The sequence below is a fragment of the Schistocerca piceifrons genome, unplaced genomic scaffold (assembly GCF_021461385.2).
Source record: "Schistocerca piceifrons isolate TAMUIC-IGC-003096 unplaced genomic scaffold, iqSchPice1.1 HiC_scaffold_1872, whole genome shotgun sequence".
NCBI classification, from domain to species: Eukaryota; Metazoa; Arthropoda; class Insecta; order Orthoptera; family Acrididae; genus Schistocerca; species Schistocerca piceifrons.
This window is the reverse complement of record NW_025727759.1, coordinates 885586-957674: the sequence shown is the minus strand read 5'-3', so window position 1 is coordinate 957674 and position 72089 is coordinate 885586.

The window sequence follows — 72089 nt, the reverse complement described above, 5'->3', positions numbered from 1 at the left end:
AAGAAAAGATGGAATGTACTAGGAGGGTGCACGTCAGAGACACTAGGTAAGGTGCTCTTCCCCAAATGGCTCACACTACGGAGAAGAAATTTTGTAATGGAGGTCAAACCCCAGAGGGGGGCCAAGGAATGCCAAAAGGAGGAGATGATTATACAACAAAGCCAAATTAGAAAACCAACAGAACCAGGAGGATAGCGGGGCCAACATAAGCAAGGACACCAAGAGAGGGAGAGGAGAGGGCGAGGGGAAAGGAGCAAGGAGGGGAAAGGAGGGGAGGGGAAAGGAGGGGAAGGGAAAGGAAATGCAGCCCTGGAGAGAAAGAAGGCTGCAATGGCTCAGGGCCCCGTGCTCGCCACGCACGTATCCACAAAAGAGTTGTGGACCCCCTGGGGGGGCATTGCCTCGTCCCTTAGTTTAGCATCTGAGCTCAGTAGATTTAAGTTAGCTTAAGAGGGGGTAGCCTATAAGAGAATGAGTTGCGATGAATTTGAAGAAATCCACTGAGAGGTTATACGAGAAAAATACAGAAAGCATGCTTGGATAGGTTTTTTTTGGCTGGAGCAAATATCGAAATAAGACGAAAGATCTATGGAATGAAGTTTTGGGTTGGACTGCAGTACCAAATGTTACACTGAAAACGAACCCTGTCCTTTCCTTTTGTGTTTCCCACTATGTGTTTGTGTACCCTTGTGTATTTGTTTTCTTCCTGTCTCTGTGTAGTTTCATAGAATTTTTTCTTCTTCTAATACTAAGCTACATTCACTATGATGAGGAATACTGTTATCCTCAAATATAATTGGCATTAATAATATGTTATTTACCTTGTAAATATGCTTAGACATTATTTATTCTGTTTTGTTTTAATGCTCATGTGTGAAGTTGATGTTTCGCAAGTTATTCTGATCTTTTATATGTCTATTTCTATTCTTTTGTAAAGCTGGAATTACTACAAATGTTATCTGTATTGTTATGTTTTTAATGATGTATTTTGTACCTTTGTAATTGTATTTTTATGTTACCAAATTGTAATTGTTACCAGTTCTTCAAATTAAGTTACATTTCACTGCACACGTTTCTGTTGGTCATAGTATATGGACAATATGTGAGAAGTAGGTACTGTTAGTGTTTGCACGTGTGTTGATAATTTAGCAAGGGACTGAATAACAGCATTGCTGGTCCTAAGGACAAATCCAAAAGCATTGTGAGAGCACAAGCGGTGGTTTATGGACTTGCTATATTCTCCGCAAGACTCTTCGATGGTGATTGTGCACCTGCACAGTCGCAACAGATGGCTGCTGGCCATCTCTACAAGGACTACAGTGGGTCTGCACGTTTGATGGCCCACCAATACAATTATCTCTACAAGGACTATAGTGGGTCTGCACGTTTGATGGCCCACCAATATCATAATCTCTACCAGGACTACAGTGGGTCTGCTCTGTGATGACCTACCTACCAATCTTCTTCAAAACGTCGATTGACTCTGCTGTAGGTTTGCTCTGTATTGCCCCGTTACCTGTCAGCATGTCAAGAGTCAGCACTGTCTTTCAGTTGGAAGGACAACACTACTTCTTCAAGACTGCATGGAAATCCACTACTTCCATGTGCAATGTCTTTTACTGCTCAGACTTTGAAAAAAAAAACACTGGAATTTTACTGTGATAAACAATCTGGACGGTCGTTATGGACTGTGAGAAAATTTTAGCTTTTGACCAACATTGTATAAATAAGTGTGTGCATTTGATATCTTTGTTATTGTAACTATGAAAAATTTTATCAAATCATTATTGGCCACTGCACAAAACAATTTGCAAAATTTTTTGTGGGGAGCATGGGGGCTATGTAAGTAGGCTGTTTATAATTTCTTATTGGCAACATTACGTAGCGCTCCGTATGAAAATCACTGGCTGTGCTGTGTACAGCCTGTGGCTAGTTTGCATTGTTGTCTGCCATTGTAGTGTTGGGCTGCAGCAGCTGGATGTGAACAGTGCATAGCGTTGCGCAGTTTGAGGTGAGCCGCCAGCAGTGGTGGATGTGGTGGGAGAGATGGCGGAGTTTTAAAATATGTTATGCTGGATATTATGAACTGCTATATATATTATGACTATTAAGGTAAACACATTGCTTGTTCTCTATTAAAATCTTTCATTTGCTAACTATCCCTATCAGTAGTTAGTGACTTCCGTAGTTTGAATATTTTATTTAGCTGGCAGTAGTGGCGCTTGCTGTATTGCTGTAGCTTGAGTAACAAAGATTTTTGTGAGGTAAGTGATTTGTGAAAGGCACACGTCAATGTTAGTCAGAGCCATTACTTTATGGGGATTTCTGAAAGTCAGACTGCGTTGCGCTAAAAAATAGTGTGTTAGTTTAAGCATAGTCTTGTATAAATGTTCAAAAGGGGACGTTTCAAGTGAAAATGTGGGGAAAAACGCAAATTTGGGGAAAAACGCAAATGTGGGGAAAAACGCAAATGTGGGGAAAAACGCAAAAGTGGGGAAAAACGCAAATGTGGGGAAAAACGCAAATGTGGGGAAAACGCAAATGTGGCAAAAACGCAAATGTGGCAAAAACGCAAAAGTGGCAAAAACGCTAATATGGCAAAAACGCAAATATGGCAAAAACGCAAATACGGCAAAAACGCAAATATGGCAAAAACGCAAATATGGGAAAAACGCAAATATGGGAAAAACGCAAATGTGGGAAAAACATAAATGTGGGAAAAACGCAAATGTGGGAAAAACGCAAATATGTGAAAAACGCAAATGTGGGAAAAACACAAATGTGAGAAAAACGCAAATGTGGGAAAAACGCAAATGTGGGAAAAACGCAAATGTGGAAAAACGCAAATACGGGAAAAACGCAAATACGGGAAAAACGCAAATACGGGATATACGCAAGTACGGGACATACGCAAATACGGGACATACACAAATACGGGACATACACAAATACGGGACATACGCAAATACGGGACATACGCAAATACGGGACAAACGCAAATACGGGACAAATGCAAATACGGGACAAACGCATATACGGGACTAACGCAAATACGGGACAAACGCAAATACAGGACAAACGCAAACATGGGACAAACGCAAATATGGAGAAGAGAAATTCAGGGACACAACACGACTAGAAGAAGGTAATGGTTGGTAGGATGGGTTCATTACTAATGATAAAAACGCAAATATGGGAAAAACGCAAATATGGGAAAAACGCAAATATGAAAAAACGCAAATTCGGGAAAAACACGAATATGGGAAAAACGCAAATACGGGAAAAACGCAAATACGGGAAAAACGCAAATACGGGAAAAACACAAATACGGGGAAAACGCAAATATGGCAAAAACGCAAATACGGCAAAAACGCAAATACGGCAAAAACGCATTTACGGCAAAAATGCAAATATGGCAAAAACGCAAATATGGCAAAAACGCAAATATGGCAAAAATGCAAATATGGAAAATCGCAAATATGGCAAAAAAACAAATACGGCAAAAACGCAAATATGGCAAAAACGCAAATATGGGAAAAACGCAAATATGGGAAAAACGCAAATGTGGGAAAAACGCAAATGTGGGAAAAACGCAAATGTGGGAAAAACGCAAATCTGGGAAAAACCGCAAATGTGGGAAAAACGCAAATGTGGGAAAAACGCAAATGTGGGAAAAACGCAAATACGGGAAAAACGCAAATACGGGAAAAACTCAAATACGGGGCATACGCAAATACGGGACTTACGCAAATACGGGACATACGCAAATACGGGACATACGCTAATACGGGACAAACGCAAATACGGGACAAACGCAAATACGGGACAAACGCAAATACGGGACAAACCCAAATACGGGACAAACGCAAATATGGGACAAACGCAAATATGGGACAAACGCAAATATGGAGAAGAGAAATTCAGGGACACACACGACTAGAAGAAGGTACTGGCTGGTAGGATGGGTTCATTACTAATGATAAAAACACAAATATGGGAAAAACGCAAATATGGGAAAAACGCAAATGTGAGACAAAAGCAAATTCGGGAAAAACACGAATACGGGAAAAACGCAAATACAGGAAAAACGCAAATACGGGAAAAACGCAAATACGGGAAAAACACAAATACAGGGAAAAACACAAATACGGCAAAAACGCAAATACGGCAAAAACGCAAATACGGCAAAAACGCATTTACGGCAAAAATGCAAATATGGCAAAAACGCAAATATGGCAAAAACGCAAATATGGCAAAAACGCAAATACGGGAAAAACGCAAATATGGGAAAAACGCAAATATGGGAAAACGCAAATATGGGAAAAACGCAAATGTGGGAAAAACGCAAATGTGGGACAAACGCAAATGTGGGAAAAACGCAAATGTGGGAAAAACGCAAATGTGGGAAAAACGCAAATGTGGGAAAAATGCAAATGTGGGAAAAACGCAAAAATGGGAAAAATGTAAATGTGGGAAAAACGCGAAAATGGGAAAAACGCAAATGTGGGAAAAACGCAAGTGTGGGAAAAACGCAAATGTGGGAAAAACGCAAATGTGGCAAAAACGCAAATGTGGCAAAAACGCAAATATGGGAAAAACGCAAATATGGGAAAAACGCAAATATGGGAAAAACGCAAATATGGGAAAAACGCAAATGTGGGAAAAACGAAAATGTGGGACAAACGCACATGTGGGAAAAACGCAAATGTGGGAAAAACGCAAATGTGGCAAAAACGCAAATGTGGCAAAAACACAAATATGGCAAAAACGCTAATATGGCAAAAACGCAAATACGACCAAAACACAAATACGGCAAAAACGCAAATATGGCAAAAACGCAAATATGGGAAAAACGCAAATATGGGAAAAACGCAAATGTGGGAAAAACGCAAATGTGGGAAAAACGCAAATGTGGGAAAAACGCAAATCTGGGAAAAACGCAAATGTGGGAAAAACGCAAATGTGAGAAAAACGCAAATACGGGAAAAACGCAAATACGGGAAAAACTCAAATACGGGGCATACGCAAATACGGGACTTACGCAAATACGGGACATACGCAATTACGGGACATACGCAAATACGGGACAAACGCAAATACGGGACAAACGCAAATACGGGACAAACGCTAATACGGGACAAACCCAAATACGGGACAAACGCAAATATGGGACAAACGCAAATATGGGACAAACGCAAATATGGAGAAGAGAAATTCAGGGACACACACGACTAGAAGAAGGTACTGGTTGGTAGGATGGGTTCATTACTAATGATAAAAACACAAATATGGGAAAAACGCAAATATGGGAAAAACGCAAATGTGAGACAAAAGCAAATTCGGGAAAAACACGAATACGGGAAAAACGCAAATACAGGAAAAACGCAAATACGGGAAAAACGCAAATACGGGAAAAACACAAATACAGGGAAAAACGCAAATACGGCAAAAACGCAAATACGGCAAAAACGCAAATACGGCAAAAACGCATTTACGGCAAAAATGCAAATATGGCAAAAACGCAAATATGGCAAAAACGCAAATATGGCAAAAACGCAAATATGGGAAAAACGCAAATATGGGAAAACGCAAATATGGGAAAAACGCAAATGTGGGAAAAACGCAAATGTGGGACAAACGCAAATGTGGGAAAAACGCAAATGTGGGAAAAACGCAAATGTGGGAAAAACGCAAATGTGGGAAAAATGCAAATGTGGGAAAAACGCAAAAATGGGAAAAATGTAAATGTGGGAAAAACGCGAAAATGGGAAAAACGCAAATGTGGGAAAAACGCAAGTGTGGGAAAAACGCGAATGTGGGAAAAACGCAAATGTGGGAAAAACGCAAATGTGGCAAAAACGCAAATATGGGAAAAACGCAAATATGGGAAAAACGCAAATATGGGAAAAACGCAAATATGGGAAAAACGCAAATGTGGGAAAAACGAAAATGTGGGACAAACGCACATGTGGGAAAAACGCAAATGTGGGAAAAACGCAAATGTGGCAAAAACGCAAATGTGGCAAAAACACAAATATGGCAAAAACGCTAATATGGCAAAAACGCAAATACGACCAAAACACAAATACGGCAAAAACGCAAATATGGCAAAAACGCAAATATGGGAAAAACGCAAATATGGGAAAAACGCAAATGTGGGAAAAACGCAAATGTGGGAAAAACGCAAATGTGGGAAAAACGCAAATCTGGGAAAAACGCAAATGTGGGAAAAACGCAACTGTGAGAAAAACGCAAATGTGGGAAAAACGCAAATACGGGAAAAACGCAAATACGGGAAAAACTCAAATACGGGGCATATGCAAATACGGGACTTACGCAAATACGGGACATACGCAAATACGGGACATACGCAAATACGGGACAAACGCAAATACGGGACAAACGCAAATACGGGACAAACGCAAATACGGGACAAACCCAAATACGGGACAAACGCAAATATGGGACAAACGCAAATATGGGACAAACGCAAATATGGAGAAGAGAAATTCAGGGACACACACGACTAGAAGAAGGTACTGGTTGGTAGGATGGGTTCATTACTAATGATAAAAACACAAATATGGGAAAAACGCAAATATGGGAAAAACGCAAATGTGAGACAAAAGCAAATTCGGGAAAAACACGAATACGGGAAAAACGCAAATACAGGAAAAACGCAAATACGGGAAAAACGCAAATACGGGAAAAACACAAATACAGGGAAAAACGCAAATACGGCAAAAACGCAAATACGGCAAAAACGCAAATACGGCAAAAACGCATTTACGGCAAAAATGCAAATATGGCAAAAACGCAAATATGGCAAAAACGCAAATATGGCAAAAACGCAAATATGGGAAAAACGCAAATATGGGAAAACGCAAATATGGGAAAAACGCAAATGTGGGAAAAACGCAAATGTGGGACAAACGCAAATGTGGGAAAAACGCAAATGTGGGAAAAACGCAAATGTGGGAAAAACGCAAATGTGGGAAAAATGCAAATGTGGGAAAAACGCAAAAATGGGAAAAATGTAAATGTGGGAAAAACGCGAAAATGGGAAAAACGCAAATGTGGGAAAGACGCAAGTGTGGGAAAAACGCAAATGTGGGAAAAACGCAAATGTGGGAAAAACGCAAATGTGGGAAAAACGCAAAAGTGGGAAAAACGCAAATGTGGGAAAAACGCAAATGTGGGAAAAACGCAAATGTGGGAAAAACGCAAAGACGGGAAAAACGCAAAGACGAGAAAAACGCAAAGCCGCGAAAAACGCAAAGTCGCGAAAAACGCAAAGACGGGAGAAACGCAAAGACGGGATAAACGCAAAGACGGGAAAAAAACAAATATGGGACAAACGGAAATATGGGACAAACGGAAATATGGGACAAACGCAAATATGGGACAAACGCAAACATGGGACAAACGCAAATATGGAGAAGAGAAATTCAGGGACACAACATGACTAGGAGAAGGTAATGGTTGGTAGGATGGGTTCATTGGTAATGATAAAAACGCAAATATGGGAAAAACGCAAATATGGGAAAAACGCAAATATGGGAAAAACGCGTATGTGGGAAAAACGCAAATACGGGAAAAACGCAAATACGGGAAAAACGCAAACACATGAAAAACGCAAATACGGGAAAAACGCAAATACAGGATAAACGCAAATACGGGAAAAACGCAAATACAGAAAAAAAGCAAATACGGGAAAAACGCAAATACGGGAAAAACTCAAATACTGGACAAACTCAAATACGGGACATACGCAAATACGGGACATACGCAAATACGGGACATACGCAAATACGGGACATACGCAAATACGAGACAAACGCAAATACGGGACAAACGCAAATATGGGACAAACGCAAATATGGGACAAACACAAATATGGAGAAGAGAAATTCAGGGACACAACACGACTAGAAGAAGGTAATGGTTGGTAGGATGGGATCATTACTAATGATAAAAACGCAAATATGGGAAAAACGCAAATATGAGAAAAACGCCAATTCGGGAAAAACACAAATACGGGAAAAACGCAAATACGAGAAAAACGCAAATACGGGGTAAACGCAAATACGAGACAAACGCAAAGATGGGAAAAACGCAAATACGGGAAAAACGCAAATACGGGAAAAACGCAAATACGGGAGAAACACAAATACAGGGAAAAACGCAAATACGGCAAAAACACATTTACGGCAAAAATGCAAATATGGCAAAAACGCAAATATGGGAAAAACGCAAATATGGCAAAAACGCAAATATGGGAAAACGCAAATATAGGAAAAACGCAAATGTGGGAAAAACGCAAATGTGGGACAAACGCAAATGTGGGAAAAACGCAAATGTGGGAAAAACGCAAATGTGGGAAAAACGCAAATGTGGGAAAAATGCAAATGTGGGAAAAACTCAAAAATGGGAAAAATGTAATTGTGGGAAAAACGCGAAAATGGGAAAAACGCAAATGTGGGAAAAACGCAAATGTGGGAAAAACGCAAAAGTGAGAAAAACGCAAATGTGGGAAAAACGCAAATGTGGGAAAAACGCAAATGTGGGAAAAACGCAAAGACGGGATAAACGCAAAGACGAGAAAAACGCAAAGCCGCGAAAAACGCAAAGTCGCGAAAAACGCAAAGACGGGAGAAACGCAAAGACGGGAAAAACGCAAAGACGGGAAAAAACAAATATGGGACAAACGGAAATATGGGACAAACGGAAATATGGGACAAACGCAAATATGGGACAAACGCAAATAAGGGACAAACGCAAACATGGGACAAACGCAAATATGGAGAAGAGAAATTCAGGGACACAACATGACTAGGAGAAGGTAATGGTTGGTAGGATGGGTTCATTGGTATTGATAAAAACGCAAATATGCGAAAAACGCAAATACGGGGAAAAATGCAAATATGGGAATAACGCGTATATGGGAAAAACGCAAATACAGGAAAAACGCAAATACGGGAAAAACGCAAACACATGAAAAACGCAAATACGGGAAAAACGCAAATACAGGATAAACGCAAATACGGGAAAAACGCAAATACGGAAAAAAAGCAAATACGGGAAAAACGCAAATACGGGAAAAACGCAAATGTGGGAAAAACGCAAATGTGGGAAAAACGGAAATGTGGGAAGAACGCAAAGACGGGAAAAACGCAAAGACGGGAAAAACGCAAAGACGGGAAAAACACAAATACGGGACATACGCAAATAAGGGACAAACGCAAATACGGGACATACGCAAATACGGGACATACGCAAATACTGGGACATACGCAAATACGGGACATACGCAAATACGGGACATACGCAAATACGGGACATACGCAAATACGGAACATAAGCAAATACGGGACATACACAAACACGGAAAATACGCAAATAGGGGACATACGCAAATACTGGACATACGCAAATATGGGACATACGCAAATACCGGACATACGCAAATACGGGACATAGGCAAATACAGGACACACGCAGATACGTGACATACGCAAATACGGGAATTACGCAAATACGGGACATACGAAAATACGGGACAAACACTAATATGGGACAAATGCAAATATGGGTCAAACGCAAATATGGGACAAACGCAAATATGGGACAAACGCAAATATGGGACAAACGCAAATATGGTACAAACGCAAATATGGAGAAAAGAAATTCAGCGACACAACATGACTAGAAGAAGGTAATGGTCGGTGGGATGGGTTCATTAGTAATGATAAAAATACAAATATGGGAAAAACGCAAATATGGGAAAAACGCAAATATGGGAAAAACGTAAATATGGGAAAAACGAAAATATGGGAAAAACGCAAATATGGGAAAAACGCAAATATGGGAAAAACGCATATATGGGATAAACGCAAATATGGGAAAAATGCAAATATCGGGAAAACGGAAATATCGGAAAAACGGAAAGACGGAAAAAACGCAAATACGGGAAAAACGCAAGGCGGGAAAAACGCAAATACGGGAAAAACGCAAACACGGGAAAAACGCAAATATGGGGAAAACGCAAATATGGGGAAAACGCAAATATGGGAAAAACGCTAATATGGGGAAAAACGCAAATAGGGGGAAAAACGCAAATACGGCAAAAACGCAAATATGGCAAAAACGCAAATATTTCAAAAACGCAAATACGGCAAAAACGCAAATATGGAAAAAACGCAAAACATGGTAAAAACGCAAAAGTATGGGAAAATCGCAAAAATATGGGAAAAACGCAAATACGTGAAAAACGCAAGTACGGGAAAAACGCGAGTACGGGAAAAACGCAAATACGGGACATTCGCAAATACGGGAGAAACGCAAATACGGGACATACGCAAATACGGGAAATACGCAAATACGGGACATACGCAAATACGAGATATAAGCAAATACGGGTAATACGCAAATACGGGACATACGCAAATACGGGACATACGCAAATGTGGGACATACGCAATTACAGGACATACGCAAATACGGGACATACGCAAATATGGGAATTACGCAAATACGGGACATACGCAAATACGGGACATACGCAAATACGGGACACACGCAAATACGGGACAAACGCAAATACGGGACAAACGCAATTATGGGGAAAACGCAAATATGGGGAAAAACGCAAATATGGGGAAAAACGCAAATATGGCAAAAACGCAAATATGGCAAAAACGCAAATATGGAAAAAACGCAAAAATATGGTAAAAACGCAAAAATATGAAAAAAACGCAAAAATATGGGAAAAACGCAAATATGGGAAAAACGCAAGTACGGGAAAAACCAAGTACGGGAAAAACGCAAATACGGGAAAAACGCAAATACGGTTTATACGCAAATACGGGACAAACGCAAATACGGGACATACGCAAATACGGGAGATACGCAAATACGGGACATACGAAAATACGGGACATACGCAAGTACGGGTCATACGCAAATAGGGGACATACGCAAATACTGGACATACGCAAATACGGGACATACGCAAATACGGGACATACGCAAATACGGGACATAAACAAATGCGGGACCTATGCAAATACGGGACATACGCAAATACGGGACACACGCAAACACGGGACATAAGCAAATACGGGAATTACGTAAATACGGGACATACGAAAATACGGGACATATGCAAATACGGGACATACGCAAATACGGGACATACGCAAATGCGGGACACACGCAAATACGGGACATAAGCAAATACGGGAATTACGCAAATACGGGACATACGAAAATACGGGACAAACGCTAATATGGGACAAATGCAAATATGGATTAAACGCAAATATGGGACAAACGCAAATATGGGACAAACGCAAATATGGGACAAACGCAAATATGGGACAAACGCAAATATGGAGAAAAGAAATTCAGGGATGCAACATGACTAGAAGAAGGTAAAGGTTGGTAGGATGGGTTCATTAGTAATGATAAAAACACAAATATGGGAAAAACTTAAATATGGGAAAAACTTAAATATGGGAAAAATTTAAATATGGGAAAAACGCAAATATGGGAAAAACGCAAATATGGGAAAAACGCAAATATGGGACAAACACTAATATGGGACAAACGCTAATATGAGACAAACGCTAATATGGGACAAACGCTAATATGGGACAAACACAAATATGGAGAATAGAAATACAGGGACACAACATGACTAGAAGAAGGTAAAGGTTGGTAGGATGGGTTCATTAGTAATGATAAAAACACAAATATGGGAAAAAAGCAAATATGGGAAAAACGCAAATATGGGAAAATCCCAAATATGGGAAATACTCAAATATGGGAGAAACGCAAATATTTGAAAAACGCAAATATGGGAAAAACGCAAATATGGGAAAAACGCAAATATGGGAAAAACGCAAATATGGGGAAAACGCAAATATGGGAAAAACGCAAATATTTCAAAAACGCAAATATGGCAAAAATGCAAATATGGAAAAAACGCAAAATATGGTAAAAACACAAAAGTATGGGATAATCGCAAAAATATGGGAAAAACGCAAATACGGGAAAAACGCAAATACGGGAAAAACGCAAATACGGGACATACACAAATACGGGACAAACGCAAATACGGGACATACGTAAATACGGGACATACGCAAATACGGGACATACGCAAATACGGGAAATACGCAAATACGGGACATACACAAATACAGGACATAAGCAAATATGGGACATACGCATATGCGGGACATACGCAGTTACGAGACATACGCAAATACGGGACATACGCAAATACGAGACATACGCAAATACGGGAATTACGCGAATACAGGACATACGCAAATACGGGACATACGCAAATACGGGACACACGCAAATACGGGACATACGCAAATACGGGACAAACGCAAATATGGGACAAACACAAATATGGGACAAACGCTAATATGGGACAAACGCTAATATGGGACAAACGCTAATATGAGACAAACGCTAATATGGGACAAACGCTAATATGGGACAAACGCAAATATGGAGAATAGAAATACAGAGACACAACATGACTAGAAGAAGGTAATGGTTGGTAGGATGGGTTCATTAGTAATGATAAAAACAGAAATATGGGAAAAACGCAAATATTTGAAAAACGCAAATATGGGAAAAACGCAAATATTTGAAAAACGCAAATATGGGAAAAACGCAAATATGGGAAAAAATGCAAATATGGGAAAAACGCAAATATGGGAAAAACACAAATATGGGAAAAACGCAAATATAGGAAAAAAGCAAATATGGGAAAAACGCAAATATGAGAAAAACGCAAATATCGGACAAACGCAAATATGAGACAAACGCGAATATGGAGAAGAGATATTGAGGGACACAACATGACTAGGAGAAGGTAATGGTTGGTAGGATGGGTTCGTCAGTAATGAAAAAAACGCATATTTGGGATAAACGCAAATACGAGACAAACGCAAATACGGGAAAAACGCAAATACGGGACATACGCAAATACAGGACATACGCAAATACAGGACATACGCAAATACGGGACATACGCAAATACGGGACATATGCAAAAACGGGATATACGCAAATACGGGACATACGCAAATACGGAACATACGCAAATACTGGACATACGCAAGTACGGGACATACGCAAAAACGGGACATACGCAAATATGGGACAAACGCAAATATGGGTTAAACGGAAATATTTGTCAAACGCAAATATGGGACAAGCGCAAATAATTGTCAAACGCAAAATTTGGGACAAACGCAAATATGGGAAAAACGCAAATATGGGACAAACGCAAATATGGGATGAATGTAAATATGGAACAAACGCAAATATGGGACAAACGCAAATATGGGACAAACGCAAATATTGGACAAACGCAAATATGGGACAAACGCAAATATGGAGAGGAGAAATTCAGGGACACAACATGACTAGAAGAAGGTAATGGTTGGTAGGATGGGTTCATTAGTAATGAAAAAAACGCAAATAGGGGAAAAACGCAAATAAGGGAAAAACGCAAATATAGGAAAAACGCAAATATGGGAAAAACGTAAATATGGGAAAAACGCAAATAAGGGGAAAAACGTAAATATGGCAAAAACGCAAATATGGCAAAAACGCAAATATTTCAAAAACGCTAATATGGCAAAAACGCAAATATGGAAAAAACGCAAAATATGATAAAAACCCAAAAGTATGGGAAAATCGCAAAAGCATGGGATAAACGCAAATACGGGAAAAACGCAAGTACGGGAAAAACGCAAGAACGGGAAAAACGCAAATACGGGAAAAATGCAAATACGGGACATACGCAAATACGGGACAAATGGAAATACGGGACATACGCAAATACGGGACATATGCAAATACGGGACATACGCAAATACGGGAAATACGCAAATACGGGACCTACGCAAATACGGGATATAAGCAAATACGGGTAATACGCAAATACGAGATATACGCAAATACGTGACATACGCAAATGCGGGATATACGCAATTACGGGACATACGTAAATACGGGACATACGCAAATACGGGATTTACGCAAATACGGGACATACGCAAATACGGGACATACGCAAATACGGGACACACGCAAATACGGGACACACGCAAATACGGGACAAACGCAAATATGGGACAAACGCAATTATGGGGAAAACGTAAATATGGGGAAAACGCAAATATGGGGAAAACGCAAATACGGGGAAAACGCAAATATGGGGAAAAACGCAAATATGGGGAAAAACGCAAATATAGCAAAAGTGCAAATATGGCAAAAACGCAAATATGGAAAAAACGCAAAAATATGGTAAAAACGCAAAAATATTGGAAAAACGGAAAAATATGGGAAAAACGCAAATACGGGAAAAACGCAAGTACGGGATAACCAAGTACGGAAAAAACGCAAATACGGGAAAAACGCAAATACGGGTTATACGCAAATACAGGACAAACGCAAATACGGGACATACGCAAATACGGGACATACGCAAATACGGGACATACGAAAATACAGGACATACGCAAATACGGGACATACGAAAATACGGGACATACGCAAATACGGGACATACGCAAATAGGGGACATACGCAAATACGGGACATACACAAATACGGGACATATGCAAATACGGGACATACGCAAATACGGGACATACGCAAATACGGGACACATGCAAATACGGGACATAAGCAAATACGGGAGTTACGCAAATACGGGACATACGAAAATACGGGACAAACGCTAATATGGGACAAATGCAAATATGGATTAAACGCAAATATGGGACCAACGCAAATATGGGACAAACGCAAATATGGGACAAACGCAAATATGGGACAAACGCAAATATGGAGAAAAGAAATTCAGGGACGCAACATGACTAGAAGAAGGTAATGGTTGGTAGGATGGGTTCATTAGTAATGATAAAAACACAAATATGGAAAAAACTTAAATATGGGAAAAACGCAAATATGGGAAAAACGCAAATATGGGAAAAACGCAAATATGGGACAAACGCTAATATGGGACAAACACAAATATGGAGAATAGAAGTACAGGGACACAACATGACTAGAAGAAGGTAAAGGTTGGTAGGATGGGTTCATTAGTAATGATAAAAACACAAATATGGGAAAAAAGGAAATATGGGAAAAACGCAAATATGGGAAAATCGCAAATATGGGAAAAACGCAAATATGGGAAAAACGCAAATATTTGAAAAACGCAAATATGGGAAAAACGCAAATATGGGAAAAACGCAAATATGGGAAAAAAGCAAAAATGGGAAAAACGCAAGTATTTCAAAAACGCAAATATGGCAAAAACGCAAATATGGAAAAAACGCAAAATATGGTAAAAACGCAAAAGTATGGGAAAATCGCAAAAATATGGGAAAAACGCAAATACGGGAAAAACGCAAGTACGGGAAAAACGCAAGTACGGGAAAAACGCAAATACGGGAAAAACGCAAATACGGGACATACACAAATACGGGACAAACGCAAATACGGGACATACGCAAATACGGGACATACGCAAATACGGGACATACGCAAATACGGGAAATACGCAAATACGGGACATACACAAATACGGGACATACGCAAATGCGGGACATACGCAGTTACGAGACATACGCAAATACGGGTCATACGCAAATACGAGACATACGCAAATACGGGAATTACGCAAATACGGGACATACGCAAATGCGGGACATACGCAAATACGGGACACACGCAAATACGGGACATACGCAAATACGGGACAAACGCAAATATGGGACAAACACAAATATGGGACAAACGCTAATATGGGACAAACGCTAATATGGGACAAACGCTAATATGGGACAAACGCTAATATGACACAAACGCTAATATGGGACAAACGCAGATATGGAGAATAGAAATACAGGGACACAACATGACTAGAAGAAAGTAATGGTTGGTAGGATGGGTCCATTAGTAATGATAAAAACAGAAATATGGGAAAAACGCAAATATTTGAAAAACGCAAATATGGGAAAAACGCAAATATTTGAAAAACGCAAATATGGGAAAAACGCAAATATGGGAAAAACGCAAATATGGGAAAAAATGCAAATATGGGAAAAACGCAAATATGGGAAAAACACATATATGGGAAAAACGCAAATATAGGAAAAAAGCAAATATGGGAAAAACGCAAATATGAGAAAAACGCAAATATCGGACAAACGCAAATATGGGACAAACGCGAATATGGAGAAGAGAAATTGAGGGACACAACATGACTAGGAGAAGGTAATGGTTGATAGGATGGGTTCATCAGTAATGAAAAAAACGCAAATATGGGATAAACGCAAATACGGGACAAACGCAAATACGTGAAAAACGCAAATACGGGACATACGCAAATATGGGACATACGCAAATACGGGACATACGCAAATACAGGACATACGCAAATACGGGACATACGCAAATACGGGACATACGCAAAAACGGGATATACGCAAATACGGGACATACGCAAATACGGAACATACGCAAATACTGGACATACGCAAGTACGTGCCATACGCAAATACGGGACATACGCAAATATGGGACAAACGCAAATATGAGATAAACGGAAATATTTGTCAAACGCAAATATGGGACAAGCGCAAATAATTGTCAAACGCAAAATTTGGGACAAACGCAAATATGGGACAAACGCAAATATGGGACAAACGCAAATATGGGACAAACGTAAATATGGAACAAACGCAAACATTGGACAAACGCAAATATTAGACAAACGCAAATATTGGACAAACGCAAATATGGGACAAACGCAAATATGGAGAGGAGAAATTCAGGGACACAACATGACTAGAAGAAGGTAATGGTTGGTAGGATGGGTTCATTAGTAATGATAAAAACGCAAATAGGGGAAAAACGCAAATAAGGGAAAAACGCAAATATAGGAAAAACGCAAATATGGGAAAAACGTAAATATGGGAAAAACGCAAATATGGGAAAAACGCAAATATGAGAAAAATGCAAATATGGGAAAAACGCAAATATGCGAAAAACGCAAATATGAGAATAACGCAAATATGGGACAAACGCAAATATGGGAAAAACGCAAATATGGGAAAAACGCAAATATGTGAAAGACGCAAATATGGGGAAAACGCAGATACGAGAAAAACGCAAACTCGGGAAAAACGCAAATACGGGAAAAACGCAAATACGGGAAGGGACATCCGCAAATACGGGACATACGCAAATACGGGACATACGCAAATACGGGACATACGGGACATACGCAAATACGGGACATACGCAAATACGGGACATACGCAAATACGGGACATACGCAAATACGGGACATACGCAAATACGGGACAAACGCAAATACGGGACAAACGCAAATGCGGGACAAACGCAAATATGGGACAAATGCAAATATGAAACAAACGCAGATATGGGACAAACGCAAATATGGGACAAACGCAAATATGGAGAAAAGAAAATCAGGGACACAAAATGACTAGAAGAAGGTAATGGTTGGTAGAATAGGTTCATTAGTAATGATAAAAACGCAAATATGGGAAAAATGCAAATATGGGAAAAACGTAATTATGGGAAGAACGCAATTATGGGAAGAACGCAATTATGGGAAGAACGCAATTATGGGAAAAACGCAATTATGGGAAAACGGCAATTATGGGAAAAACGCAATTATGGGAAAAACGCAAAAATGGGAAAAACGCAAATACGGGAAAAACGCGATTACGGGAAAAACGCAAATACGGGAAAAACGCAAAGACGGGAAAAACCCAAAGACGGGACAAACGCAAAGACGGGAAAAACGCAAGGATGGGAAAGACGCAAAGACGGGAAAAACGCAAAGACAGGAAAAACGCAAAGACGGGAAAAACGCATATACGGGAAAACGCAAATACGGGAGAAACGCACATACGGGAAAAACGCAAATACGGGAAAAACACAATTATGGGACAAACGCAAATATGGGACAAACGCATATATGGGACAAACAAATTATAGGACAAACGCAAATATCGGACAAACGCAAATATGGGACAAACGCAAATATGGAGAAGAGAAATTGAGGGACACAACATGACTAGGAGGAGGTAATGGTAGGTCAGATGGGTTCATTAGTAATAATAAAAACGCAAATATGGGAAAACGCAAATATGGGAAAAACGCAAATATGGGAAAAACGAAAATATGGGAAAAACGCAAATATGGGAAAAACGCAAATGCGGGAAAAACGCAAATGCGGGAAAACCGCAAACGCGGGAAAAACGCAAATACGGGAAAAACGCAACTGCGGGAAAAACGCAACTACGGGAAAAACGCAAATACGGGAAAAACGCGAATACGGGAAAAATGCAAATACGGGACATACGCAAATACGGGACATACGCAAATACGGGACATACGCAAATAAGGGACATTCGCAAATACGGGGCATACGCAAATACGGGACATCCGAAAATATGGGACATACGCAAATACGGGACAAACGCAAATATGGGAAAACGCAAATATTTGTCCATCGCAAATATGGAACAAACGCAAATATGGGACAAACGCAAATATGGGACAAACGCAAATATGGGACAAACGCAAATATGGAGAGAAGAAATTCAGAGACACAACATGACAAGAAGAAGGTAATGGTTGGTAGGATGGGATCATAGGTAATGATAAAAACGCAAATATGGGAAAAACGCAAATATGGGAAAAACGCAAATATGGGAAAAACGCAAATATGGGAAAAACGCAAATATGGAAAAACGCAAACATGGGAAATACGCAAACATGGGAAAAACGCAAACATGGGAAAAATGCAAACATGGGAAAAACGAAAACATGGGAAAAACGCAAACATGGGAAACATGCAAACATGGGAAATACGCAAATATGGGAAATACGCAAATATGGGAAAAACCCAAATATGGGAAAAACGCAAATATGGGAAAAACGCAAATCTGGGAAAAACGCAAATCTGGGAAAAACGCAAATACGGGAAAACGCAAATACGGGAAAAACGCAAATACGGGAAAAACGCTAATATTGGAAAAACGCAAATACGGGAAAATCGCAAATACCGGAAAAACGCAAATACGGGACAAACGCAATTACGGGAAAAACGAAAATACGAGAAAAACGAAAATACCAGAAAAACGAAAATACGAGAAAAACTACGGGACATACGCTAATACGGGAAAGACGCAAATACCGGAAAGATGCAAATACGGGAAAGACACAAACACGGGATAAACTGAACTACGGGAAAAATGCAACTACGAGAAAAACGCAAATACGGGAGAAACGCAAATACAGGAAAAATGCAAATACGGGACATACGCAAATACGTGACATACGCAAATACTGGACATACGCAAATACGGGACATACGCAAATACGGATCATACGCAAATACGGGACATACGCACATACGGGACAAACGCAAATATGGGATAAACGCAAATATTTGTCAAACGCAAATATGGAACAAACGCAAATATGGGACAAACGCAAATTTGGGACAAACGCAAATATGGGACAAACGCAAATATGGAGAGGAGAAATTCAGGGACACAACATGACTAGAAGAACGTAATGGTTGGTAGGATGGGTTCAATAGTAATGATAAAAATGCAAATATGGGAAAAACGGAAATATGGGAAAAACGTAAATATGGGAAAAACGAAAATGTCGGAAAAACGCAAATATGGGAAAAACGCAAATATGGGACTAAACGCAAATATGGGAAAAAACGCAAATATGGGAAAAAACGCAAATATGTGAAAGAACGCAAAAATGGGAAAAACGCAAATATGGGAAAAACGCAAATATGAGAAAAACGCAAATATGGGAAAAACGCAAATATGAGAAAAACGCAAATATGGGACAAACGCAAATATGGGAAAAACGCAAATATGGGAAAAACGCAAATATGTGAAAAACGCAAATATGGGAAAAACGCAGATACGTGAAAAACGCAAATATGGGAAAAACGCAAATATGGGAAAAACGCAAATATGGGAAAAACGCAAAGACGGGAAAAACGCAAATACGGGAAAAACGCAAATACGGAAAAACACAAATACGGGACAAACACAAATACGGGACATACGGAAATACTGGACATACGCAAATACGGGACATACGCAAATACGGGAATTACGCAAATACGGGACATATGCAAATACGGGACATACGGAAATACGGGAATTACGCAAATACGGGACATACGCAAAAACGGGACATACGCAAGTACGGGACACACGCAAATTGGGGCACACGCAAATACGGGATAAACGCAAATACGGGACAAACGCAAATACGGGACAAATGCAAATATGGGACAAACACTAATATGGGACAAACGCTAATATGGGACAAACGCTAATATGAGACAAACGCTAATATGGGACAAACGCTGATATAGGACAAACGCAAATATGGGACAAACGCAAATATGGAACAAACGCAAATATGGGAAAAACGCAAATATAGGGAAAAAGCAAATATGGGAAAAACGCAAATATGAGAAAAACGCAAATATGGCACAAACGCAAATATGGGACAAACGCGAATATGGAGAAGAGAAATTGAGGGACACAACATGACTAGGAGAGGGTAATGGTTGGTAGGATGGGTTCATTAGTAATGAAAAAAACTCAAATATGGGAAAAACGCAAATACGGGACAAACGGAAATACGGGACAAACGCGAATACGGGAAAAACGCAAATACGGGAAAAACGCAAATATGGGACATACACAAATACGGGACATACGCAAATACGAGACATACGCAAAAACGGAACATACGCAAACACGGGACATACGCAATTACGGACATACGCAAATACGGGACATACGCAAATATGGGACAAACGCAAACATGGGATAAACGCAAATATTGGACAAACGCAAATATGGGACAAACGCAAATATGGGAAAAACGCAAATATGGGAAAAACGAAAATATGGGAGAAACGCAAATATGGGAAAAACGCAAATATGGGAAAAACGCAAATATGGGACAAAACGCAAATATGGGAAAAAACGCAAATACGGGAAAAAATGCAAATAAGTGAAAAAACGCAAATATGGGAAAAACGCAAATATGGGAAAAACGCAAATATGAGAAAAACGCAAATATGGTAAAAACGAAAATATGGGAAAAACGCAAATATGGGAAAAACGCAAATATTGGAAAAACGCAAGTATGTGAAAAACGCAAATATGGGAAAAACACAAAAAGGGGAAAAACGCATATATGGGAAAAACGCTAATATGGGAAAAACGCGAATATGGGAAAAACGCAAATATGGGAAAAACGCAAATATGCGAAAAACGCAAATATGGGAAAAACTCAAATATGGGAGAACGCAAAAATGGGAAAAACGCAAATATGGGAAAAACGGAAATATGGGAAAAACGCAAATATCGGAAAAACGCAAAGACGGGAAAAACGCAAAGACGGGAAAAACGAAAAGACGGGAAAAACGCAAATACGGGAAAAACGCAAATAAGGAAAAACACAAATACGGGACAAACACAATTACGGGACATACGGAAATACTGGACATACGCAAATATGGGACACACGCAAATACGGGAATTACGCAAATACGGGACATACGCAAATACGGGACATACGCAAATACGGTAAATACGCAAATACGGGACATACGCAAATACGGGACATACGCAAGTATAGGACACACGCAAATAGGGGCACACGCAAATACGGGACAAATGCAAATACGAGACAAACGCAAATACGGGACAAACGCAAATATGAGACAAACGCTAATATGGGACAAACGCTAATATGGGACAAACGCTAATATGGGACAAACGCAAATATGGGACAAACGCAAATATGGAACAATCGCAAATATGGGAAAAACGCAAATATAGGAAAAAAGCAAATATGGGAAAAACGCAAATATGAGAAAAACGCAAATATGGGACAAACGCAAATATGGGACAAACGCGAATGTGGAGAAGAGAAATTGAGGGACACAACATGACTCGGAGAGGGTAATGGTTGGTAGGATGGGTTCATTTGTAATGAAAAAAACGCAAATATGGGAAAAACGCATATACGGGACAAACGGAAATACGGGACAAACGCAAATACGGGAAAAACGCAAATACGGGAAACACGCAAATATGGGACATACGCAAATACGGGACATACGCAAATACGGGACATACGCAAATACGGGACATACGCAAATACGGGACATACGCAAATACGGCACATATGCAAATACAGGACATACGCAAATACGGGCCATACGCAAATACGGAACATACGCAAACACGGGACATACACAATTACGGGACATACGCAAATACGGGACATACTCAAATATGGGAAAAACGCAAATATGGGATAAACGCAAATATTTGACAAACGCAAATATGGGACAAACGAAAACAATTGTCAAACGCAAATATGGGACAAACGCAAATATGGGAAATACGCAAATATGGGACAAACGCAAATATGGGACAAACGCAAATATGGAACAAACGCAAATATGGGACAAACGCAAGTATGGGACAAACGCAAATATTGGACAAACGCAAATATGGGACAAACGCAAATATGGAGAGGAGAAATTCAGGGACACAACATGACTAGAAGAAGGTAATGGTTGGTAGGATGGGTTCATTAGTAATGATAAAAAAGCAAATATGGGAAAAACGCAAATATGGGAAAAACGCAAGTATGGGAAAAACGCAAATATGGGAGAAACGAAAATATGGGAAAAACGCAAATATTGGAAAAACGCAAATATGGGAAAAACGCAAATATGGGAAAAACGCAAATATGAGAAAAACGCAAATATGGGAATAACACAAATATGGGAAAAACGCAAATATGGGAAAAACGCAAATATTGGAAAAACGCAAGTATGTGAAAAACGCAAATATGGGAAAAACGCAGATCCGGGAGAAACGCAAATATGGGACAAACGCAAATATGGGAAAAACGCAAATATGGGAAAAACGCAAAGACAGGAAAGACGCAAATACGGGAAAAACTCAAATACGGGAAAAACGCTACTTTGGGAAAAACCGAAATATGGGAAAAACGCAAATATGGGAAAAATGCAAATATGGGAAAAACGCAAATATGGGAAAAACGCAAATATGGGTAAAAACGCAAATATGGGAAAAACGCAAAATTGAGAAAAACGAAAATATCGGAAAAAAGCAAATATGGGAAAACGCAAATATGGGAAAAACGCAAATACGGGAAAAACGCAAATACAGGAAAAACGCAAATACGGGAAAAACGCAAATACGGGAAGGGACATCCGCAAATACGGGACATACGCAAATACCGGACATACGCAAATACGTGACATACGGGACGTACGCAAATACGGAACATACGCAAATACGGGACATACGCAAATACGGGACATACGCAAATACGGGACATACGCAAATACGGGACATACGCAAATACGGGACAAACGCAAATATGGGACAAACGCAAATATGGGACAAACGCAAATATGGAGAAAAGAAATTCAGGGACACAAAATGACTAGAAGAAGGTAATGGTTGGTAGGATGGGTTCATTAGTAATGATAAAAACGCAAATATGTGAAAAATGCAAATATGGGAAAAACGCAGTTATGGGAAGAACGCAATTATGGTAAGAACGCAATTATGGGAAGAACACAATTATGGGAAAAACGCAATTATGTGAAAACGGCAATTATGGGAAAAACGCAATTATGGGAAAAACGCAATTATGGGAAAAACTCAATTACGGGAAAAACGCAATTATGGGAATAACGCAATTATGGGAAAAACCCAATTATGGGAAAATCGCAAATACGGGAAAAACGCAAATATGGGAAAAACGCAAATATGCGAAATACGCAAATATGTGAAAAACGCAAATATGGGAAAATCGCAAATATCGGAAAAACGCAAATATGGGAAAAACGCAAATATGGGAAAAACGCAAATATTTGAGAAACGCAAATATGGGAAAACGCAAATATGGGAAAAACGCGAATATGGAAAAAACGCAAATTTGGGAAAAACGCAAATTTGGGAAAATCGCAAATTTGGGAAAAACGCAAATTTTGGAAAAACGCAAATATGGGAAAAACACAAGTACGGGAAAAACGCGAATATTTGAAAAACGCAAATACGAGAAAAACGCAAAGACGGGAAAAACGCAAAGACGGAAAAAACACAAAGACGGGAAAAACGCAAGGATGGGAAAAACGCAAAGACGGGAAAAACGCAAAGACGGGAAAAACGCATATACGGCAAAACGCAAATACGGGAGAAACGCATATACCGGAAAAACGCAAATACGGGAAAAACACAAATATGGGACAAACTTAAATATAATACAAACGCAAATATGGGACAAACACAAATGATGGACAAACGCAAATATGGGACAAACGCAAATATGGGACAAACGCAAATATGGAGAAGAGAAATTGAGGGACACAACATGACTAGGAGGAGGTAATGGTAGGTCGGATGGGTTCATTAGTAATGATAAAAACGCAAATATGGGAAAACGCAAATATGGGAAAAACGCAAATATGGGAAACACGCAAATGCGGTGTAAGTAGGCTGTTTAGGTTTTTTTTATTGGTAACGCCACCTCTGTATGAAAATCACTGGCTGTGCTGTGGGCAGTCTGTGTCTGCTTTGCATTGTTGTAATACTCGCCATTGTAGTGTTAGGCAGCTGGCTGTGAACAGCGCGTAGCGTTGCGCAGTTGGAGGTGAGCCGCCAGCAGTGGTGGATGTGGGGAGAGAGATGGCGGAGTTTTGAGATTTGTCATGAACTGCTATATTTATATATGATGATATCAAGGTAAATACATTGTTTGTTCTCTATTAATATCTTTCATTTGCTAACTATCCCTATCAGTAGTTAGTGCTTTCCATAGTTTGAATCTTTTATATAGCTGGCAGTAGTGGCGCTTGATGTATTGCAGTAGTGGGAGAAACGAAGATTATTGTGAGGTAAGTGATTTAGTGATTTGTGAAAGGTATAGTTTAATGTTAGTCAGGGCCATCCTTTTGCAGGGATCTTTGATAGTCAGATTGCGTTGCGCTAAAAATATTGTGTGTCAGTTTAAGGACAGTCCTGTATAATCGTATTAAGGGGACGTTTCATATGTCGACCCTTAGCCTAGGTTACCTCACTGGAATCTTCTGATTTTTTCTTGTAGTTTGTGTATTTAGTGTAGCTTTTGTTTATTGCTAGCGCGTAATTGTAGAGAGAATTTTCTTTGTAGTTGCAGTCTTTCATTGTTGTATAGTAAAACAGTTGTGGCATGCATGTAGATTTGCACCAAGTACTTCGCAGCTGCAATTAACTAGATATTATTTTCAGTGCTATGTTAATGTGTTCTCTTATTTTTGATCTTCAAATTGTGTTTTTCTGTGTTATCGCGTGAAATATTGTGACAATAATGGCGTGTGAAAAACGTAACACTAGGCTCCAAAGTAAAATGAGAAATAATAGTGACGACAAGCGTAGCTTGCCAGCACCACTGTGTAATGAATTAACAGCCATTCAAAGTGGTAATTTGGTAACTGTGCATGGGGAAATGGAGCGGGCGTCAAATAATAGTATAGACAGTGAAACAGGTAGTGAACAGGGAAGCATTATCGATCGATCGCTCGGCAACAGCTCGCCTCAGGAATCCGAAATGACAGGACTCAATTTTGCAAATACTGTGCATTCAGGGTTTGCGTCCTCACCGTTTTTTCAAATGAGTCAAGACACATTTTCCGCTTGTCAAAATGTGAATGTTGCCGGTGCAAATTCACTGCCGAAAAGCACTGAGGAACATGTTTCAGACACCAGTGCATTGTTATTACAATTAATGCAACAAATGGGACAAAAGCTTGAAAAGTTAGACACAATGGAACAACACCAGAGACAAACACAGTAACAGTTACACACAGTGCAACAAAATCTCAAAAAGTTAGACACAGTGGAACAAAATCTCAAAAAGTTAGACACAGTGGAACAAAATCTTAAAAAGTTAGACTCATTGGAACAAACTCTTGAACAAACACGTGAAGACTTAACTACTGAGTTACATAACATTGAATCGAAATGTCAAAAAGTCTGTAATGACGTAAAAACACAAATTTGTGAGCATTTTCAACCTATTTTTTCGCGGCATGAAAATGCATTACAGAATCACGAAGCAGCCATAAAAGAACTGCAAACCACTGTTCATGAAAATCATGAGACCTTGTGGGCTAAAATTGACTCAGTTGCATCTACCGATTCGGTTACGCAACTTGCAAAAACTCAGGAAAACTTAAAGGACACAGTAGATTCGATTTCAACACAAATGGACACTCTGAAACTTGGTTCAGAAAAACACACTGAGGAAATGTGTTCACTATCGGAGAAAGTAGCCGAACTTTCGGATCAGGTCACTAACTTATCTACAAAGGTAGATGATGATCTGAATGACACAAGACCTGTAGCCGTCACTGACACAGAAGAGTATGAATAAATTAGAAAATTCAAACAGAATCAAAATCAAATCAATACACAGTACAAAAGAGAAATCCGGGAAGTACAAGATCAGCTGACACAGGTAATACAAGAATTACGTATTTCAGAGGATACTCGCGCCCCAATACGGGAAGAGGGACACAGAAATACGGAACAGCCGCAATATAATAACACAGGGCATTTCGGAAGTTATGAAAGAAATTGGCAATGTGCACCGAATTTTGAGATGGAACGGCCGACACGACCTAACAATGACCGATATGCGACTCGCCGACATGATGATTTTGACTATAATCTATTCATTACTACACGTAAATTCAAAACATTTAAGAATTCTGGCAACGACATTCATCCACAAGCATGGCTCCATCAATTCTCGCATTGTTTTCCTCCCAACTGGTCGTTAGAACACAGATTAGAATTTATGTGTGGCTACTTGGAGAATGAACCAGCTGTAAGAATGCGATCGGTCATTCACGATTGCCACAGTGAGGGAGAATTTTACCATGCCTTCCTCTCAGCATATTGGTCTCAAGCCACACAAGACCGGGTAAAACATAGCATCATAATGATGAAACGTTTCGAACAATCTGAATTTTCCAGTCTTATGAAATATTTTGAAGACATGTTGCATAAGAATCAGTATCTTTCAAACCCATACAGCCCCTCAGAACTCATCCGCATTTGCTTAATCAAACTGCCTGAACATTTACGACATATTATTTTGGCAGGACGTTGCAAAGACGACATTGAAGCATTTCAGGGACTCTTACAAGAATTAGAAATTGACACTGACAATCGCGGAATGCGGAAACAGGAACACAACAATTACAGGTCACATCCGTCACAATTCCTCGATAATAACTGGACGCGACAAGGCTATTCTCACAACACAAATCGTGACCAAAACAGACACCACCCGTATGACAACCGTTGGCAGAGTAGTAATAATTACAGGGAAAGATCACCTCTCCGCGGTAATGACTATCACAGAGACAATCAGAGAAACAGACAATATGGGAACCAAAACAATTATTATTACGGGAGACAGAATAACTTGAGACGCAACGGTCCAGCGCGCAGTTACGATTCAGGGAGAAATTCTCCACCACTTAACCGACAAGAAAGAAACTACAGGAACTACCGACATGACGACAGACGATATGATCGTAACGACAGACCTGAATTGCATCAGAACTGGCGGGATTCAAACAGAGCAGGGCCTTCCCGTCAGAGTGAATTTGTAGAAGTTAGGTCTCCAAATCCCAATAACGGCGCTCGCCAACAAAGAGACAGACAATGACTCGCACAGCAGGCAGCCGCGTGCGCCCGCTGGCTCCGAGAAAAATAACATAAGACGCTAGCCTTGAGAAAAATTTTAGCATTCTTTACCGACGTATACCGCATGACAATCGCATTCGAGTTCAAACTCTGAGTACTATGAAGAGTAAAGGTTTACACCACATTTCACATGTAAAACCGTTTATTGAAAGATAATCTGCTTTTTAACTTTGTCTTTGCCATATAACTTTTCACTTTACATTGCTAGTATGCTTTGTCAGACTTAGAATCTGTTAACATGCAACAATGTTTGAAGTTAAATATCCAGTCAAGAACCAAGAGAACTTATTGAAACAGAAATTACGAATGCATTGTTATTGCGAACAGATGACACAGTGTAATTGTGTGTGTACATTCTTGCTTGTTAGTTGCACGATTAGAACATTTACCAGTACTGCTAATGAGATTTTAATGCAACATTTTGGTTTACTTGAAAATACATTCCGGATTTAAAGTACTTTCTGTGAGATACCAGATGAGACAATAGTTAGTTTATGTGACAGCTACACGATTTTATCACGACGCTACTAATGAGTGACAATTTACAATGTTGCTTTTGCGGTGTATCTGTTTTATATCTGCACAGTTTTCTAAATTCTTCTGGAAAGAAAAACATGTTTTAGTAGTAACTTTTGTGGTATAGCAACAATGAGACAGCCTTTTTCGTGGCACAACATTACGTTACTGTACAGTACTTACTTCATCACGCCAATAAGCATTATAACTACGATATCTATACGCAAAGCATTTCACTTTTGTTTATCATGAGGTAAGTACATTGGCTTCTGCAGAACTTAGCTTTCGGAGGACGATAACTACTACACTTCCACACAGATTATCTTACAACAAGACGCACATTTAGCGCTACAGGACACGCATTTCAGTGATTAATTTTGTACTTAAAACATTTATTTTTAAAGATTTTTGAATTACAAAGAAAGTTTTCCGTGATATATTTCATTCCATTGGTGTAATCTGTAACACCTGAGGGTATAATTACATTAATCCTCAGGGGGGTACACGCTTACTTTGTGTACCATGTGTGTGGCAACCACAAGGAACCCTAGCTAATATGGTATTTGCTTATACAACTTTACACGTCGGTACCATATTTCTCTAACACAGAATTACACAGCTATCTGATTATTTGACAGAGAAACAAACATTCTTTTTACTACGTCAGTGACAGATGTTTACGCAATTACAGTTGGATAACTTCACACTTATGAAACTGTATTTTGTCTGTACTTTGTGAAATGTAAACAAACATTCTTTTTACTACGTCAGTGACAGATGTTTACGCAATTACAGTTGGATAACTTCACACTTATGAAACTGTATTTTGTCTGTACTTTGTGAAATGTTCATATTTTTTCGGATTCATTGTGATACTATGAGAGCTTTGAGATATTTGGTATGGGATCATGATTTTAAAGTACGTTTGAGGTAGATGACACTATTGAAATGAGCAGAGAATTTTTTTTACGTTTTGAAATTATTGGAGGAAGTTACGACGATTTTAAGATTTGACTGAAGTGTTATGATGTTATTATTACGACGACGATGTGTACTATGCTGTTGAGGTATGTTTATGATAAATAAGCTGATGCTATATGAGGAATCTGATTATGCTATGTAGCTATTATGATGAAATATTGAAGACGTGTTGATGAATATGAATATGTATATGTGTAATAAGGTAAGGAATAAGGAGTAGGGGTTAGGGACTCTGATTTATGAAAAGGTTGTTGGAAACCAAGAATCGTACTTTAAGAGTTATGAAATGTGAGTGTATATGCATGAATGTATCACAATGCCACTGAAAATTTTTTTGGACACTGTTATATTTATAGGGTTTTGTTTCTACAGATTTGCAACGCTAATTCTTGACCTGTGAAATATTTTTATATGAGACTACCACGGTAGCAGAATCTCCTGTCGTAAATATTTCCGTACGAAAGTTAAGTGACCACCTGCACGTAATGCGTCGCGGGCACCCAGCTGTGTCAGACGCCTGGAGAAAAAGCCATTATTGCGAGCCCTTTTCAGCGGCACAGGTAGCACAAAAAAAAAGGGGAGGCCATTATCCTTGGAAATATTCTTACATCTGCAAACCTGATAATGACAAGTGTCTTTCTACGAGAATTGAGAGCTACTGACTTACGAAATGCCACATAGCTATTGAATGATGTTTTTATGCTTTGGTTTGCGTAATTGCTTATTTCATTTGATATCTGGTTTCCAGCTGTGTTGCAGCATTGCTTTTATAAAATGAAATGCATTTGCTAATGTGAACACTTTCTGTCAACAGATCTATTAAATAATTATTTTATGATCCACATTCTTTAAAAAAAAGGAGCACTTGGAAAGGAAAGAACAATAAGAAGGAACTAATAACAGTAACACATAATTTTCTTTTCAAGTACTTGGTAATTTCTTTTGTAGAATAAATTGTGATGCATCACTCTAATGTTAAGATATGACATAGGTATTAGACATGGCCATTTTAGTGTAATATTTTTTCTGCTTGCGCTATGTCATGTTTAGGTATAAGTTGCTGCTGTTTGCCAGGCATAGTGTTATTGAATTTGACTTTTGCTCATTTATGCTGCTAGCTTTGCCAATTTGCATTTTTTTGCATTGCTGTTTATAATAATTGTTTTACGTGCTGCTGCATTGCCTCGTCCCTTAGTTTAGCATCTGAGCTCAGTAGATTTAAGTTAGCTTAAGAGGGGGTAGACTATATGAGAAACTGACTATGGAGAATAGGTAAAGAATGCATTGCGAAGTTATATAAAAAGGATTTGGGCCCAAATGAGTATTGTACAATCAGAAATAATTATTTTGAAAGAAATATGAACAGAATACAGAAAGCATGCTTGGATAAGATTTTTTTGGGGGAAGCAAAGGTTGAAATAAGACGAAAGATCTATAGAATGAAGTTTTGGGTTGGACTGCAGTACCAAATGTTACACTGAAAACGAACCCTGTCCTTTCCTATTGGTGTTATCCCACTATGTGTTTGTGTACCCTTGTGTAGTTGTTTTCTTCCTGTCTCTGTGTAGTTTCATAGAATTTTTCCCTCTTTTAATATTAAGCTACATTCACTATGATGAGGAATACTGTTATCATCAAATATAATTGGCATTAATAATATGTTATTTACTTTGTAAAGATATTAGACATTATTCATTCTGTTTAAATGCTTATGTGTGAAGTTGATGTTTCGAAAGTTATTCTGATCTTTTATGTACGTACTCATGTCATAATTCCTGTAACACTGATGTCTATGTTTGTTCGATTCTTTTGTAAAGCCTGTACTACAAATGTTATCTGTATTGTTATGTTCTTCAATGATGTATTTTGTACCTTTGTTATTGTATTCTTCTGTTATAAAATTGTAATTGTCACCAGTTCATGATATTATTAACTTGTAAGTTACATTTCACTGCACACGTTTCTGTTGGTCATGGTATATGGACAATATGTGAGAAGTTGGGACTGTTAGTGTTTGCACATGTGTTAATAATTCCGCAAGGGACTGGATAACAGCATTGCTGGTTCTAAGGACATGTCAAACAAATTTTTTGTGACTGGACAAGGGGTGGATTATGGACTTGCTATATTCTCCACAAGACTCTTCGATGGTGATTGTGCACCTGCACAGTCGCAACAGATGGCTGCTGGCCGTGTCTACAAGGACTACAGTAGGTCTACATCTTTGATGATTCATCAATACCATTATTTCTACAAGGACTGCAGTGGGGTCTGCACCTCTGGTGGCCCACCAATACCGTAATCTCTACCAGGACTACAGTGGGTCTGCTCTGTGATGACCTACCTACCAATATTCATCAAAACTTCGACTGACTCTGCAGTGGGTTTGCTCTGTTGTGGCCCATTACCTGTCAGCATGTCGAGAGTCAGCACTGACTTTCCGTTGGAAGGACAACACTACTTCTTCAAGACTGCATGGAAATCCACTACTTCCGTGTGCATTTTCTTCTACTGCTCAGACTTTGAGAAAAACACTATTTTACGGTGATGAACAATGTGGACTGTCTTTATGGACTGTGAGAAATTTTTAGCTTTTGACCAACATTGTATCAATAAGTGTGTGCATTTGATTTCTTTGTTATTGTAATAATGAAAAATTTTTTTCAAATCTGTATTGGCCACTGCCCAATCCAATTTGTAAAAATTTTTTGTGGGGAGCATGGGGGCTATGTAAGTAGGCTGTTTAGGTTTTTTTTATTGGTAACGCCACCTCTGTATGAAAATCACTGGCTGTGCTGTGGGCAGTCTGTGTCTGCTTTGCATTGTTTTAATACTCGCTATTGTAGTGTTAGGCAGCTGGCTGTGAACAGCGCGTAGCGTTGCGCAGTTGGAGGTGAGCCGCCAGCAGTGGTGGATGTGGGGAGAGAGATGGCGGAGTTTTGAAATTTGTCATGAACTGCTATATTTATATATGATGATATCAAGGTAAATACATTGTTTGTTCTCTATTAATATCTTTCATTTGCTAACTATCCCTATCAGTAGTTAGTGCCTTCCATAGTTTGAATCTTTTATTTAGCTGGCAGTAGTGGCGCTTGCTGTATTGCGGTAGTGGGAGAAACGAACATTATTGTGAGGTAAGTGATTTAGTGATTTGTGAAAGGTATAGTTTAATGTTAGTCAGGGCCATTCTTTTGCAGGGATCTTTGATAGTCAGATTGTGTTGCGCTAAAAATATTGTGTGTCAGTTTAAGGACAGTCCTGTATAATCGTATTAAGGGGACGTTTCAGCGGGAAAAACGCAAATGCGGGAAAATTGCAAATACGGGAAAAACGCAAATACGGAAAAACGCAACTGCGGGAAAAACGCAACTACGGGAAAAACGCAAATACGGGAAAAACGCAAATACGGGAAAAATGCAAATACGGGACATACGCAAATACGGGACATACGCAAATACGGGACATACGCAAATACGGGAAATACGCAAATATGGGACATACGCAAATACGGGAAATACGCAAATATGGGAAATACGCAAATACCGGAAAGACGCAAATACGGGAAAGACGCAAATACGGGTAAAACGCAAATATGGCAGAAACGTAAATATAGGAAAAACGCAAATATGGGAATAACGCAAATATGGGAAAAACGCAAATATGGGAAAAACGCAAATATGGGAAAAACTCAAATATGGGAAAAACGCAAATATGGGAAAAACGCAAATATGGGAAAAACGCAAATATCCGAAAAACGCAAATATGGGAAAAACGCAAATATGGGAAAAACGCAAATATGGGAAAAACGCAAATATGGGAAAAACGGAAATATGGGAAAAACGCAAATATCGGAATAACGCAACGACGGGAAAAACGCAAAGACGGGAAAAACGCAAAGACGGGAAAAAAGCAAATACGGGAAAAACGCAAATACGGGAAAAACGCAAATACGGGATAAACTCAACTACGGGAAAAACGCAACTACGGGAAAAACGCAAATACGGGAGAAACGCAAATACGGGAAAAATGCAAATACGGGACATACGCAAATGCGGGACATACGCAAATACCGGACATACGCAAATACGGGACATACGTAAATACGTTACATACGCATATACGGGACATACGCACATACGGGACAAACGCAAATATGGGACAAACGCAAATATTTGTCAAACGCAAATATGGAACAAACGTAAATATGGGACAAACGCAAATTTGGGACAAACGCAAATATGGCACAACACAAATATGGGAGTAACGCAAATATGGAGAGAAGAAATTCAGAGACACAACATGACAAGAAGAAGGTAATGGTTGGTAGGATGGGTTCATAAGTAATGAAATAAACGCAAATATGGGAAAAACGCAAATGTGGGAAAAACGCAAATGTGGGAAAAACGCAAACATGGAAAAACGCAAACATGGGAAAAACGCAAACATGGGAAAAACGCAAACATGGGAAAAATGCAAACATGGGAAAAACGCAAACATGGGAAAAACGCAAACATGGGAGATACGCAAATATGGGAATAACGCAAATATGGGAAAAACGCAAATCTGGGAAAAACGCAAATCAGGGAAAAACGCAAAACTGGGAAAAACGAAAATACGGGAAAACGCAAATCCGGGAAAAACGCAAATACGGGAAAAACGCTAATATCGGAAAAACGCAAATAAGGAAAAACGCAAATACGGGAAAAACGCAAATACGGGAAAAACGCAAATACGGGAAAAACGAAAATACGAGAAAAACGAAAATACGAGACAAACGAAAATACGAGAAAAACGCAACTACGTGACAGACGCAAATACAAGAAAGACGCAAATACCGGAAAGACGCAAATACGGGAAAGACGCAAATACGGGTAAAACGCAAATATGGGAAAAACGCAAATATGGGAAAAACGCAGATATTGGAATAACGCAAATATGGGAAAAAGGCAAAAATGGGAAAAACGCAAATATAGGAAAAACGCAAATATGGGAAAAACTCAAATATGGGAAAAACGCAAATATGGGAAAAACGCAAATATGGGAAAAACGCAAATATGGGAAAAACGCAAAGACGGGAAAAACGCAAATATGGGGAAAAGGCAAATACGGGAAAAACGCAAATACGGGATAAACGCAAATACGGGAAAAACACAAATATGAGACAAGCGAAAATATGGGACAAACGCAAATATGGGACAAACTCAAATATGGAGAGGAGAAATTCTGGGAGACAACATGACTAGCAGATGGTAATGGTTGGTAGGATGGATTCATTAGTAGTGATAAAAACGCAAAAATGGGGAAAACGCAAATATGCGAAAAAACGCAAATATGGGAAAAACGATATTATGGGAAAAACGCAATTACGGGAAAAACGCAATTATGGGAAAAACGCAATTATGGGAAAAGGGCAATGATGGGGAAAACGCAATTATGGGAAAAACGCAAATATGGGAAAAAAGCAAATATGGGAAAAACGCAAATATGGGAAAAACGCAAATATGGGAAAAACGCAAATACGGGAAAAACGCAAATACGGGAAAAACGCAAATACGGGAAAAACGCAAATACGGGAAAAACGCAAATACGGGAAAAACGCCTACTCGGAAAAACGCAACTATGGGAAAAACGCAACTACGGGAGAAACGCAAATATGGGAAAAACGAAAATACAGGAGAAACGCAAATACGGGAAATACGCAAATACGGGAAGGGACATACGCAAATAAAGGACATACGCAAATACGTGTCATACGGGACATACGCACATACGGGACATACGCAAATACGGGACATACGCAAATACAGGACATACGCAATTACGGGACATACGCAAATACGGTACATTCACAAATACGGGACATACGCAAGTACGGGACATACGCTAATACGGGACATACGCAAATACGGGACAAACGCAAATACGGGACAAACGCAAATACGGGACAAACGCAAATATGAAACAAACGCAAATATGGGACAAACACAAATATGGGACAAACGAAAATATGGGACAAACGCAAATGCGGGAAAAACGCAAATATGGGACAAACGCAAATATGGGACAAGCGCAAATATGAAACAAACGCAAATATGGGACAAACGCAAATATGGGGCAAACGCAAATATGGGACAAACGCAAATATGGAGAAAAGAAATTCAGGGACACAACATGATTAGAAGCAGGTAATGGTTGGTAGGAATGGTTCATTAATAATGTTAAAAACGCAAATATGGGACAAACGCAAATATGAGATAAATGCAAATATGGGAAAAACGCAATTATGGGAAAAACGCAATTATGGGAAAACCCAATTATGGGAAAAACGAATTATGGGAAAAACGCAATTATGGGAAAAACGAAATTATGGGAAAAACACAAATATGGGGAAAACGCAAATATGGGAAAAACGCAAATACGGAATAAACGCAAATATGGGAAAAACGCAAATATGGGAAAAACGCAAATATGGGAAAAACGCAAATATGGGAAAAACGCAAATATGGGCAAAACGCAAATATGAGAAGAACGCAAAGACGGGAAAAACGCAAACACGGGAAAAACGCAAATACAGGAAAAACGCAAAAACGGGAAAAACACAAATGCGAGACGAACGCAAATATCGGACAAACGCAAATATGGGACAAACGCAAATATGGAGAAGAGAAATTGACGGACACAACATGACTAGGAGGAGGAAATGGTTGGTAGGATGGGTTCATTAGTAATGATAAAAACGCAAATACGGGAAAAACGCAAATACGGGAAAGACGCAAACACGGCAAAAACGCAAATACGGCAAAAACGCAAATACGGCAAAAACGCAAATACGGGAAAAACGCAAATACGGGAAAGACGCAAATACGGGAAAACGCAATCATGGGAAAAACGCAAACACTGGAAAAACGCAAGTACGGGAAAAATGCAAGTACGGGAAAAACGCAAATATGGGAATAACGTAAATATGGGAAAAACGTAAAAATGGGAAAAACGCAAACATGGGAAAAACTCAAATATGGGAAAAACGCAAATATGGGAAAAACGCAAATATGGGAAAAACGCAAGTATGGGAAAAACCCAAATATGGGAAAAACGCAAATATGGGAAAAACGCAAATATGGGAAAAACGGATATATAGGAAAAACGTAAATATCGGAATAACGCAAAGACGGGAAAAACGCAAATACGGGAATAACGCAAATACAGGAAAAACGCAAATACGGGAAAAACGCAAATACGGGACATACGCAAATACGGGACATACGCAAGTATGGGACATACGCAAAAATGGGACATACGCAAATACGGGACAAACGCAAATACGGGACAAACGCAAATATGGGACATACGCAAGTACGGGACATACGCAAAAACGGGACATACGCAAATACGGGACATACGCAAATACGGGGCATACGCAAATACGGGACATACGCAAATACAGGACACACGCAAATACGGGACATACGCAAATACGGGACATACGCAAATACGAGACATACGCAGATACGGGACAATCGCAAATATGGGTCAAACACAAATACGGGACTTACGCAAATATGGGACAAACGCAAATATGGGACAAACGCAAATATGGGAAAAACATAATTATGGGAAAACGCAAATATGGGAAAAACGCAAATATGGGAAAAACGCAAATATAGGAAAAATTTAAATATGGGAAAAACGCAAATATGGGTAAAACGCAAAAATGGGAAAAACGCAAATATGGGAAAAACGCAAATATGGGAAAAACGCAAATACGGGAGAAACGCAAATACGGGAGAAACGCAAATTCGGGAAAAACGCAAAGACGGGAAAAACGCAAATATGGGGAAAACGCAAATACGGGAATAACGCAAATACGGGATAAACGCAAATACGGGAAAAACACAAATATGAGACAAACGCAAATATGGGGCAAACGCAAATATGGGACAAACTCAAATATGGAGAGGAGAAATTCTGGGAGACAACATGACTAGCAGATGGTAATGGTTGGTAGGATGGATTCATTAGTAGTGATAAAAACGCAAAAATTGGGAAAACGCAAATATGCGAAAAAACGCAAATATGGGAAAAACGATATTATGGGAAAAACGCAATTATGGGAAGAACGCAATTATGGGAAATACGCAATTATGGGAAAAAGGCAATGATGGGGAAAACGCAATTATGGGGAAAACGCAATTATGGGAAAAACGCAAATATGGGAAAAAAGCAAATATGGGAAAAACGCAAATATGGGAAAAACGCAAATATGGGAAAAACGCAATTATGGGAAAAACGCAAATATGGGAAAAACGCAAATATGGGAAAAACGCAAATACAGGAAAAACGCAAATACGTGAAAAACGCAAATACGGGAAAAACGCAAATACGGGAAAAACGCAAATACGGGAAAAACGCCTACTCGGGAAAAACGCAACTATGGGAAAAACGCAACTACGGGAAAAACGCAAATATGAAAAAAACGAAAATACAGGAGAAACGCAAATACGGGAAATACGCAAATACGGGAAGGGACATACGCAAATACAGGACATGCGCAAATACGTGTCATACGGGACATACGCAAATACGGGACATACGCAAATACGGGACATACGCAATTACGGGACATACGCAAATACGGTACATTCACAAATACGGGACATACGCAAGTACGGGGCATACGCTAATACGGGACATACGCAAATACGGGACAAACGCATATACGGGACAAACGCAAATACTCAAATACGGGACAAACGCAAATATGGGACAAACGCAAATATGGGACAAACGCAAATATGGGACAAACACAAATATGGGACAAACGCAAATATGGGACAAACGCAAATGCGGGAAAAACGCAAATATGGGACAAACGCAAATATGGGACAAGCGCAAATATGAAACAAACGCAAATATGGGACAAACGCAAATATGGGGCAAACGGAAATATGGGACAAACGCAAATATGGAGAAATGAAATTCAGGGACACAACATGATTAGAAGCAGGTAATGGTTGGTAGGAATGGTTCATTAATAATGTTATAAACGCAAATATGGGACAAACGCAAATATGAGATAAATGCAAATATGGGAAAAACGCAATTATGGGAAAAACGCAATTATGGGAAAACCCAATTATGGGAAAAACGAATTATGGGAAAAACGCAATTATGGGAAAAACGAAATTATGGGAAAAACACGAATATGGGGAAATCGCAAATATGGGAAAAACGCATATATGGAATAAACGCAAATATGGGAAAAACGCAAATATGGGAAAAACGCAAATATGGGAAAAACGCAAACATGGGAAAAACGCAAATATGGGCAAAACGCAAATATGGGAAGAACGCAAAGACGGGAAGAACGCAAACACGGGAAAAACGCAAATACAGGAAAAACGCAAAAACGGGAAATACACAAATGTGAGACAAACGCAAATATCGGACAAACGCAAATATGGGACAAACGCAAATATGGAGAAGAGAAATTGACGGACACAACATGACTAGGTGGAGGAAATGGTTGGTAGGATGGGTTCATTAGTAATGATAAAAACGCAATAACGGGAAAAACGCAAATACGGGAATAACGCAAACACGGCAAAAACGCAAATACGGCAAAAACGCAAATATGGCAAAAACGCAAATACGGGAAAAACGCAAATACGGGAAAAACGCATATACGGGACATACGCAATTACGGGACATACGCAAATACGGTACATTCACAAATACGGGACATACGCAAGTACGGGACATACGCTAATACGGGACATACGCTAATACGGGACAAACGCAAATACGGGACAAACGGAAATACGGGACAAACGCAAATATGAAACAAACGCAAATATGGGACAAACACAAATATGGGACAAACGCAAATACGGGACAAACGCAAATGCGGGAAAAACGCAAATATGGGACAAACGCAAAAATGGGACAAGCGCAAATATGAAACAAACGCAAATATGGGACAAACGCAAATATGGGGCAAATGCAAATATGGGACAAACGCAAATATGGAGAAAAGAAATTCAGGGACACAACATGATTAGAAGCAGGTAATGGTTGGTAGGAATGGTTCATTAATAATGTTAAAAACGCAAATATGGGACAAACGCAAATATGAGATAAATGCAAATATGGGAAAAACGCAATTATGGGAAAAACGCAATTATGGGAAAACCCAATTATGGGAAAAACGAATTATGGGAAAAACGCAATTATGGGAAAAACGAAATTATGGGAAAAACACAAATATGGGGAAAACGCAAATATGGGAAAAACGCAAATATGGAATAAACGCAAATATGGGAAAAACGCAAATATGGGAAAAACGCAAATATGGGAAAAACGCAAATATGGGAAAAACGCAAATATGGTCAAAACGCAAATATGGGAAGAACGCAAAGACGGGAAAAACGCAAACACGGGAAAAACGCAAATACAGGAAAAACGCAAAAACGGGAAAAACACAAATGTGAGACAAACGCAAATATCGGACAAACGCAAATATGGGACAAACGCAAATATGGAGAAGAGAAATTGACGGACACAACATGACTAGGAGGAGGAAATGGTTGGTAGGATGGGTTCATTAGTAATGATAAAAACGCAAATACGGGAAAAACGCAAATACGGGAAAAACGCAAACACGGCAAAAACGCAAATACGGCAAAAACGCAAATACGGCAAAAACGCAAATACGGGAAAAACGCAAATACGGGACAAACGCAAATACGGGACATACGCAAGTACGGGACATACGCAAAAACAGGACATACGCAAATTCGGGACATACGCAAATACGGGACAAACGCAAATATGGGACATACGCAAGTATGGGACATACGCAAAAACGGGACATACGCAAATACGGGACATACGCAAATACGGGGCATACGCAAATACGGGACATACGCAAATACAGGACACACGCAAATACGGGACATACGCAAATATGGAACATTCGCAAATACGGGACATACGCAGATACGGGACAATCGCAAATATGGGTCAAACACAAATACGGGACTTACGCAAATATGGGACAAACGCAAATATGGGACAAACGCAAATATGGGAAAAACATAATTATGGGAAAACGCAAATATGGGAAAAACGCAAATATGGGAAAAACGCAAATATAGGAAAAATTTAAATATGGGAAAAACGCAAATATGGGAAAAACGCAAATATGGGAAAAACGCAAATATGGGAAATACGCAATTATGGGAAAAAGGCAATGATGGGGAAAACGCAATTATGGGAAAACGCAATTATGGGAAAAACGCAAATATGGGAAAAAAGCAAATACGGGAAAAACGCAAATATGGGAAAAACGCAAATATGGGAAAAACGCAAATATGGGAAAAACGCAAATACGGGAAAAACGCAAATACGGGAAAAACGCAAATACGGGAAAAACGCAAATACGGGAAAGACGCAAATACGGGAAAAACGCAAATATGAAAAAAACGAAAATACAGGAGAAACGCAAATACGGGAAATACGCAAATACGGGAAGGGACATACGCAAATACAGGACATACGCAAATACGTGTCATACGGGACATACGCACATACGGGACATACGCAAATACGGGACATACGCAAATACGGGACATACGCAATTACGGGACATACGCAAATACGGTACATTCACAAATACGGGACATACGCAAGTACGGGACATACGCTAATACGGGACATACGCAAATACGGGACAAACGCAAATACGGGACAAACGCAAATACTCAAATACGGGACAAACGCAAATATGGGACAAACGCAAATACGGGACAAACGCAAATATGAAACAAACGCAAATATGGGACAAACACAAATATGGGACAAACGCAAATATGGGACAAACGCAAATGCGGGAAAAACGCAAATATGGGACAAACGCAAATATGGGACTAGCGCAAATATGAAACAAACGCAAATATGGGACAAACGCAAATATGGGGCAAACGCAAATATGGGACAAACGCAAATATGGAGAAAAGAAATTCAGGGACACAACATGATTAGAAGCAGGTAATGGTTGGTAGGAATGGTTCATTAATAATGTTAAAAACGCAAATATGGGACAAACGCAAATATGAGATAAATGCAAATATGGGAAAAACGCAATTATGGGAAAACCGCAATTATGGGAAAACCCAATTATGGGAAAAACGAATTATGGGAAAAACGCAATTATGGGAAAATCGAAATTATGGGAAAAACACAAATATGTGGAAAACGCAAATATGGGAAAAACGCAAATATGGAATAAACGCAAATATGGGAAAAACGCAAATATGGGAAAAACGCAAATATGGGAAAAACGGAAATATGGGAAAAACGCAAATATGGGCAAAACGCAAATATGGGAAGAACGCAAAGACGGGAAAAACGCAAACACGGGAAAAACGCAAATACAGGAAAAACGCAAAAACGGGAAAAACACAAATGTGAGACAAACGCAAATATCGGACAAACGCAAATATGGGACAAACGCAAATATGGAGAAGAGAAATTGACGGACACAACATGACTAGGAGGAGGAAATGGTTGGTAGGATGGGTTCATTAGTAATGATAAAAACGCAAATACGGGAAAAACGCAAATACGGGAAAAACGCAAACACGGCAAAAACGCAAATACGGCAAAAACGCAAATACGGCAAAAACGCAAATACGGGAAAAACGCAAATACGGGAAAAACGCAAATACGGGAAAACGCAATCATGGGAAAAACGCAAACACTGGAAAAACGCAAGTACGGGAAAAACGCAAGTACGGTAAAAACGCAAGTACGGGAAAAACGCAAATATGGGAATAACGTAAATATGGGAAAAACGTAAAAATGGGAAAAACTCAAATATGGGAAAAACTCAAATATGGGAAAAACGCAAATATGGGAAAAACGCAAATATGGGAAAAACGCAAATATGCGAAAAACGCAAATATGGGAAAAACCCAAATATGGGAAAAACGCAATTATGGGAAAAACGCAAATATGGGAAAAACGGATATATAGGGAAAACGCAAATATCGGAATAACGCAAAGACGGGAAAAACGCAAATACGTTAATAACGCAAATACAGGATAAACGCAAATACGGGAAAAACGCAAATACGGGACATACGCAAATACGGGACATACGCAAGTACGGGACATACGCAAAAACGGGACATACGCAAATACGGGATATACGCAGATACGGGACAAACGCAAATATGGGACATACGCAAGTACGGGACATACGCAAAAACGGGACATACGCAAATACGGGACATACGCAAATACGGGGCATACGCAAATACGGGACATACGCAAATACAGGACACACGCAAATACGGGACATACGCAAATACGGGACATACGCAAATACGGGACATACGCAGATACGGGACAATCGCAAATATGGGTCAAACACAAATACGGGACTTACGCAAATATGGGACAAACGCAAATATGGGACAAACGCAAATATGGGAAAAACATAATTATGGGAAAACGCAAATTTGGGGAAAACGCAAATATGGGAAAAACGTAAATATAGGAAAAATTTAAATATGGGAAAAACGCAAATATGGGAAAAACGCAAATATGGGTAAAACGCAAAAATGGGAAAAACGCAAATACGGGAAAAACGCAAATATGGGAAAAACGCATATATGGGAAAAACGCAAATATGGGAGAAACGCAAATACGGGAGAAACGCAAATTCGGGAAAAACGCAAATACGGGAAAAATGCAAATACAGGCAAAACGCAAAATGGGCAAAACGCAAATACGGGGAAAACGCAAATACGGGCAAAACGCTAATACAGGCAAAACGCAAATACGGGCAAAACGCAAATAGGGGCAAAACGCAAATACAGGCAAATCGCAAATACGGGCAAAACGCAAATACAGGCAAAACGCAAATACGGCATAACGCAAATATGGGCAAAACGCAAATACAGGCAAAACGCAAATACGGGCAAAACGCAAATACCGGCAAAACGCAAATACGGGCACAGCGCAAATACGGGCAAAGTGCAAATACTGGCCAAGCGCAAATACAGGAAAAACGCAAATATGGGAAAAACGCAAATACGGGAAAAACGGAAATACGGGAAAAACGCAAATATGGGAGAAACGCAAATATCGGAAAAACGCAAATATGGGAAAAACGCAAATATGGGAAAAACGCAAATACAGCAAAAACGCAAATACGGCAGAAACGCAAATACGGCAAAAACGCAAATACGGCATAAACGCATAACGGGAAAAACGCATAACGGGAAAAACGCGTAACGGGAAAAACGCTTAACGGGAAAAACGCATAACGGGAAAAACGCATAAAGGGAAAAACGCATAAAATGAAAAACGCAAATACGGGAAAAACGCAAATACGGGAAAAACGCTAATACGCGACATACGCAAATACGGGACATACGCAAATACGGGATATACGCAAATACTTGACATACGCAATTACAGGACATACGCAAATACGGGACATGCGCAAATACGGGACAATCGCAATTACGGGACATTCGCAAATACGGGACATACGCAATGATGGGACATACGCAAATACGGGACATACGCAAATACGGGACATACGCAAATACGGGACATACGCAATTACGGGACGAACGCAAATATGGGACAAACGCAAATATGGGACAAACGCAAGTATGGAGAAGAGAAATTCAGGGACACAGCATGACTAGAAGAAGGTAATGGTTGGTAGGATGGGTTCATTAGTAATGATAAAAACGCAAATATGGGAAAAACGCAAATATGGGAAAAGCGCAAATATGGGAAAAACGGAAATATGGGAAAAGCGCAAATATGGGAAAAACGCAAATATGGGAAAAACGCAAATATGGGAAAAACGCAAATATGGGAAAAAGGCAAATATGAAAAAAACGCAAATATGGGAAGAACGCAAATACGGGAAAAAGGCAAATATGGGAAAAACGCAAATATGGGAAAAACGCAAATATGGGAAAAACGCAAATATGGGAAGAACGCAAATATGGGAAAAACGCAAATTTGGGAAAAACGCAAATATGGGACAAACACAAATATGGGACAAACGCAAATATGGGACAAACGCAAATATGGGACAAACGCAAATATAAAGAAGAGAAATTGACGGACACAACATGACTAGGAGGAGGTAATGGTTGGTAGGATGGGTTCATTAGTAATGATAAAAACGCAAATACGGGAAAAACGCAAATACGGCAAAAACTCAAATATGGCAAAAACGCAAATACGGCAAAAGCGCAAATACGGCAAAAACGCAAATACGCAAATAACGCAAATACGGGAAAAACGCAAACACGGGAAAAACGCAAACACGGGAAAAACGCAAGTACGGTAAAAACGCAATTACGGTAAAAACGCAAGTGCGGGAAAACGAAAATACGGGAAAAACGCAAATACGGGGAAAACGCACATACGGGAAAAACGCAAATATGGGTCATACGCAAATACGGGACATACGCAAATACGGGACACGCAAATATGGATTGTCTGGTTGAAGACATATGCGACACTCATCGGTGAAGAGAACGTGAGGCCAATCCTGAATGGTCCATTTGCCTCGTTGTTGGGCCCAGCTGTACTGCGCTGCACGGTGTCCTTGTTGCAAAGATGGACCTGGTCATGGACATCGGGAGTGAAGTTGCGCACCATGCAGCCTATTGCGCACAGTTTGAGTCGTACCACGACGTCCTGTCACTGCACGAAAAACACTATTCAACATGGTGTCGTTGCTGTCAGGATTCCTCCGATCTATAATCCGTAGGTAGCGGTCATCCACTGCAGTAGTAGCCCTTGGGCAGCCTGAGCGAGGCATGTGATCGACAGTTCCTGTCAGTCTGTATCTCCTCTATGTCCGAACAACATCGTTTTGGCTCACTCTGAGATGCCTGGACTCTTCCCTTGTTCAGAGCCCTTCCTGGCACAATGCGGATGCGAACGAACCGCATTATTGACCGTCTAGGCATGTTTCAACTACATACAACACGAGCCGTGTACCTCCCTCCTAGTGGAATGACTGGAACTGATCGGCTGTGGGCCCCCCTCCGTCTAATAGGCACTGCTCATGCATGGTTGTCTACATCTTTATGTCGGTCTAGTGACATCTCTGAACAGTCAAAGGGACTGTGTCTGTGATACAATAGCCACAGGCACCGTCTATCTTCAGGAGTTCTAGGAACTGGGCTGATGCAAAAGTTTTTGTGATGTGTGCATGTTAATAGTTATGGCGATCAGTTTTGAAATAATGAACAGTTTACTTACTTATCTTCCATCTCTTATTTTTATTCGGCTGCGCCGATAATTAAAGTTCCAGTTTCGAGACATTGTAGAAAGAGAACCACAGCTGAGAATAACGTCTAGTTTGAACAGTGTATTATTTACACAGATCGAAAAGTCATGGAACAAAAAAATAAGTAACGAAAGTTTCACCAATGAATGGCGCCATGAACGTCAGAATATGCACACTGGTAGACGCCCGGCACATGGCTATTTCTCGGTTTGTGCACGAGGCGTCCAACAAGACTGTCTCAATGAAGGATCGCGTGCTACTGCTAAAAATCTTTCACAAGAACGGTTACTGTGCTCCAGTATCGCTACAGAAGTTCTGGACACTTAACGTTCTACATCCACATCTATATACATACTCCGCAAGCCACCTGACGGTGCGTGGCGGAGGCTACCCTGAGTACCTCTATCGGTTCTCCCTTCTATTCCAGTCTCGTATTGTTCGTGGAAAGAAGGATTGTCGGTATGCTTCTGTGTGGTCTCTACTCTCTCTGATTTTATCCTCGTGGTCTCTTCGCGAGATATACGTAGGAGGGAGCAATACACTGCTTGTCTCCTCGGTGAAGGTATGTTCTTGAAACTTCAACAAAAGCCCGTAACGAGCTGCTGAGCGTCTGTCCTGCAGAGTCTTCCACTGGAGTTTATCGATCATCTCCGTAACGCTTTCGCGATTACTAAATGATCCTGTAACGAAGCGCGCTGCTCTCCGTTGGATCTTCTCTCTCTCTTCTATCAACCCTATCTGGTACGGATCCCACACTGCTGAGCAGTATTCAAGCAGTGGGCGAACAAGCGTACTATAACCTACTTCCTTTGTTTTCGGATTGCTTTTCCTTAGGATTCTTCCTATGAATCTCAGTCTGGCATCTGCTTTACCGACGATCAACTTTATATGATCATTCCATTTTAAATCACTCCTAATGCCTACACCCAGATAATTTATGGAATTAACTGCTTCCAGTTGCTGACCTGCTATTTTGTAGCTAAATGATAAGGGATCTATCTTTCTATCTATTCGCAGCACATTACACTTGTCTACATTGAGATTCAATCACCATGCGTCAATTCGCTGCAGATCCTCCTGCATTTCAGTACAAATTTCCACTGTTACACCCTCTAGATATACCACAGCATCATCCGCAAAATGACTCAGTGAACTTCCGATGTCATCCACAAGGTCATTTATGTATATTGTGAATAGCAACGGTCCTACGACAGTCCCCTACGGCACACCTGAAATCACTCTTACTTCGGAAGAGTTCTCTCGATTGAGAATGACATGCTGCGTTCTGTTATCTAGGAACTCTTCAATCCAATCACACAATTGGTCTGATAGTCCATATGCTCTTACTTTGTTCATTAAACGACTGTGGGGAGCTGTATCAAACGCCTTGCGGAAGTCAAGAAACACGGCATCTACCTGGGAACCCGTGTCTATGGCCCTCTGAGTCCCGTGGACGAATAGCGCGAGCTGGGTTTCACACGATCGTCTACAGAGTAGATTTCTAGTCTCCAGAAAAGTCATTATACTCAAAATTCGACAACTGATCGACGTTAGAGATATAGGTCTATAGATCTGCACATCTGATAGACGTCCCTTCTTGAAAACGGGATGACCTGTGCCCTTTTCCAATCCTTTGGAACGCTACGCTCTTCTAGAGACCTACGGTACACCGCTGCAAGAAGGGGGGAAAGTTATGGGTTATGAAAAAAGGCATTAGTTTGATGACTGCTAAGGGTCTAGAGAAAATTATTACAAAAGTCGAAAAGACCTTCTGAAGTGAAATGTGCTAGAGGGAGGAAAGCAGGTGGTTGATCTGACGTCTGACGAAGATTTGGCCGCAGCACTGCAGCAGGGATCGAGAGGTGGTGTGCGAACACGCAGTGAATGGGAAGTTGTGCGAACGCTGGACACACCTGTGAGTATGGTTTGTAACATCCTACGAAACATGCTGCATTGCTGTCCGTACAAAATTGCCCATGTTCAGGAGCTGCTTGCTTCTGACATGCCAGCAAGTCAAACGTTCACTCTGAAATGTCTTGTTTGCATGGAAATTGACAGCAAATTGCCATGGAACATTCTGTGGGCAGTCGAGTCCCATTTGTATCCCCAAGTACATGTCAATACGCAGACTTTCAGAATGTAGGTAACGAAAAAACCGCATTTACATCAACCAAAACCACCTCTTTCTGCAAAATAGACTGTGTGGTGTGGGTTGAAGAAATCGTAGGGGGGCACAGAAAGAATCAGCATAATTTGCTAGTGCAGGTTGCCTACATCAGGAGCAACTGTACATTCAGGGGGCAAACTATTGTCCTTTTTTTGATTGAGAGGTTCTTACCCCATTCTTCTGCTAAGATTATGACCCCCTGGATTCATCTGTCATTTCGATTGACAGATTCTTAACCTATCGTTCTGCTAAGTGGGTCATGACTACCTGGGGTTAAGTCCAGTACTACACTATCAAATTTATTTGTCAAAGATTTGATCAAAGATGTGATCAAATATTTCATCAAATATATTTGACCAAGATCTTTGATGTAGTGGTAGAAGGGGTATTACACCGTCATCATATTTTTCGTCAAAGTTCAAGATGGCTGACAACAACAACTTGTTATTAACTGCAGCAGTTGCATGTACCACAATTGCACTGTGTGCACATGCGGAAGAGAAGCAGGGGAAAAAAGGAAACATACCTGGGTGAAGCTGTGGGTTTTGTGATGAAACGATAAAAGCATTCAACAAAACTCGTTGCGTGAGCTTATAGTGGAGGACGTCACGTCGTACATCAATTACTAAAGAATGGATGAGCATACATCACTGTATGTGCTCAGTGAAATGTGTCCTCACATCACAAATCACAATACTCACTTAAGAACTGCTACATCTGCAGAAGACAGGCTCACTGTAACACTAAGATTCCTTGCTACAGGAGAGGGTTAGGTTAGGTTAGCTTAGGTTAGGTCTCCAATCTTCTCAATCTATTTTTGTATTCAGGGTGCCTCACATTGTAAAGCGCCTCATCAGCGTCATACATCTCTATGAATTTTGTAGTTGTCGACACACACCAATTGTATTTACTGGCAATGTTGTACAACTACAGACGACAGAACGCTGCAGTGATGATGTAAGCGCTCCATGTGGTAACATGTCACATTGCAGTGAGCAGAAGACAAGCGACTTCTTGGATCAAATCTACAGCGAGGCCCTAGATTTGATCAAATATTGGACGACATTTGACAAAGTTCCCTATTATACCATCAAATACCTTTGACAAAGGGTTTTGACGAACTGTTTTGACGAACAGTTTTGACGAACTGTTTTGACAAACTGTTTTGACAAACTGTTTTGACAAATACTGTTTGTCAAAAACTGTTTGTCAAAACAGTTTGTCAAAACAGTTTGTCATAACAGTTTGTCAAAACAATTTGTCAAAACACTTTGTCAAAACAAGTTTTTCAAAACAAGTTTGTCAAAACAAGTTTGTCAAAACAAGTTTGCCAAAACAGTTCGTCAAAACAAGTTCGTCAAAACAATTTCGTCTAAACAAGTTCGTCAAAACAGGTTCGTGAAAACAAGTTTGTCAAAACAAGTTTGTCAAAACAGTTTGTCAAAACAGTTTGTCAAAACAGTTTGTCAAAACAGTTCGTCAAAACAGTTTGTCAAAACAGTTTGTCAAAACAGTACGTCAAAACAGTTTGTCAAAACAGTTCGTCAAAACAGTTCGTCAAAACCCTTTGTCAGAACCCTTTGTCAAAGGTATTTTATGGTATAATATGGAACTTTGTTTAAAGTCGTCCAATATTTGATCAAATCTAGGGCCTCGCTATAGATTTAAGCAAAGAAATCGCTTGTCTTCTGCTCACTGCAATGTGACATGTTACTACATGGAGCGCTAACATCATCACTGCAGCGTTCTGTCGTCTGTAGTTGTACGACATTGCCAGTAAAAACAATTTGTGTGTGACGACGACTACAAAATTGATAGAGATGAATGACGCTGATGAGGCGCTTTACAACGTGAGGCACCCTGAATACAAAAATAGATTAAGAAGATTGTAGACCGAACCTAAGCTAACATAACCCAACCCTCTCCTGTAGCAAGTAATCTTAGTTGTTTGACAAACTGTTTGACAAACTTGTTTGACATACTTGTTTGACAATTTTGTTTGGCAAACTTGTTTGAAAAACATGTTCGACAAATTTGTTTGACGATCTTGTTCGACAAATTTGTTTGACGATCTTGTTTGAGAAACTTGTTTGACAAACTTGTTTGACAAAGTTCTTTGACAAACTTGTTTGGCACACTTAATACTGGCCCAACCAGTATTTGAGAGAAACCCCTACCCCTCCCCTCCCTTGTACCTTTCTGGGAACTTCCCTCACCGATACAAGCACTTAATATCAGCTTGATTGACTAGTTAATTAACTACGGAAATTATTAACTTCTGGGAAACCCCCAGCTACCCCTGTCTTTTATCCCACTTGAAAATTGGCAGGAAAAACTGAGTTGATTGGCCATTTGATAGGAAATCAATTGCAGTTACGGAATATTGATTAAAAACGGCCGTGTTTTTTCGAGGAGACGAGTCCTACAAACACTGTTACCTGTACAGGCACTGGTTTGCACCAACGTCTTTCCAACCCTTCAACAGAGTGGGTGTGTGGGTAGAATCGTATCCATGCAAGATGGCGCTTCTCCACAAACTGCACACTGCTGCAGAAGTTTTCCGGAAATGCTAGAAGTATCAGCCATCATTTCTCTACAGTCTGGCCGTCCAGATCAGCTGGTCTTAATCTGTGTGACTTCTGGCTGTGGGGTTATGTGAATGATGTGTTCAGTGCTCCAATGACGAACGTAGCTGACTTGAAGAAAGCACGCATTGCGCAACGCATTCTGAACATAGCCCCCGAGACACTCCGACCTGTTGTGGAATATGCTGTTTCTCAGTTTCAACTTGCAGCAGAAAACGGTGGACAGCACACTGAAAATGCCTTGCGCCTGCCTTAAGGGAATTAGAAAACCGATGTCCTTACTCGTTTTATGCGGTTTTCGACCTCAGGACAATTAAAAGCCTATTTTTCCTAGCCACTTTTGTACGACCTTGTGGTGGTGGATGGGCTCAACTATCCAACAATGCCTCAACTGTTGACTACAGAGCTTGCGCATTCATTCACATTGAACAGTGTGGATAGTATAATCTGCAGTTTAAAAAATGGCCTTCGTATTGTGAGTCATCTGCCATTTTTAACCGACCCCACTTACGTTAAGACGCTTATTTCGCCATCTATTAGTAAAATTTTCTTTAACGTTTTTAAATCCTTGACGTTTCCCTCTGCGTCAATAATATTGCTGTTAAAATATGACGCCATTCTGAGCAGTGGTTCTCTTCCTACAGCCTTTTGAAACTGGAGCCTTATTACTTCACTGAAGAAGGTATAGGCGTCTGCGTACCTGTGTTATAAGCCATTACTGAACTTCGGTAGATGACATATTAATCTGTCGAAACCTGTTAAAGCAATAAAGTAATCCACTTGTGCAGCTGACGGCGGAATATTTTTGGGAAAAATAATATACCGCACTTGCTGCAAATATAATATCTGTGAACAAAATCATTCTAATGTACGTGTGAATATTGCGAAAAATAATCAGCGTTGGCTATTGAAGACGGGTCCTGAAATGTAGGTGAAACGAATCACTTAGATGAAAAGAAAATTCATACACGGCTAGGAGGAATGAAAAAAATAATAGACTCAACCAAAGCAGTCTGTTGAGCTTCTGAACAGCTGTGCTATAAGGCGTGTTTCAGACTCATGGCTTCACAATTTTACTTTCGAGAACCCCATGTTCCCACCAGAAACGTGTCTTCTGTATTATGGTTGCCTTAGGGGACATTTCTGGCAAAACCAGTCCAGTAAAGTAAGTGGAAAAATGTAATGCTAAAATCAGTTTACTGTCCCTTCATTAGCGTGCTTTTTTTGTTGTCATAGCTTCATCATCAGTATTTCAGTTGGTTGTTTTTATTTTTATTTTTTTTTATTGTATAGGATATCACGATGAAGCAATCCTACATGTTGTTTACTCTGTTATACTCAAATACATCATTTTCAAAGATGACATTACAAGTTGGAAATAACATCACATCTTGTTTAGGTATCTCACCATTACAAAGATAATACATAGCTTACGTGTTAGACAACGCATCTCAATATTTAAACAAATGTTTCACTTACATATTCTATAGAAAAAATGTAATATGATCTTCTGTTCTTCCGATGTTTGATAATAAAAATAAACATTAGAATCACAGATTACAAAAGCTTAGTGAATACTTTAACGATAATGTGTGGCTTTCATCCAGGAATAATACTAATAAATAGTGCACAAATACAATACACAAATGCCTTTTACAGAAATGCAACAAACGTTTAGTAATACGACCGTTCATCGGAGTTCATTAATGGTGAACTCATAGGTTAAACAAGATTGGGTAGTATGAGATAGTGACAGGTAGGAAATAGGAAATGGCAATAGATGGGAAGAGTACAGAGACAGTGTGTGTGTGTGTGTGTGTGTGTGTGTGTGTGTGTGTGTGTGTGTGTGTAATTTGTAGTGTAGTGTCATCAGTACACGGTGTGGCCGTGCTCTTCTAGGCGCTTCAGTCTGGAACCACGTGACCGCTATGGTCGCAGGTTAGAATCCTGCCTCGTCCATGGATGTGTGTGATGTCCTTAGGTTAGTTAGGTTTAAGTAGTTCTAAGTTCTAGGGGACTGATGACCTCAGAAGTTAAGTCGCATAGTGCTCAGAGCCATTTGAACCATTTTTGTGTATATTGATTCAAAAGTGTAAACAACATCTGGAAGTTACTTCATTGTTACCATACCATGTTTGTTCAAATGAAAGCACCAAATTTTGATGCTGTACTATATTTTAACGATTATCTACGCAAATTCCTCTCTCACAAGTATCCCCCTCCGTCCAGATTCTTTAAAGAATCGAATTCTCATGTATAAAACTAATTCAAATGTGTGATTCCTTTACAAATGATTTAATGTGTTAAATATTTGACGTTGACCATATAAGGCGTTTATGATTGAAGACGCAAAACTCTAGTCATGTTGGTTTCAATAGTTTCGGATTACTCACCACAGACAAATGAAAAATGCTACAAAAGATTTGAAATTATGTGTAAAGTTTGTTGAAATCTGAGTGTTCTCGTCGTCAAACTTGGGATGAGTACACTCTGTGGCTCATTTGCACCCCGTTTTAAGGAGAAGCTGGATGAACATACATCTCTATATATCTTCTGAACTACGTATCGTACGGTTATATAAGTTTGCAGGTACACTCAGTGGTATGTGCGGGTATTCTATGCAAAATCTGTTGTGATTAGATAGTCCTAACCGTAAAGAAGTAATAAATTTAAACGTCATGCATGAGGTTTTACTGGATGAACAGCGAAAATTTATTAAGCATTGACCTTCCTTCGTTTCATTATTTCGGGGGAGGCGGGTTGTATCAGCTTTAAAAACTTTGGGAAGGTTTGAAGTTACGGGTAAACTTTGTTGGAAGTGGGTAAGTGCTCTCATTCTGAGATATCAAAAGAGTATAGTCCGGTTAATATCTGCGGCGTGAGTCAGGCTGTCCCAAGCATGTACTTTGTGTATGACCGTTATATTTGACTTACTGCGTTGAACCTTTAACATAACATTATAGCGCTTAATGAATAGATTATCAGCGTTTTAAATTTCTAATGTCGGTCAATAATTATATATAATACTGAAAATCCAGTTATTGTCTCTGCACATGGGACAGTGCACGTGTTAGCCATTAAACAATATAAATTACTAGGTTGGTGCATAAGTTCGTACAGTTTTTGTTTCGCATGTAGCTATTCCGGTTTCTATGGGTTTATTTATCGATTGCCATTTTCTATTTACTCTACACTATTGCTACTTCAGTTTACCTATTGGTATTCGGATAAAGCGATTGCAGATGTGACCGCTAGAAAATGGAGAACCAAGTGCAGAAATCGGAACGTTTCCGAGATATTCTTCTGTTACAGTTCAGTAAAGGGGCAACAGCAGCGGAGGCAGCCACCAATGTTTGGGTCATTTATGGGGATAATGCCACTGGACAGAGTACGCCAAGAAAATGGTTTGGTCGTTTTAAGGAGCATCGTTCTGACATTAGTGACTTTACACGTTCAGGAAGACCGTCAAGGATTGATGAAGGTCGTTTAAACACATTAATCCACAGTGATTCACGTCACTCTGATGAACAGTGATCGTTCCACCATCGTGCGACATTTGTTCGCAATCGGGAAGGTTCGAAAAATCGGATGTATGGGTACCGCATACTGTAAGCCGACAAAAATGAGCCGGCGCCTTATGTGAATCTCTGCTTGCTTGTCATCAATTGGTTCGTGAATAACACAGACTATTCCTATCGTGTCTCGTAACTGGTGACAAGAAGAAGTGTCTTTACGCTAACATAAGGAAAAGAAACGAATGGTTGACCTCAAACAAAGCAGCATGTCCCCGTACGAAGACCTGTGCGCATCCATAAAACATAAAGTTATGTATCTGGTGGAACAGCGGCGGCGTGATGTACTGCTTATCTCTTCCACCAGGTGTAAAGCATCACTGCTGACGTTTACTGTTAACAACTGAGACGCCTTGCAGATGCACTCCGAGTTCAACGAACAGGCAGGCTAAGTCATACTACTCCACGACAACGCCCGCCCAAATTCTGCTATACTGACCATTTTTTCTACACATTACCACTTCTCACTTTTTCTTGTGTAATGTGGCTGCCAGAGCTCGGTTCGTGCCAAATCGTAAGGTCCTAGGTGAACTACAAGGCAGCAAAAGCGGCCAAAAATTGAGTTTCCAAAACTAAAACTTGACCAGCTGTGCTCCTTACTTGTCGACTGCAACAACTTAGATGCTTATATTACGTACAGAGTGGTGCGCCCGCAAGGCTCATCACGTCACTTTAACTGCCAGAAGATAAATGTAAACGTTTCCGAGAGAAATGCGTCCATTGTGACGATTTGCAGTTACGTCATTTCGAAAACCACGGAACACCGCCGGAAGCCAGATGAGAGAGAGAGGGGTTCGTCGAGCAGACAGAGAGCGTCCAGCGTACGCACTGGCGCCGCCAGGTCGAGCGATGTTTTATTAGTTCATAAGAAAGTGCAAGAAACGAGGAGGGTCAACGCCTGCTGTTTGAACAGAGAAACTTTTGGATAGGTGGAGAAATTGTATCACTCCGCGAGGGAGAGGTGGGAGGCCTCTGCAGCATCGGGATAGCCTGATTAGAGTTTGGCAGCAAGATTGTCGCAAGAGCATCGGGTAGAGAGAGGCAGGTGAGCGTCTTGCTCCGTGAAAGCGGACAGTCGCAAAGTTCGGCAGCTCTGAGAGAGGGACTTAGATTCTGAATACTGTGCTGTGTACGATCTGGAGTCTGCAGCTGCAGTAGGACATCAGCGTCCACGATAGGCATTGCATTGACTACTAGTACAGGGCTATTACAAATGATTGAAGCGATTTCATAAATTCACTGTAGCTCCATTCATTGACATATGGTCACGACACACTACAGATACGTAGAAAAACTCATCAAGTTTTGTTCGGCTGAAGCCGCACTTCAGGTTTCTGCCGTCAGAGCGCTCGAGAGCGCAGTGAGACAAAATGGCGACAGGAGCCGAGAAAGCGTATGTCGTGCTTGAAATGCACTCACATCACTCAGTCATAACAGTGCAACGACACTCCAGGATGAAGTTCAACAAAGATCCACCAACTGCTATCTCCATTCGGCGATGGTATGCGCAGTTTAAAGCTTCTGGATGCCTCTGTAAGGGGAAATCAACGGGTCGGCCTGCAGTGAGCGAAGAAACGGTTGAACGCGTGCGGGCAACTTTCACGCGTAGCCCGCGGAAAATTGGCTCATGCCACAACTGGATACCGACAGCGCCGACTTCATCTTTCAACAGGGTGGTGCTCCACCGCACTTCCATTATGATGTTCGGCATTTCTTAAACAGGAGATGGGAAAACCGATGGATCGGTCGTGGTGGAGCTCATGATCAGCAATTCATGTCATGGTCTCCACGCTCTCCCGACTTAACCCCACGCGATTTCTTTCTCTGGGGTTATGTGAAAGATTCAGTGTTTAAACCTCCTCTACCAAGAAACGTGTCAGAACTGCGAGCTCTCATCAACGATGCTTTCGAACTCATTGATGGGGAGATGCTGCGCCGAGTGTGGGAGGAACTTGATTATCGGCTTGATGTCTGCCGAATCACTAAAGGGGCAAATATCAAACATTTGTGAAAGCCTAAAAACACTTTGTGAGTTTTTGTATGTGTGTGCAAAGCATTTTGAAAATATCTCAAATAAAAAAGTTATTGTAGAGCTGTGAAATCGCTTCAATCATATGTAATAACCCTATATAATTGAAGTTGATTCCGCCTTATAGGCCGGCAGTCACCATTGGACGTAGTCAACCAGTGCACAGAGCTATCATACTGGTACTGCACGTTAGTACAAGACACACGGGGCTGCACCTTAAAGCCGTCGGCACACGGACCGTGCATCCGAATGTTGAGCGTTGAGCGTGCCGAGTTTCTGACGTCATAGCGTGGAATAGCACGTTCGGTAGTCTTTCCGAACGTGCAGAGCAACATATGGCTTGTCAGATATTCTGAGCGTGCGACTGAGCGTTGACCAATGAGATGGCGCAACGCCACCTACGTCACATGCACGCCGTCTCCCTTCAGTACAGTGAGGCGCCATATTGGCATTCATTTCAAGCCTATATGTATATATACTGTTCCGAGCACCAGAAAATTGAGAATCCTGCAAAACCCGTTGTTAACTGTGTGATTCGTTCCAATAAAATAGCGAGAAACATCATAGTCGTGGCAAAAGATTTATTGTAACTTGCGTATAATGACAGTAGGCTATTTGAAGGTAGCAACACACTGAAGATCCACCCAAAACGCATTGTTCATGGTAAAATTTGTTATAATTAAATTTCAGTTTGTAACATAACTACGATTAAGGTTTTTAGCGAGTGGTAAAATACTACGATTTGCAACGAAAGGTGTGATGTTGGTTTAGCGTAATGAATAGCGTCTCTGTCCTATACAGAGTTTTTTTTTCTTGGGGGCGGTGGTTCGCGTCCTGACACAACCAATTTTTTTCATAACATTCGCGTTTTTATTAGGTTTTGATACTTTATAATTAGTTTAATATAAGTATAAACTATAATATTTCATGTCATGTAAATACAAGTTACCTTTTTTTGAGGGGTGACTTTGTTCGATTGGCTTGATCTACAGGTCAGCTTGCGCTACTTAATAAAGTTATTTTGCTCCTTTTTCTTTTACGCTTCGTAATTCACGCGTTGCAAAGATTCTGCTACTGGGTAGGAACAGTGATCAAGTAAGACTGACCTTGGGGTTTTACTAAAATGTGGGAATGATGAAGTAATGTTTATCTCATGTGGAGAAGTATTCCAAATTTGTAATGCACAGTTTGTAATGGAACTTTTATAATCCTGTGCCCTTATTGACTGGACATGGTACTTTCCTTTCTGAGGACGATGGAGGAAATGTGCGTTTTAATAGAGCTAACGTGGGAATTTTAAGCGCGCCCGTTGACTAAACAGTGTGATTTACGAACTAGAAGCATCCCTCAACTGCCGCTGGAGTGCGCTGCGATCGTGTATACCACGTTGGGGCCCACGTACCGTATGCACGAGTCGCATCGTTCCTGAGCGTTCAGCAGCACGTTGAACTTGGCACGCTCAACGTTAACGTTCGACAGCACGGTCCGTGTGCCGATGGCTTTAAGGGTTGTTGAGCCAGTCTTGAAAGCGTTGTATACCATTTAGAGGAAATATAGGCCTTGTGGTATTAGTAGTTTCTGAGTAGTTTATTCTGCTCAAGGTATTTGAGAGACTCGTCGTAATTCAGCGACTATGCAGCTGCAGTCGTCGCCCCAACAGTATCGACGGAGCCAGCACGCTGGTAGACGGTATTGTAAAACTTGCAGCAGCGGCAGTAAAGTTCAGAAATAGTTGTTGGATCGTGTTCTTGCCATCCACTGAGCATCCGTGCAGTTCTGCTTACGATTCTTTATTGGTTATTTGTCTTTTTGCATGTTGTTTGGTTAGTTTCTAGGTGGTGGTGTCCGAAGTGCGTATTATTTCAGACACAAAAGAGATTATAGGAATGCAGTCAGACCGCATTTACCATTTGCTTATCCAGGGGTATAATTAAATCTAACTTCACATCAACTTAACATTAAGAGCTGAGAGCCAATCTTACCAGTGTAGTATGTCTAAGAACAGTGTACAATTTGTTTAGTTTGTTTTCATTCATGATTTGTTCAATATGATCTAATTTCCATCGTGAGATAATTTACAGTAAATACAAGTTGATTCAGTAGTTGGTGGTAGTTAGACGTCACTGTCACATTAGTATATTTTATTCATGTTTACTATTGGCCTCTACCCCAATAGGAATTCTACAACTGAGCTACGAACGGGTAGGTAAGGAACTGCCCCCTCTCACCCCGGACATTCTGTCGCCTGCAGCTACCTTCGCTTCGTCGAAGCTGGACCCTCGCTCGCCTCGCAGCGTTTCCAGTTGAGCGGCTTCGGGCGCTGCTGACTCTGGCAATATAAATAACGGTCCACGCAGTGGGGGCTACGTCTGCTGTGTCGGTAATTACCTTTTCCGCCCCCAGGGGCCGGGCTGCTTATCGACAGAAGGGGGGAGGGGTGGATCGCCTGGGGCCGAGTGATTTCCTTCCACTGCTGCTGGGTGGGGGGGGGCCTCGGCGCCGCTAGCTGAAACACGAGCCAAGCCGAGCCGTTCCGAGCCGGCGGTCGGCCGTCGCCGTTCAGCCATCGGAAATGCAGAACGCCGCGCAGATTGGCTGCGAAATTGCCTCTCCGCTTAACGCGGTATCACAATAACATGCAGGCCAGGGCGTGCCGTATTGACGGAGCTGCCCCTGAACAAACTCTAACATTCGTCTGCTTATTTATTTTCGATCTCCTTCCCTCCAGAAGCACGGTGTGCGTATGAGAGATTTGCTAAAGCGAAAATGCTGCGGACGGACAAACACGCAAAGAACATACACTGATTAGCCTAAACATTACGAGCACCAGCTTCATCATCATCAGTTATCTGCTATATTAGCAGGTCCTTTGCCTCTCCATTTTCTGCGATCCATTGCTTGCTTCTTAAGGCTGCTGTATGTTGTACCGTCCATCATGTCATCCAGTATCTGGAATCTCTTCCTTCCTCGCTTCCTTTTCCCTTCTACATAACCTTCTGAAACTGTTTTTATCAGTCCGTCATTCTTTCTTAATATATGCCCAATCCAATTTCTTTTTCTTCCCTTTATTACATCTAGTAACTGTCTTTTCTCTCCAACTCTTCTCAGTACCTCTTCATTTTTTACTCTGTCCATCCAACTTATTCTTTCCATCTTCCGCCATGTCCAGATCTCAAAAGCCGCCAGCCTTTCTCTGTCTTTTTTCCTCATAGTCCATGTTTCAGCGCCATATAGAAGAACACTCCATACAAGACATTTTATGAGTCTCTTTCTGAGTTCTCTGTCCAGACCGCTGCAGAAGATTCTCCTTTTCTTATAAAACGCCTCTTTTGCCATTGCTATCCTTGTTTCAATTTCTGTGGTGCACGTCGAGTCGGTGTCTATCCTGCTTTCAAGTTACTTAAAATTTTGCACCTGTTCTAGTGTTTCTCCATTCAGCACAATTTTTATTTTCTTATTTCCTCCTATTGCCAATACTTTTGTTTATTTTGTGTTAATTTTCATTCCATATTTTTTTCCGTTAGTTGCAATGGTGTCCACCAAATCCTGTAATTCTTTTTCCCCTGTGGCTAGAAGGACCATGTCATCAGCAAATCTTAAGCATCCTACTCTTCTTCCTCCAATTTCTAATTTTTAGTCACCAGCTTCATACACACATCAAAGAAAGTTTTGCATACCTCGGTTCTGAGAGCACCTGAACCTGTGCAGAAAATTGGAATAGAGATCAACATAAACATCATTTATTGCTCATGAAAATCACACTTTGCCAGTTGTACCGCCGTAAAGCGAGACCTTAAGAGGTGGTGGTGCAGATTGCTGTACGCACCGGTACCTCTAATACCCTGTAGCAGGTCCTCTTGCAAGGATGTATGCCTGTATTCGTCGTTTCAGACTATCAACAAGTTCATCAAGGCACTATTGGTCCAGATTGCCCCACTCCTCAACGGCGATACGGCGTAGATGCCACAGAGTGGTTGGTGGGTCACGTCGTCCATAAACAGCCCTTTTCAATCTATGCCAGGCATGTTCGATAGGGTTCATGTTTGGAGAACATGCTGGCCACTCTAGTCGAGCGATGTCGTTATCCTGAAGGAAGTCATTCACAAGATGAGCACGATGGGGGCGAGAAATGCCGTCCATGAAGTCCAATATGCTGCCCATACGGTTGCACTATCGATCGTAGGATGGCATTCACGTATTGTACAGCCATTTCGGTGCGTTCCGTGACCACCAGCGGCGTATGTCGGACCCACATAATGCCACCCCAAAGCAGCAGGGAACTTCCACCTTGCTGCACTCGCTGGACAGTGTCTAAGGCGTTCAGCCTGACAAGGTTGCCTCCAAATACGACGATTGTCTGGCTGAAGGCATATGCGACACTCATCGGTGAAGAGAACGTGATGCCAATCCTGAATGGTCCATTTGCCTCGTTGTTGGGCCCAACTGTACTGCACTGCACGGTGTCCTCGTTGCAAAGATGGACCTGGTCATGGACATTGGGAGTGAAGTGGCGCACCATGCAGCCTATTGCGCACAGTTTGAGTCGTAACTCGACGTCCTGTCACTGCACGAAAAACACTATTCAACATGGTGTCGTTGCTGTCAGGATTCCTCCGATCTATAATCCGTAGGTAGCGGTCATCCACTGCAGTAGTAGCCCTTGGGCGGCCTGAGCGAGGCATGTGATCGACAGTTCCTGTCTCTCTGTATCTCCTCTATGTCCGAACAACATCGTTTTGGCTCACTCTGAGATGCCTGGACTCTTCCCTTGTTGAGAGCCCTTCCTGGCACAATGCGGATGTGAACGAACCGCATTATTGACCGTCTAGGCATGTTTCAACTACATACAACACGAGCCGTGTACCTCCTTCCTAATGGAATGACTGGAACTGATCGGCTGTCGGACCCCCTCCGTCTAATAGGCACTGCTCATACATGGTTGTCTACATTTTTAGGTCGGTCTAGTGACATCTCTGAACAGTCAAAGGGACTGTGTCTGTGATACAATAGCCACAGGGACCGTCTATCTTCAGGAGTTCTAGGAACTGGGCTGATGCAAAAGTTTTTGTGATGTGTGTATGTTAATAGTTATGGCGATCAGTTTTAAAATAATGAACAGTTTACTTACTTATTTTCCATCTCTTATTTTTATTCGGCTGCGCCGATAATTAAAGTTCCAGTTTCGAGACATTGTAGAAAGAGAACCACAGCTGAGAATAATGTCAAGTTTGAACAGTGTATTATTTACACAGATCGAAAAGTCATGGAACAAAAAAATAAGTAACGAAAGTTCCACCAATGAATGGCGCCATGAGCGTCAGAATATGCACACTGGTAGACGCCTGGCACATGGCTATTTCTCGGTTTGCGCACGAGGCGTCCAACAAGACTGTCCCAATGAAGGATCGCGTGCTACTGCTAAAAATCTTTCACAGGAACGGTTACTGTGCTCCAGTATCGCTACAGAAGTTCTGGACACTTAACATTCTACATCTACATCTATATACAGACTCCGCAAGCCACCTGACGGTGTGTGGCGGAGCGTACCCTAAGTACCTCTGTCGGTTCTCCCTTCTATTCCAGTCTCGTATTGTTCGTGGAAAGAAGGATTGTCGGTATGCTTCTGTGTGGTCTCTACTCTCTCTGAGTTTATCCTCGTGGTCTCTTCGCGAGATATACGTAGGAGGGAGCAATACACTGCTTGACTCCTCGGTGAAGGTACGTTCTCGAAACTTCAACAAAAGCCCGTAACGAGCTACTGAGCGTCTCTCCTGCAGAGTCTTCCACTTGAGTTTATCGATCATCTCCGTAACGCTATCGCGATTACTAAATGATCCTGTAACGAAGCGCGCTGCTCTCCGTTGGATCTTCTCTCTCTCTTCTATCAACCCTATCTGGTACGGAACCCACACTGCTGAGCAGTATTCAAGCAGTGGGCGAACAAGCGTACTGCAACCTACTTCCTTTGTTTTCGGATTGCTTTTCCTTAGGATTCTTCCTATGAATCTCAGTCTGGCATCTGCTTTACCGACGATCAACTTTATATGATCATTCCATTTTAAATCACTCCTAATGCCTACACCCAGATAATTTATGGAATTAACTGCTTCAAGTTGCTGACCTGCTATTTTGTAGCTAAATGATAAGGGATCTATCTTTCTATCTATTCGCAGCACATTACACTTGTCTACATTGAGATTCAATCACCATGTGTCAATTCGCTGTAGATCCTCCTGCATTTCAGTACAATTTTCCACTGTTACACCCTCTAGATATACCACAGCATCATCCGCAAAATGACTCAGTGAACTTCCGATGTCATCCACAAGGTCATTTATGTATATTGTCAATAGCAACGGTCCTACAACAGTCCCCTGCGGCACACCTGAAATCACTCTTACTTCGGAAGAGTTCTCTCGATTGAGAATGACATGCTGCGTTCTGTTATCTAGGAACTCTTCAATCCAATCACACAATTGGTCTGATGGTCCATATGCTCTTACTTTGTTCATTAAACGACTGTGGGGAGCTGTATCGAACGCCTTGCGGAAGTCAAGAAACACGGCATCTACCTGGGAACCCGTATCTATGGCCCTCTGAGTCCCGTGGACGAATAGCGCTAGCTGGGTTGCACACGATCGTCTACAGAGTAGATTTCTAGTCTCCAGAAAAGTCATTATACTCAAAATTCGACAACTGATCGACGTTAGAGATATAGGTCTATAGTTCTGCACATCTGATAGACGTCCCTTCTTGAAAACGGGATGACCTGTGCCCTTTTCCAATCCTTTGGAACGCTACGCTCTTCTAGAGACCTACGGTACACCGCTGCAAGAAGGGGGGAAAATTATGGGTTATGAAAAAAGGCATTGGTTTGATGACTGCTAAGGGTCTAGAGAAAATTATTACAAAAGTCGAAAAGACCTTCTGAAGTGAAATGTGCTAGAGGGAGGAAAGCAGGTGGTTGATCTGACGTCTGACGAAGATTTGGCCGCAGCACTGCAGCAGGGATCGAGAGGTGGTGTGCGAAATGCAGTGAATGGGAAGTTGTGCGAACGCTGGACACACCTGTGAGTATGGTTTGTAACATCCTACGAAACATGCTGCATTGCTGTCCGTACAAAATTGCCCATGTTCAGGAGCTGCTTGCTGCTGACATGCCAGCAAGTCAAACACTCACTCTGAAATGTCTTGTTCGCATGGACATTGACAGCAAATGGCCATGGAACATTCTGTGGGCAGTCGAGTCCCATTTGTATCCCCAAGTACATGTCAATACGCAGACTTTCAGAATGTAGGTAACGAAAAAACCGCATTTACATCAACCAAAACCACCTCTTTCTGCAAAGTTGACTGTGTGGTGCGGGTTGAAGAAATCGTAGGGCGGCACAGAGAGAATCAGCATAATTTGCTAGTGCAGGTTGCCTACATCAGGAGCAAGTGTACATTCAGGGGGCAAACTATTGTTCTTTTTTGATTGAGAGGTTTTTAACCCATTCTTCTGCTAAGATTATGACCCCCTGGATTCATCTGTCATTTAGATTGACAGATTCTTAACCTATCGTTCTGCTAAGTGGGGCATGACTCCCTGGGGTTAAGGCCAGTACTACACTATCAAATTTCTTTGTCAAAGATTTGATCAAAGATGTGTACAAATATTCCATCAAATATATTTGACCAAGATCTTTGATGTAGTGGTAGAAGGAGTATTACACTGTCATCATATTTTTCGTCAAAGTTCAAGATGGCTGACAACAACAACTTCTTATTAACCGCAGCACTTGCATGTACCACAATTGCACTGTGTGCACATGCGGAAGAGAAGCAGGGGAAAAAAGGAAACATACCTGGGTGAAGCTGTGGGTTTTATGATGATACGATAAAAGTGTTCAACAAAACTTTTTGCGTGTGCTTATAGTGGAGGACTTCACGTCGTACATCAATTACTAAAGAATGGATGAGCATACATCTCTGTATGTGCTCAGTGAAGTGTGTCCTCACATCACAAATCACAATACTCACTTAAGAACTGCTACATCTGCAGAAGACAGGCTCACTGTAACACTAAGATTCCTTGCTACAGGAGAGGGTTAGGTTAGGTTAGCTTAGGTTAGGTCTCCAATCTTCTTAATCTATTTTTGTATTCAGGGTGCCTCACATTGTAAAGCGCCTCATCAGCGTCATACAACTGTATCAATTTTGTAGTTTTCGACACACACCAATTGTATTTACTGGCAATGTCGTACAACTACAGACGACAGAACGCTGCAGTGATGATGTAAGCGCTCCATGTGGTAACATGTCACATTGCAGTGAGCAGAAGACAAGCGAATTCTTGGATCAAATCTACAGCGAGGCCCTAGATTTGATCAAATATTGGACGACATTTGACAAAGTTCCCCATTATACCATCAAATACCTTTGACAAAGGGTTTTGACGAACTGTTTTGACAAACTGTTTTGACGAATTGTTTTGACAAACTGTTTTGACAAAAAATGTTTTGACAAAATCTGTTTTGACAAAAACTGTTTTGACAAAAACTGTTTTGACAAAAACTGTTTTGTCAAAAACTGTTTTGTCAAAAACTGTTTTGTCAAAAACTATTTTGTCAAAAACTATTTGTCAAAAACTGTTAGTCAAAACAGTTTGTCAAAACAGTTTGTCAAATCAAGTTTGTCAAAACAAGTTTGTCAAAACAAGTTTCTCAAAACAAGTTTCTCAAAACAAGTTTGTCAAAACAAGTTTGTCAAAACAAGTTTGTCAAAACAAGTTTGTCAAAACAAGTTTTTCAAAACCAGTTTGTCAAAACAAGTTTGTCAAAACAAGTTTGTCAAAACAGTTTGTCAAAACAGTTTGTCAAAACAGTTTGTCAAAACAGTTTGCCAAAACTGTTGGTCAAAACAGTTTGTCATAACAGTTTGTCAAAACAGTTTGTCAAAACAGTTCGTCAAAACAGTTTGTCAAAACAGTTTGTCGAAACAGTTTGTCAAAACAGTTTGTCAAAACAGTTCGTCAAAACAGTTTGTCAAAACAGTTTGTCAAAACAGTTTGTCAAAACAGTTCGTTAAAACAGTTCGTCAAAACCCTTTGTCAAAACCCTTTGTCAAAGGTATTTGATGGTATAATAGGGAACTTTGTCAAATGTTGTCTAGTATTTGATCAAATCTAGGGCCTCGCTGTAGATTTGATCAAAGAACTTGCTTGTCTTCTGCTCACTGCAATGTAACATGTTACCACATGGAGCGCCAACATCATCACTGCAGCGTTCTGTCGTCTTTAGTTGTATGACATTGCCAGTAAGTACAATTGGTGTGTGTCGACAACTACAAAATTGATAGAGATGTATGACGCTGATGAGGCGCTTTACAATGTGAGGCACCCTGAATACAAAAATGGATTAAGAAGATTGGAGACCTAACCTAAGCAAACCTAACCTAACCCTCTCCTGTAGCAAGGAATCTTAGTTGTTTGACAAACTGTTTTGACAAACTTGTTTGACATACTCGTTTGACAAATTTGTTTGAAAAATTTGTTTGATAAACTTGTTTGACAAACTTGTTTGACAGGTATGTTTGACAAACATGTAAGACAAACATGTTTGATAAACTTGTTTCACAAACTTCTTTGACAAACTTCTTTGACAAACTTGTTTGACAAACTGTAATACTGGCCTAACCAGTATTTGAGTGAAACCCCTACCTCTCCCCTCCCTTTTACCTTTCTGGGAACTTCCCTCACCGATACAAGCACTTAATATCAGCTTGATTGACTAGTTAATTAACTATGGAAACTATTAACTTCTGGGAAACCCCCAGCTACCCCTGTCTTTTATCCCACCTGAAAATTGGCGGGAAAAACTGAGTTGCTTGGCTATTTGATAGTAAATCGATCGCAGTTACGGAATATTGTTTAAAAAGGGCCGTGTTTTTTCGAGGAGACGAGTCCTACAAACACTGTTACCTGTACAGGCACTGGTTTGCACCAACGTCTTTCCAACCCTTCAACAGTGTGGGTGTGTGGGTAGAATCGTATCCACGCAACATGGCGCTCCTCCACACACTGCACACTGCTGCAGTAGTTTTCCGGAAATGCTAGAAGTATCAGCCGACATTTCTCTACAGTCTGGCCGTCCAGATCAGCTGGTCTTAATCTGTGTGACTTCTGGCTGTGGGGTTATGTGAATGATGTGTTCAGTGCTCCAGTGACGAACGTAGCTGACTTGAAGAAAGCACGCATTGCGCAACGCATTCTGAACATAGCCCCCGAGACCCTCCGGCCTGTTGTGGAATATGCTGGTCCTCAGTTTCAACTTGCAGCAGAAAACGCTGGACAGCACACTGAAAATGCCTTGCGCCTGCCTTAAGGGAATTAGAAAACCGATGTCCTTACTCGTTTTATGCGGTTTTCGACCTCAGGACAATTAAAAGCCTATTTTTCCTAGCCACTTTTGTACGACCTTGTGGTGGTGGATGTTCTCAACTAACCAACAATGCCTCAACTGTTGACTATAGAACTTGCGCATTCATTCACATTGAACAGTGTGGATAGTATAATCTGCAGTTTAAAAAATGGCCTTCATATTGTGAGTCATCTGCCATTTTTAACCGACCCCACTTACGTTAAGACGCTTATTTCGCCATCTATTAGTAAAATTTTCTTTAACGTTTTTAAATCCTTGACGTTTCCCCCTGTGTCAATAATATTCCTGTTAAAATATGACGCCATTGTGAGCAGTGGTTCTCTTCCTACAGCCTTTTGAAACTGGAGCCTTATTACTTCACTGACGAAGGTATAGGCGTCTAGGTATAAGCCATTACTGAACTTCGGTAGATGACATATTAATCTGTCGAAACCTGTTAAAGCATTAAAGTAATCCACTTGTGCAGCTGACGACCGAATATTTTTGGGAAAAAGAATATACCGCACTTGCTGCAAATATAATAGCTGTGAACAAAATCATTCTAATGTACGTGTGAATATTGCGAAAAATAATCAGCGTTGGCTATTGAGGACGGGTCCTAAAATGTAGGTGAAACGAATCACTTAGATGAAAAGAAAATTCATACACGGCTAGGAGGAATGAAAAAAATAATAGACTCAACCAAAGCAGTCTGTTGAGCTTCTGAACAGCTGTGCTGTAAGGCGTGTTTCAGACTCATGGCTTCACAATTTGACTTTCGAGAACCCCATGTTCCCACCAGAAACGTGTTTTCTGTATTATGGTTGCCTTAGGGGACATTTCTGGCAAAACCAGTCCAGTAACGTAAGTGGAAAAATGTAATGCTAAAATCAGTTTACTGTCCCTTCATTAGCCTGCTTTTTTTGTTGTCATAGCATCATCATCAGTATTTCAGTTGGTTTTTTTTTTTTATTTTTGTCTTTTTTATTGTATAGGGTATCACGATGAAGCAATCCTACATGTTGTTTACTCTGTTATACTCAAATACATCATTTTCAAAGATGACATTACAAGTTGGAAATAACATCACGTCTTGTTTAGGTATCTCACCATTACAAAGATAATACATAGCTTACGTGTTAGACAAGGCATCTCAATATTTAAACAAATGTTTCACCTACATATTCTATAGAAAACATGTAATATGATCTTCTGTTCTTCCGATGTTTGATGTTAAAAATAAACATTAGAATCAGAGATTACAAAAGCTTAGTGAATACTTTAACGATAATGTGTGGCTTTCATCCAGGAATAATACTAATAAATAGTGCACAAATACAATACACAAATGCCTTTTACAGAAATGCAACAAACGTTTAGTAATACGACCGTTCATCGGAGTTCATTAATGGTGAACTCATAGGTTAAACAAGATTGGGTAGTATGAGATAGTGAATGGTAGGAAATAGGAAATGGCAATAGATGGGAAGAGTACAGAGACAGTGTGTGTGTGTGTGTGTGTGTGTGTGTGTGTGTGTGTGTAATTTGTAGTGTAGTGTCATCAGTGCATGGTGTGGCCGTGCTCTTCTAGGCGCTTCAGTCTGGAACCACGTGACCGCTATGGTCGCAGGTTAGAATTCTGCCTCGGGCATGGATGTGTGTGATGTCCTTAGGTTAGTTAGGTTTAAGTAGTTCTAAGTTCTAGGATACTGATGACCTCAGAAGTTAAGTCGCATAGTGCTCAGAGCCATTTGAACCATTTTTGTGTATATTGATTCAAAAGTGTAAACAACATCTGGAAGTTACTTCATTGTTACTATACCATGTTTGTTCAAATGAAAGCACCAAATTTTGATGCTGTACTATATTTTAACGATTATCTACGCAAATTCCTCTCTCACAAGTATCCCCCTCCGTCCAGATTCTTTAAAGAATCGAATTCTCATGTATAAAACTAATTCAAATGTGTGATTCCTTTACAAATGATTTAATGTGTTAAATATTTGACGTTGACCATATAAGGCGTTTATGATTGAAGACGCAAAACCCTAGTCATGTTGGTTTCAATAGTTTCGGATTACTCACCACAGACAAATGAAAAACGTTACAAAAGATTTGTAATTATGTATAAAGTTTGTTGAAATCTGAGTGTTCTCTGCGTCAAACTTGGGATGAGTATACTCTGTGGCTCATTTGCACCCCGTTTTAAGGAGAAGCTGGATGAACATACATCTCAATATATCTTCTGAACTACGTATCGTACGGTTATATAAGTTTGCAGGTACACTCAGTGGTATGTGCGCGTATTCTATGCAAAATCTGTTGTGATTAGATAGTCCTAACCGTAAAGAGGTAATAAATTTAAACGTCATGCATGAGGTTTTACTGGATGAACAGCGAAAATTTATTAAGCATTAACCTTCCTTCGTTTCATTATTTCGGGGGAGGCGGGGTGTATCAGCTTTAAAAACTTTGGGAAGGTTTGAAGTTACGGGTAAACTTTGTTGGAAGTGGGTAAGTGCTCTCATTCTGAGATATCAAAAGAGTATAGTCCGGTTAATATCTGCGGCGTGAGTCAGTCTGTCCCAAGCATGTACTTTGTGTATGACCGTTATATTTGACTTACTGCGTTGAACCTTTAACATAACATTATAGCGCTTAATGAATAGATTGTCAGCGTTTTAAATTTCTAAAGTCGGTCAATAATTATATATAATACTGAAAATCCAGTTATTGTCTCTGCACATGGGACAGTGCACGTGTTAGCCATTAAATAATATAAATTACTAGGTTGGTGCGTAAGTTCGTACAGTTTTTGATTCGCATGTTGCTATTCCGGTTCCTATGGGTTTATTTATCGATTGCCATTTTCTATTTACTCTACACTATTGCTACTTCAGTTTACCTATTGGTATTCGGATATAGCGATTGCAGATGTGGACGCTAGAAAATGGAGAACCAAGTGCAGAAATCGGAACGTTTCCGAGATATTCTTCTGTTACAGTTCAGTAAAGGGGTAACAGCAGCGGAGGCAGCCACCAATGTTTGCGTCATTTATGGGGATAATGCCACTGGACAGAGTACACCAAGAAAATGGTTTTGTCGTTTTAAGGAGCATCGTTCTGACATTAGTGACTTTACACGTTCAGGAAGACCGTCGAGGATTGATTAAGGTCGTTTAAACACATTAATCCACAGTGATTCACGTCACTCTGATGAACAGTGATCGTTCCACCATCGTGCGACATTTGTTCGCAATCGGGAAGGTTCGAAAAATCGGATGTATGGGTACCGCATACCCTAAGCCGACAAAAATGAGAAGGCGGCCATATGTGAATCTCTGCTTGCTTGTCATCAATTGGCTCGTGAATAACACAGACCATTCCTATCGTGTCTCGTAACTGGTGACAAGAAGATGTGTCTTTACGCTAACATAAGGAAAAGAAACGAATGGTTGACCTCAAACAAAGCAGCATGTCCCCGTACGAAGACCTGTGCGCATCCATAAAAGATAAAGTTGTGTATCTGGTGGAACAGCGGCGGTGTGATGTACTGCTTACCTCTTCCACCAGGTGTAAAGCATCACTGCTGACGTTTACTGTTAACAACTGAGACGCCTTGCAGATGCACTCCGAGATCAACGAACAGGCAGGCTAAGTCATACTACTCCACGACAACGCCCGCCCGAATTCTGCTATACTGACCATTTTTTCTACACATTACCACTTCTCGCTTTTTCTTGTGTAATGTGGCTGCCAGAGCTCGGTTCGTGCCAAATCTTAAGGTCCTAGGTCAACTACAAGGCAGCAAAAGCGGCCAAAAATTGAGTTTTCAAAAACTAAAACTTGACTTGCTGTACTCCTTACTTGTCGACTGCAACAACTTAGATGCTTATATTACGTACAGAGTGGTGCGCCCGCAAGGCTCATCACGTCACTTTAACTGCCAGAAGATAAATGTAAACGTTTCCGAGAGAAAAGCTTCCATTGTGACGATTTGCAGTTACGTCATTTCGAAAACAATGGAACACCGCCGGGTGCCAGGTGAGAGAGGGAGGGGTTCGTCGAGCAGAGAGAGAGCGTCCAGCGTACGCACTGGCGCCGCCAGGTCGAGCGATGTTTTAGCAGTTCATAAGAAAGTGCAGGAAACGCGGAGGGTCGACGCCTGCTGTTTCAACAGAGAAATTTTTCGGTAGGTGGAGAAATTGTATCACTCCGCGAGGGAGAGGTGGGAGGCCTCTGCAGCATCGGGATAGCCTGATTAGAGTTTGGCAGCAAGATTGTCACAACAGCATCTTGTAGAGCGAGGCAGGTGAGGAGAGCGTCTTGCTCCGTGAAAGCGGACAGTCGCAAAGTTCGGCAGCTCTGAGAGAGGGACTTAGGTTCTGAATACTGTGCTGTGTACGATCTGGAGTCTGCAGCTACAGTAGGACATCAGCGTCCACGATAGGCATTGCATTGACTACTAGTACAGGGCTATTACAAATGATTGAAGCGATTTCATAAATTCACTGTAGCTCCATTCATTGACATATGGTCACGACACACTACAGATACGTAGAAAAACTCATCAAGTTTTGTTCGGCTGAAGCCTCACTTCAGGTTTCTGCCGTCAGAGCGCTCGAGAGCGCAGTGAGACAAAATGGCGACAGGAGTCGAGAAAGCGTATGTCGTGCTTGAAATGCACTCACATCAGTCAGTCATAACAGTGCAACGACACTCCAGGATGAAGTTTAACAAAGATCCACCAACTGCTATCTCCATTCGGCGATGGGATGCGCAGTTTAAAGCTTCTGGATGCCTCTGTAAGGGGAAATCAACGGGTCGGCCTGCAGTGAGCGAAGAAACGGTTGAACGCGTGCGGGCAAGTCTCACGCGTAGCCCGCGGAAAATTGGCTCATGCCACAACTGGATACCGACAGCGCCGACTTCATCTTTCAACAGGGTGGTGCTCCACCGCACTTCCATCATGATGTTCGGCATTTCTTAAACAGGAGATGGGAAAACCGATGGAACCGTCGTGGTGGGATCATGATCAGCAATTCATGTCATGGTCTCCACGCTCTCCCGACTTAACCCCATGCGATTTCTTTCTCTGGGGTTATGTGAAAGATTCAGTGTTTAAACCTCCTCTACCAAGAAACGTGTCAGAACTGCGAGCTCTCATCAACGATGCTTTCGAACTCATTGATGGGGAGATGCTACGCCGAGTGTGGGAGGAACTTGATTATCGGCTTGATGTCTGCTGAATCACTAAAGGGGCAAAGATCGAACATTTGTGAAAGCCTAAGAAAACTTTGTGAGATTTTGTATGTGTGTGCAAAGCATTTTGAAAATATCTCAAATAAAAAAGTTATTGTAGAGCTGTGAAATCGCTTCAATCATTTGTAATAACCCTGTATAATTGCAGTTGATTCCGCCTTATAGGCCGGTAGTCACCATTGGATGTAGTCAACCAGTGCACAGAGCTATCATACTGGTACTGCACGTTAGTACAAGACACACTGGGCTGCACCTTAAAGCCGTTGGCACACGGACCGTGCATCCGAATGTTGAGCGTTGAGCGTGC